The sequence below is a fragment of the Natrix helvetica genome, assembly GCF_964273705.1.
Source record: "Natrix helvetica genome assembly, chromosome: 6".
Taxonomy (NCBI): domain Eukaryota; kingdom Metazoa; phylum Chordata; class Lepidosauria; order Squamata; family Natricidae; genus Natrix; species Natrix helvetica.
The window spans coordinates 38,782,188-38,854,276 of NC_138553.1; positions in this window are offsets into that span (position 1 = coordinate 38,782,188).

Sequence of the window (72,089 nt, forward strand, 5' to 3'; positions counted from 1 at the left end):
TTCTCTGATAAGATTTGTTCCAGCAAGAAGCCAATAGCAACTAAGGCTTAGATGTTCTGGTTTAGATCAATTCTTGTTCAGATATCATTTTTTTCAGTGCTGTTTGAACAAAAGTGCATTCTGACTACATACTAAAGAATATTTGGTCTCTGCATTTGAGATATGTAAACATGAGGTAAAAATATTACACAGTAGTAATTTACAGTATTTTAAATGTTTTAGAGATTTCTAACATTGCATCATCCTAATTTCAAATCACTTGAAATAATATGCAATAACATAAATCCAAAAGTGAACTAGAGAAATGGGAATAGATGCAAGTATCTATAGAAAGCATTAATAGTGCAAACTTTGTATATGCTTATCTTTGATATTCATCACACCAATCCACAACTTTCTTGTGAAGTTCTATTGAGATTGCATTCCTACTTTTCAACATGGCATAATACTGGCCATTTTGGTAAAATCCACGTTGTTCCAGACATTTTCAATAAGGATGTTGTAGCTGACTATAAGATTTGATTCAACTTCATATTCCTAAATGAAGAATCAGAACATTACAACAACTTCATAATCAAAAGAGATTTCTGTGAGATACTCATGTTTTGTCATTATTTGAATTGTAACAGCAAACAGCATAAGACAGAGCCATTTGTCTAACTACTTTATATTTTCTCAAATGTAATCCTATTTTATTCAACATCCTAAAAGTGAGGTAAAAAAAACTGCTTACAGATACTAAAATAATGTGATAGCATTCTTACTAAGAACAGCATCAAACTATCCATGCTGTCATGATTTTAAAAGATTCATTTTTGTGACAGGGTCATCTTAGTGCATTTTTTTAGTAAGAAAGTGAAAGCATTGAATGAAGTAATGAGAAATGACACTTGCCAGCCAACTGTCTTTTTTGAACCTGAAGTAATGCAATAAAAGGACACTTAAGCAAATTCCACCAACAAAAATTACAATATTGCCTTGCACTTTTTTTCTCTGTTCACTCTGTTAGTTTGGTTATGTCACAAAACTATCTTTAATGGAGAGGGGAGGGGAGGGGAGGGGGGAGGGAGGAGAGAAGAAGATAGGAGAGGAAAGGAGTAGTAATGATTATTAACAATGATTGTCTGGTAAAGAAAATGTAAGAGATTTCATTTTTTATTATTTCTTTTCTATTATTGCATAAATCTGAATGTTATTATCCTCTAAATCTATGCTACAGACATTTATTTTTCAAAGTAAGAGGGTTATCATTGGATACAAAAAGAAAACTGGAGTTATTTCAGCCTTTATTATCTTTTCGTATTGTTTCATAAAATCGACTTTAGGTTATAGCAAATTCAGACCAATTGTTTCTTAAAACTCCAAACATATTTGGAATAAATCCATTAATTTAAACTACAGTTTTTACCAAAGTTTTAGCCACATTATAACATAAGAAGTAAAAGAGTTTAGCAACTGGATCTAATTTACATTTTCTCAATCATTTTTCTTTGCTTTAAAGCACAAAAAAACTCTTTTATGAGCTTATGTGTGACTGCACACTGTCCTATTTTATCTAGATTTTGGCAGCTCATAAGGCATAAAACAACAATATAATGTAACAAAACCAATAACTGCATGAACTAGAGGCCATAAGAAATAATTAGCTTGTCTGTACTACTTGTCTGAGAACATTGTAACTCAGAAAACACAAAACAAACATTACCTGAAACTCCCCTTGGTATCTCATCTACGATACTGGATATTCAGAATTTCCTGCATTTAATAATCAAAGAAATTATAAATAACTGAAAACTAAAAACTACAATGAAATACTAATGGAACCAGAAGGAAATCTGTCACTGTAATTGCCATAATGCTTCAATATGCTATCATTCCATCTGAGTTCCATGCAGTAGTGGGTTCCTACCGGTTTGGACCGGTTCGGCCGAACCAGTAGTGGTTTGGAGGCCTGGGTGGCTGGAACGGGCAGCCACCCAGGCCTGCCACGCCCCTGAACCGCTTCCCCGGTCAGTGCTGACTGTGCCGCCATCTTGTTTTTCAGTTCTGCGCATGCACAGACCAATTTTAATTGCATTGTGCATGCGCATGCATCAAGTGCGTGAGCGCATGCAGCGTGCATCAAGCGCACACGCACACAATTGTACCTGCAATAGTGCTGGCAGGAACCACCCCTGGTTCCATGCCATGTTACATTTCCATATTACATATACAGTGGTGTATCTTCATAACTATTTCCCATATGTTACATATATGTGTATTATTCCTTGATACAATTAACCCAATCAGATTGCATATAGCAAAATTGGTGGGTGTTTTTATATTTTCCTAATAGAAATATCTAAATACTTCTGGCCGGAAATACTGTATATGTAATATACCAAGTTTTAGCCAAACATTTTCAGGAGTTTCAGTACAATAACTTGTTGGAATATTCTCCCTGCACTTCTTTTATGGCTGCAAAACAATGATTATTGTTTTGTGGTAGCGCCTTCCCTCTGGAATGAGCTGCCCCCGGAGCTTCGCATAATCCCAGACCTCCGGTCCTTCTGACGCGCCCTAAAAAGTTGGCTTTTCCAGCAAGCCGGCCTGGCCTGTTAATTTTATCTAATTTTTAAAATGTTAGTGTTATATTAATTGGGTTTGTTTTTTGGATTGTTTCTAATTTCCTTTTAACTTTTGTAATATGTGTTTTTAATGCTGTACGCCGCCCTGAGTCCTTTGGGAGAAGGGCGGCATATAAATCCAATAAAACAAACAAACAAACAAACAAACAAACAAACAAACAAACAAACAATGATTATGCCAGGAGAGTGTCCAGGGCAAACTCCTAAAAGCAATGAATATAGCTTCAGTCTGAGTCTTGCTGAATCACACTGCCAACATGGTAATTTTATTCATTATACAATTAATACAGATTAACAGAATCACAATAGAGCTGGAAGGGACCTTGTAAGTCATCTAGTCCAACCCCCCACCCAAGCAAGAGACCCTACACCATTTCTAACAAATGGCAGTCCAATCTCTTCTTGAAAGCCTCCAGTGATGATGCTCCCACAACTTCCAAAGGCAAGCTGTTCCATTGGTTGATTGTTCTCACTGTCAGAAAAATTTTCCTTATTTCTAGGTTGAATCTCTCTTTGATCAGTTTCTATCCATTGTTCTTTATCTGACCTTTGGGTGCCTTGGAAAATAGCTTGACCCCCTTCCCCTCTGTGGCAGCCCCTAAAATATTGGAACACTGCTATTATGTCTCCCCTGATCCTTCTCTTCACTAGATGAGCCATGCCCAGTTCCTTTAACTGTTCTTCATATGTTTTAGTCTCCAGTCCCCTAATCATCCTGGTTGCTCTTCTCTGCACTTTTTGCAGAGTCTCAACATCTTTTTTATAGTGTGGTGACTAAAACTGGTTGCAGTATTCCAGGTGTGGTTTTACTAAGGCTTCATAGAGTGGTATTAGTACCTCACTTGATCTTGATTGTATCCCTCTGTTAATGCAATTTAGGATTGCATTGGGTTTCTTTTTTGTTTTTTTGGCTGCCACTGCTGGCTCATATTTAACTGGTTGCCCACTAAGACTCCAAGATAATATTATTGTCAGCATTCCAAATATCATGCAGAATTAAATCAGAGTCTAAGGCAGAGCTATCCTTAAAGTTCCAATTTAATAAGACAGACATGTTGGCACATCTGTGAAATCCCAATTCTGAAGAGCTTCCTGGGATTATACCCAGTTGAAAGTTCATGATCTTATGCCCACACCCATAAATCCATCACATGGTCCAATCTTCTTCTTCCACGCTGGTATCTCCATCCCTCTGCTTCCGGTCAGGTGTTGAGGTGTGGAGACAAAAGATGACCTTGGGTCATCTCTAGAAAGAATGACAACAACACATTCCACAAATCTACTCTTTTCTATTCCCCACTCCCAACTACTACACTAATGAAACAGCATAGGAAAATAATAGAAAGTGTGGCAGACCAAAGATCCTAAAAGAAACATAACTACAGGCCTGACAGGTGGCCTCTCCTCAGAAGAAAAATGTTTCCTGAAAAGAGAATAACATAAAAGTTAACATAACGAAATTAACCACTTCTTCTCCTCCCAAGGGGACTCTTTGGCTTATCGGGAAACTTCTCATGGAATTGTTTTACTAACTTCTCCACTTTTAGGTTCCCACTGTTCACCCAAGTAGCTTCAGACAAAGGGTAACCCATCCAGTGCACTAAGTACTGTAAGCGACCCCTATTCAGCCTGGAGTCTATGATTTTTCCCACCTCAGATTGTGTTTCCCCTTCTATCACTATAGGAGGAGAAAAAGCCTTGGTGGATGCTCTTATGCTAGACCCAATTACTGGCTTCAACAAGCTACAATGAAATTCTGGGTCAATTTTCCCTAGACTTCTGGGTAGACTGAGTCGAACTGTAACTGGGTTTACTATCTTTACTATTGGGAATGGACCTAGAAATTTCGGACCAAATTCCTTGCTAGGCATTCTTAATCTTATGTATTTGGTAGATACAAAAACATTGTCCCCCACACGAAAGGGGGTTTGGAGCGAGTGATGTTTATCAGCTTGCTTCTTGTAGGCTTCTGCCACATCTGCTAGAGCCTTCTTCATATTTTCCCATCCCTTCTTTAGTGTGTCCATCCATTCATTCAGAGACATGGAGGAGGGAGGTTCTTTAGGCAGCTCAGGCATGGGAATGAATTCCATGCCACTGGTAATCTGGAAAGGAGTTAATTCAGTGCTGCTGTGGACCGCGTCGTTGTACGCCACTTCGGTGAAGGGTAGCAAGTCCGACCAGTTGTCTTGCTGATAGTCCACATAACATCGGATGTATTGTTCCACCATATTGGCTCTCTCTGCTGCGCAGGTCATGCTGGGATGGACCTCTGAGCTCAGTTCCTGTGTAGACCTAGTGGATCTCAGGACCTCTCTCCAGAACTTAGCTGTGAACTGGACTCCGCGGTCTGAAATGATCCTCTTGGGCAATTCGTGCAGACGATAAATGTGTTTCACAAACATTTTCGCTAATTTCTTTGCAGACAGCAACCTTGAGCAAGCGATGAAGTGCGACTGCTTGGAAACCAAATCAATGACTGTCCAGATTACTCTGTTCCCACTGCTGTCTGGGAGTTCCACGATGAAGTCCATTGCGACTTCTTCCCATGGTCGGTTAAGGCTGGCCACTCGTTGTAGCAATCCAGGGGACTTCTCCGGCAGTTGTTTGGGCTTTTCATCCTCCGAAGCCTCCCCCTTGGTAGGACACTTCGTCACCTTAAGTTGGGGATCGTCTTCCAGAGGTTGTTGGCCCTTTTCCTCCTCCGAGGCCTCCCCCTTGGTAGGACTCTTCGTCACCTTAGGTTGTTGATCCTCTTCCAGAGGTTGGTGGCCCAGATGACTCTTTTCTGGTGGCATCTGGGGCCTTCTCTTTACTGCCGTGGCAGTTGGTACGCATGTTTGTTGCATTGGGGCTGGAGCCAAGTACTCTGACGCTTTGTCGCCCAGTTGACAGCAATGGTGGCATTTTATTGGCCCCCACGAGGAAAGGAACCTAGTTACATCTCTAAACTTAGGAACTCCCTCATCACATTGGACTGCTATCCATCTTGCAGCTGCCCCCTTGGTAAACCCTTCTTCCATTGTTGAGAATCTTTCTCTGTAGGAAAGTGGGATAAGAACCTGTTGGGGCATTGCAGGTGCACATTGTCACACCATCCATCCTGCAGCCTCCCCTTTGGTAATCCCTTCTTCCATTGTGGAGATTGCTTCTCTGTAGGAAGGTGGGGTAAGAACCTGTTGGGGCATTGCAGGGGAGCCTGGAACCGGTGGGGAGGTCAATCCCTTGGTTGGCCAATGCCCAGTTATCTGCCATGGTGCCATCTGCTGAGGGAGGGCAGGTGCCCACTGGCATCCCTGCCATCCATGACCTGGGGTTAAGACCCATCCTGGGGTTGTCTGATTCACAGGTTGCAGTTCAACCAACGCTGGCTGGCTAGCGGGTTTATGTGCCAAGGACCCATCTTCTGGCTTGGAAGAGTTATGGGCCAAGTAGGTGCCCTCTGCTGGCTTGGAGGATTTTCCCATGCTGATGGCCACAGAGTTGCCCACTGGAATCTTATCCATCCATACTCTGGGAAGAAACCCCAATTTGGTGGTGCTTCATTCACAAGCGGTAGCCCAATTTCCGGTGGCTGGCAAGTGAAAGATGCTGGCCAAATCCCTTCTTGCTGGCTGGGTTGAATTTCCCATTTTGATAGGGAATCTGTCTTCAGTTGCAGGGTAATGAGTCATTTCATTTATCATTGTTTGGAAGGAGTCAAAATCTCCACTCCAGTTTTTTTTCCAAACCTTGCTTCCAAGCTGGGGGGAAGGAGGGGGAGCATGCACTCAGGTTTAGTTGCTCAAGTTGATCTGGGACTTTCATTCTCCCTCCTTGCAGTGAATTAGTTTCCTCCTCCGGTCACATCTTCCCAGATGCTATTTATCTGAAATTTCTCTCTCCCCCAAATTCCTTTGCTACTAGGGAGAGATGTACAGAAGTATCTCATCTCAGCTTCTTATCTCAAAAAGCTTTCTCTTAATTGTTTGCTGATATTTTATGCTGACCTGGTCAGTGTTGGGAATTCAGCACCCTCTCACCAGCCCCCGTCTCTGGGGTGCTGGTGATTTATTTTAAAAGGAGAATTGAGATAATGTCAACGTTCCAAATATGCAGAATTAAATCAGAGTCTAAGGCAGAGCTATCCTTAAAGTTCCAATTTAATAAGACAGACATGTTGGCACATCTGTGAAATCCCAATTCTTAAGACCTTCCTGGGATTCCACCCAGTTGAAAGTTCATGATCTTATGCCCACACCCATAAATCCATCACATGGTCCAATCTTCTTCTTCCACGCTGGCATCTCCACCCTTCTGCTTTCAGTCAGGTGTCAAGGTGACAAAAGATGACCTTGGGCTTCTAGAAAGAATGACAACAACAGATTCCACAAATCTACTCCTTTCTATTCCCCCCTCCCAACTACTACACTAATGAAACAGCATACGAAAATAATAGAAACTGTGACAGGCCAAAGATCCTAAAAGAAACATAACTACAGGCGTGACAATTATAAACTTGGACTATCAGCCTCAAGTTGATATTTAGACGAGTGACTACACCATCTTCAGGCTGGGTTTTGGGCTTACAGTGTGGTCGGAACTGCCATCTTTATATAAATCTTGGTGGGTGGGTGTTGAGTGCTGGCTTTGTTTCAGTAAGTGGAATGATTGCTTGTGTGGTTGTATCATGATTGGTAGATTGGTGCTGATTGGTGCTGGCTGTGTGTCTGTTGTTGTTTTGTGTTGTAACAGCATGGGTGGTGGGTGGGGCTCATTTGTTGAATAGGGCTGGTTTCCAAATGTCTGGTAGGTGGGAGGTATCATCACTTTTATTCATGTTGTGGGGGTGTATCTCTATTTCGATAGTTTCCATAATTATTCTCTTCTTAAAGTGTTCAGTTTTGAAGATTAACCTGGTTCCTTCAAAATTAATTTCATGTCCTGTAGCTTTAAGGTCCTGGAAAAGGGAGGAAGTTTTTTTTCCTTTTTTTCTTACTGCATTCTTGTGTTCTGCGATGTGTGCATTTATTCTCCTGTTCGTTTGTCCTTTGTATGTTGCAGGGCAGATTTTGCATAGTATTTTGTAGAATCCTTGATTAATCTTCCAAACTGAACACTTCAACAAGAGAATAATTATGGAAGCTATCGAAATAGAGAAACACCCCTACAACATGAATAAATGTGATGATACCTCCCGCCTACCAGACATCTGGAAACCAGCCCTAGTCAACAAATGAGCCCCACCCACCACCCAGGCCATTACAACACAAAACAACAACGGACACACAGCCAGCACCAATCAGCACCAATCTACCAATCATGATACATTAACACAGCCAATCAATCCACTTACTGAAACAAACCCAGCATTCCACACACACACACCAAGATTTATAGAAAGATGGCATCTCTGACTACACTTTAAGCCAAAAACACCAGCCTGAAGATGGTGAATGAGACCTCGCCAAAATGTTGCCAAGACAATCTCAATCTTACACAGGAAAAGACCTGAATACAACAAGACCAGCATACCTACACCCATGAAAATCTACAAAAACCAAAATGTGTGTGTGTGTGTGTGTGTGTGTGTTGTATTTGTGCTGATAAATAAATAAAGAGAGACTGTAATGAGCCAAAGGACAGAAAGGGGGAGTAATGAGCTCCCTCCCATATTTGGGCATACCAAGGGTTGTAACACAAATATATATTTAACCAGAGGGCAAAAAGTCATTTATTAATAAAATGTGTCATATTTATTACTGTCAGAACAGAAAGCTGGAGTGAGATATAATACTCTTTTCATATTGGAGAAAGAATAAAGGGGAGTAGAGCTCTGATTTCAATAAAGATTGCTTTTGTAACTCCTTATTCATTTATGAAACATCTAGGATTTCATTATGACTTTGCAATGTACTCAGTGAGAATCTATTGAGTTAAATATGAAAATGTCAGAAATCTGTTCTAAACAAATTGCCTATTGAAAAAGAGTTAATTGATGTAATGCTGACCATGTAATCAAAGGGTTCTCAATCTATTTTGCCAATAGATGTGTTTAGAATGTTGTAAGCTTGTCATGAGATTTTCCTCAAAAAAATAGTCATGGGGATTATTCCAAGCAGAAACATCGGTGTCCAGGTATTTGTAAGAATGCTCAAGAGCAATCTTATTGTTAGATATTAACATATATCGCAGCAAGTCTCCTCTCAGGTCCGCCGCTAAGGCGGGAAACAGGTATCACTCTGATTGGTCGAGAGCCGGCCCCGATCCCTATAAAAGGGGAACCCTCAGACCACAGAGCAAGCTGGATCACTACTACTAATAATAAAGAGCTGTTAAGTCACTACGTGTCCGGAGTCTGTTCTCTCGTTGCCCAAATCTAACATTGGCGACGAGGGTGGGATCGAGAGACAGATAGGATGAAGAAGCTACCTCCAGAATCCCAGGATTCGATCCAGCCCAGGAATTCGGCAGAAATTCCGGCAGCCATCTCAGGCCATCGCAGCGCGGCAAATTCAACGCAGAGAAGATGGCGATGCACACTCCTCCCGCTCCGTTCGACCCGATGAACGACCAATGGGAGGCATACATGATTCGTTTCGAGTGCTTTCTCGAAGCAAACGAATACACGGGAATAACCGATTCCCGAAAGAAGAACATCTTCCTCAGCTACTGTGGGCGAGAAGTTTTCAACACGGCCAGAGACCTCTCCGAGCCTACACCGATACAAGCGGTATCATGGACGGCGCTGCAACAGACTCTGCAAACTCATTACGCGCCAAAACCTTCCCGCCACGTTTGCCGCCAGGAATTCAACACGCGGAACCAGAAGGCGGGAGAATCAATCAACCAATATGTTGCAGCCCTACGTAAAGCAGCGACTCACTGCGAGTTCAGGGATCTGGACGAGCAAATCCTGGCAAGACTTGTTTGTGGGTTAAAGGACATTTCACTACAAAAAAGGCTGTTGGCCAATCCAAATTTAACCCTACAAATAGCGCTAAACGAAGCAAGGGCGTCCGAATCAGCGGAAAGATCATCGGAAACCATACAACGCGGGTTCAACGCGAGCCAGCCAGCACCCAGACACGCCAGAGTCCACTACGAGGACACCAATCCAGACTTCAAGGATCCCGAGTTCGAGGAAAGTCACCTGATGCGGAGCAGTCACATGAGGCCTGGGGGTAGATCCGGATCTCCGCCTCAAAAAAGAGAAATGCCAAATTAACGTGCCTAGTGTAGAATTCCTGGGATATAGAATCGATGGTCAGGGAATACACCCCACTTCAAAGAAAATTAAGGCGATCCAGGACGCCCCCACACCATGTAATCAGACCGAGTTGCAGGCCTTCCTCGGACTACTTAACTTCTACAGCGTTTTTCTGAGACAGAAGGCGACCGTTGCTGAGCCATTACATCGACTACTCCAAAAGAACGCAACATGGAGATGGGGACGATCCGAAGCAGCAGCTTTTGCCGCAGTCAAGCGCCTGCTCACCACCGACTCGCTGCTAGTGCAATACAGCCAGACGCTACCACTGGTATTGACCTGCGATGCATCCCCATTCGGCGTCGGCGCAGTCCTTAGCCACAGGATGCCAAACGGGAACGAAGCACCCATCGCCTTCTACTCCAGGACTCTTTCGTTGGCCGAGAGGAATTACAGCCAGATGGACAGGGAAACGTTAGCTGCTGTAGCTGGAGTCAAACGTTTCCACGAATACCTCTACGGCCGCGATTTCGAACTAATTACAGATCATAAACCGCTGTTGGGACTTTTGGCGGGAAACCGGCCCACACCAGTTTCCCTTTCTCCACACATGACCAGGTGGACTGTTTTCCTGGCCGCGTACTCATACAAACTGATACATCGACCCGGCTCCACTCTAGGACATGCAGACGCACTCAGCCGTTGCCCACTCCCGGATCTTTTGCCAGACCCCACTCCCGAGGTACCGGTGCTGTTAATTGACTGTTTGGACTCAGGACCGGTTTCTTCCTGCGACGTTGCCAGATTCTCTTCTAGGGACAATGTAATAAAGCAAGTTCAAACCTGGGTTTGGAGGGGGTGGCCGAAGGGAAACGTGGGCCCGGAATTCAAACTGTTTTGGGCAAAACAGGATGAACTTTCAGTGTTACAAGGTTGCTTATTGTGGGGGGATCGAGTTGTTATTCCTTATGCATTACGTAGAAATGTGTTAGAAGCGTTACATGTTGGGCATCCGGGGATCGTTAGAATGAAGGCGTTAGCAAGAAGTTACGTTTGGTGGCCAAACATGGACAAAGAGATAGAGGAATGGGTGGCCACTTGTGATCCATGCCAAGAATCGAGACCAGCACCCCCTGAAGCACCCGCCACAGAATGGGAGAAGCCTAAAACACCCTGGTCGCGAATACACATCGATTTCGCAGGGCCAGTCCAAGGTCAGACCTTTCTTATAGTTGTGGATGCATACTCCAAATGGCTAGAAGTGGTCCTAATGACTTCAACCACGGCAGAGGCAGTCATTAAGGTACTACGGCGACTTTTCGCCACTCATGGCCTGCCCGACCTCCTGGTCTCCGATAACGGGCCCCAGTTCACGGCCATGCAATTTGAAACGTACTTAGCAGGTCAGGGAATTCGGCATGCCCTCGTCGCGCCATTCCATCCGGCATCGAACGGACAGGCGGAGAGAATGGTGCGATCCGCAAAAGAGGCCCTCGCTAGGATGGGTCCAGGTGATTGGCAAACACGCATTGATCATTACCTCTTAATTCAGCATATTACCCCCAGCACAACGACGGGTAGGAGCCCCGCTGAACTACTCATGGGCCGCCGTCTACGGTCTCACCTGGACCGTCTTCACCCAAATTACTCTGCCACATCGCCCCCAGACTCTACAAGCAAAATTCGGAATTTTAGCATAGGGGATTCAGTATACGCCCACAACTATGCAGGGGGAACATTGTAGATGCTGGCAAGGGTAATCGGCATCACGGGTCCACGATCATATTTGCTAGAGCTTGAAGATGGACGGAATTGGAAAAGGCACATCGATCAACTACGGGGTCGCCTGGCACACTCAGACCTACGAGCCGAGAACGAAAACTATCTGCCAGCACAAAGTCAGCCATCCGAAAGCCCAAACACAGAGGAACACACCACCATTGAGCCCAGGATAGAACCAGCGGTCAATCACGAACCAGAACTGCGCCAAAGCGATGAAAGACTGCAGACCCCCGAACGCGAAACTGAAAGAACAGGCGAAACCGATCCTGCAACTACTCCCGTTCAAACCGAACTACGGCGTTCCACCCGGGTGAGACAAACACCCACTTATTTAAAAGATTATGTCATTAACAGGAATGCTCCATCTAAGAGGGGAGGGGTGTTAGATATTAACATATATCACAGCAAGTCTCCTCTCAGGTCCACTGCTAAGGCGGGAAACAGGTATCACTCTGATTGGTCGAGAGGCGGACCCGATCCCTATAAAAGGGGAACCCTCAGACCACAGAGCAAGCTGGATCACTACTACTACTAATAAAGAGCTGTTAAGTCACTACGTGTCCGGAGTCTGTTCTCTCGTTGCCCAAATCTAACACTTATGATAAAGATAGTGTAAAGACTGGTGTTTTGTGTTGCAGTATGACAGCTTCTCACTTAAATGGTTTTAATTAAATGTGTTTTTTTTTAAACAATCAAAAGTTTAGGGAGAAGGGATCCTAGCAGGAACTGAGAGGAGTGAGGGGGGAGGGGAGGGAGAAGGAGAGGGAGAGAGAGGGAAAAGAGAACACACTGTCATTTCAGTCACCACCTGACAGAAAAGATGGAAAGGAAGACCAACTTTTTTCTGTTCACAAACTAAACAAATCCAAGTAGCAACTAAAATTGCTAATAGTCTGTATATATTATGATGTTTGTGCTTCCGGGCAATATTTACATCACAGACCAAATTGTTTTCATTGTGTTTTCTTAAATGAGTACTATAACAATCCTGTGGAATAACCTTGTTATTTAGAGTAAGATAAGGGTGGGTTACATAGGCAAGACCTTCCCCCATCACTACTTTGCAGCTCTCAAGGCAGCCAAGTCATACCACTGTAGTTTTGTAGTAAGATGCTGATCTTTGATCGTATAAGCTTCCCATTCTGGTTATTAAACATTTTAAAACTATTCATTTTAGATCTCTGCTGCTTATGTGGGAAGAACATGTAAGGCAATGATAAGATGGAACCTAGAATTCCTGTTTTGCTGGAGAGGTTGGGTAAGAGAAGAGAGTGGGAAGCAGTACTGATCTCTTCTAGATTTAAAGACTCTGTAGCACCCTTTTGCTAGTCCATAATATCTGAGTCCTAATAGCACCACCACTTCTGAGTGGAGAAATCAATGTGTAAAGTTGAGTGACTGAAGTTGGTTCTCTTGAAGGAAAAACCCAGAGAGCCATTAACAAACAATAATAAGCACCAGCTGAGTCTACTTGGAATTTTATAAGATATGGACAAGGCTGAGTGTAGCTGGAGACAAACTGACAAACTAGCTGGAGACAAACTCAGCAGAAATGCAGAAAATGGGAGAATGAAAAGATAGTAAGATCAAAGGCAATCAGTGCCATATAATTACTAAGTCTAAAGAACTGCCAAATACAGTCTGTAAAACAAACACCAAAAATTCAGTTCTATGTCCAAAAGTGATTTGAGTTCAAAATGCAGTTGAGGCACAAGTAAGGATCGCTCAGATCCGGAGCGGATGGACCCCCTTCGGTGGACCAGAGGAGCCGCCAACAGTGAGTCTTGTGAGACCACTCTGGGAGGAGTTTGCGTCTGTTGCCCCCGAGGATTTGGATAGGTTGCGTGGACGGCTGCGACCGACCACATGTTTAATGGACCCGTGTCCCTCCTGGTTGGTACTGGCATCCTGGGAAGTGACACGAGGCTGGCTACTGGGCCTGGTGAACGCCTCTTTGAGCGAGGGGTCCTTTCCTGCCGCCTTGAAAGAGGCGGTGGTGAGGCCCTTACTCAAGAGGCCTTCCCTTGACCCAATGGAGCTAGCTAATTATCGTCCAGTCTCCAACCTTCCCTTTTTAACGAAGGTTGTAGAGAATGTGGTGGCACAGCAGTTTCCACGACACCTTGAGGAATCCGAATATCTAGACCCACGCCAGTCCGGCTTCCGGCCCGGACACAGCACGGAGACGGCCTTGGTCGCGTTGGTCGATGATCTCTGGAGGGCCAGAGATAGGGGTTGTTCCTCTATCCTGGTCCTATTAGATCTCTCGGCGGCTTTTGATACCATCGACCATGGTATCCTATTGCGCCGGCTGGGGGGGATGGGAGTTGGAGGCACCGTTTTGCGGTGGTTCGGCTCCTACCTCTCCGACCGGACGCAATGTGTGTTGGCAGGGGGGCAGAGGTCGACTCTAAGGCCACTCACTTGTGGGGTGCCTCAGGGGTCGGTCCTCTCGCCCCTTCTGTTCAACGCATATGTGAAGCCGCTGGGGGAGATCATCCGTGGTTTTGGGGTGGAGTATCATCTGTACGCTGATGATACACAGCTGTACATTTCCACCCCAGACCACCCCAACGAGGCTGTCGAGGTGATGACCCGGTGTTTGGAAGCCGTCGGGGTCTGGATGGGGGACAACAGACTCAAGCTCAACCCCTCCAAGACTGAGTGGCTGTGGCTACCGGCACCCCGGTTCAGTCAGTTGATTCCATCACTGACCATAGGGGGTGAGCAATTGCCCCCTGTGGAACGGGCGCGCAATTTGGGCGTCCTCCTAGATGCCCGGCTGTCAATGGATGACCATGTGGCAGCCGTGGCAAGGGGGGCGTTCCACCAGGTTCGCCTGATGCGCCAATTGCGCCCCCTACTGGACCGGGATGCCCTACGCACGGTCACTCATGCACTGGTGATGTCTCGGCTGGACTACTGCAATGCCCTCTACATGGGGCTTCCCTTGGGACGCGCTCGAAGACTGCAGCTAGTCCAGAACGCAGCCGTGCGGGCTATTTTTGGGAGTACTAGGTACTCCCACATAACACCGCTCCTGCGCGAGCTGCACTGGCTGCCTGTGGTCTTTCGGGTGCGTTTCAAGGTGTTAATCACCATCTTTAAAGCGCTCCATGGCTCAGGACCTAGGTACTTGCGGGATCGCATCCTACCACACACTTCCCTGCGACCGATTCGCTCTCACAGGGAGGGGCTCCTCCGGGTGCCGTCCACTAGGCAGTGCCAATGGGCGACACCTAGGAGTAGAGCCTTCTCTGTGATGGGCCCAACCCTCTGGAATGACCTCCCCCCCGATATCAGAACCACCACCGACTTTCTCTCCTTTCGACGAAAACTGAAGACTCACCTGTTCCGTTTAGCCGGCCTGGACCATTCATAACCTCATTATACCTCTTGGCAGATATATTTTAACTGGGTAATTTTAATTGGGTATTTTTAGGATTGTTTATATACTGTTTTTATCTGCTTTACCTGTACAGTGTTGTATTGCCTCCTCTTCTATTTTTTTATGTTTCCACGTTTGTAGTCTATTTTATCTATTTCATTTGACTGTACACCGCCCCGAGTCCCTTTGGTGAGAGGGGGCGGTATAAAAATCAAAATAAAAGGTAAAGGTAAAGGATAAAGAAAGCCAAGTATTTATGGTTGTGGGTTCTGGCTATACAAAGTAATTCATGCTGAAATAAATGTTACCTTCAAGAATTCTATAGCCTATGCTGCCTTCTTATAATCTCATCTCATTATCAAAGCTACAGGCCAGCATAAGCCACAAAACAAAAAAGAAAATGTACAACAGAGGCAATACCAATGTAAAATCAGCAAATTATTCAGCAAACAAAGATAATGATTTCATTAGGAAGCTGATTGGATTGTTTTGATTACCTATTGATCAATTGTGCACAAAATCAATTCCACAATTGTTTGATCTGTACAGGGAGGGAAAAGTACATAAAACTAATCAGAGGTACCACGTCCTCTAGAAATAATTAAAGTAATAGAAATAATTTGAATAGGGTATATCTAAAGTATAAGCAACACAAAAGAGATTGTTTCATTGTTTCTCTCAAAACATAGATAAATGGAATATTTTAATATCTACAATATCTTTAAGCAGTGCTGATAGCAACAATTAACCAGGTGTAGCAGTCTTTGGCAAAAGATTAAAACAAAGAAAATATGTGTTGATGCAAGGCGTTTCCTGCAACCTCAAAGAGCAAAGTAATTAAGACCCATTCTATATCTCATAATGCATTTTATTACATAAAATCCCAGAAAAATAATTTTTAAAAAAATACCTCCAAAAAAAACACTGTGGGAAGAGATTTCATTCATTAACACTTTAAGTGGCTGCCCCTCTCTCAGAGATTGTTTCTTCATTATTCTAACTCCCAGAAACGCTATTTCTCCCAGGGTAGCAAGCTCTACAGTGAGTCATTGCTCTATTGCTCAGATTCATGTGACAGTGTTAGCACAATCTGAGGTTCAAAATCTGGGGAATAGATTAGAGATGTAGAGTCTGTAAGTGTAAATCAAATCTCCTGTTTATTTAAGATGTATTATTTACCTATTGATATTTTTAATGTTCTGTCCACCAAATCAGAGAGGCTGACTTTCAGTCTTCTGGAAGACAATGCCTTGGCCTAAAGAAGTACAATAACTTCTGACATTTCCAGTGATGATAAACAGGCCAGCTCTGAGCAGTGTTCAGTACAATCTGAATTGGCATAAAGGCCTGACACTGTAGAAACATTTTTGCAGCTTCTGAGTATACGCCTATTGCCAAGATTACATGAGTACAGCTCATCTCTTGGCAAGGATTGGATATTTTGTAAAAGGATGCGTGGGGTGGAGATGAGAGTGGCTGAGCAGCTCATTGGGTTGGTTTCATAAACAGGACTGACAAATAGATGTTTCAGTTCAGACGGAAACTGATATTGCAAAATCCTACCCTCCCTATCTAAAGCTTTGCTTGGGTTTTACAGGGAATTTCATTTTGTATGTGCACTTATTCACTTCTTCAGAGGTTACATAAGGCTTAGGACAACTGGCAATATGCTTACATAGGCTCATACAAACCTGTAACTTAACAAACAAAACAAACCCATTTTTTAAAATATCATTGGTCTTTCTAATACATTTTCCAAAACAATTGGAAAACTGTAATGCATGGCATGCATGGTGTGTTCTTTAACTGTTCTTCATATAATATTTTAATTTCAAAATCAAATATAATTATTTCAGAGGACAGTGGAGAATCCCTGTTTCTCCAGATGTTGCTGAAAGACTGCTGCCACCTTTCTTATAATTATTCCCCAGTTACAGTATTAGAAAGAATGAGTGCTTTTACAGTCTACCATCAACTGGCCCCATTCACCTTGCTTATGATAGAAAACAAATTTGAAATAAATAATGTACCATAATAATTCATACGTAGCAGCATTTTCATGTGTTATTTCACAAAATATGCATTTAAAATCATAATCCAGTTTTCTACTTTGGGATAATCATGGCCTTAGCAAGGCTTAGTTCTACGTAAGCATGATTAGAACTATATATAGCATTGATACAACCTAATGTCTTCCAGATGAGTTGGATCACTTCCCAGTATCCTGAATGTTCACATATATAAAGGCAGAAGTTCAGTGACTCTGCAAGCATGATCTTGACTTGTTTTAAAAGGTAAAGATAAAGGTTCCCCTCACACATATGTGCTAGTCATTCCTGACTCTAGGGGGCAGTGCTCATCTCCGTGTCAAAGTCGAAGAGCCAGCGCTGTCCGAAGACGTCTCCATAGTCCTGTAGTCAGCATGACTAAATGCCAAAGGTGCACAGAGCGCTGTTACATTCCCACAAAGGTGGTTCCTGCTTTTCTACTTGCATTTTTACATGCTTTCGAACTGCTAGGTTGGCAGAAGCTGGGACAAGTAACGGGAGCTCATTCCATTATGTGGCGCTAGGGATTCTAACTGCCAAACTGCTGACCTTCTGATCGACAAGATCAGCATCTTAGCCACTGAGCCACTGTGTCCCTGGACTTGTTTTACCATTTCTTAAAAATGCCTCCACTGACTCCAACATGGCCAATTACTGCAGCTGCCTGGAGAGAGAAGTTATGAGAGCTGACGATCTACCCATCTGGAGAACACTAGTTTGAGTGGCCTGTGCTTTTACTGTTGCATATTACGATATAAAATTTCAAATATGCATATGAATCTGATATGCAGGACTAATTTATCATGCAATGTTTCTTTCATAATATAACAGCATGTCTACTGAAATGAAAACAACTCCTGAGCAGCTGAAGTATTGCCTAGATACTAGGAATGCACTAGATTCTTAACTTTAGTATCAGTTGTTATACTTCTATTCCATTTACCATGAATTATTTCAGCCTTCATTAATTACTTACCACAGACAGAAACATACATACTGTATTCCCGTAGCTGGTATAATTAAACAAGACTGAACAGGTTATGAATCTGTTCAACCGGTTGTGCAACTAACGCACGTGGCACTCCAATAACTATGAATCAGTTCTACTGCTAAGATATTGCTTCTTTTATATGGCAGGATTATTATACAATGAAAAGAAAAAATAAATATGAAACTGGCATCTTAAATATTTACATTTCAAATTAAGATAAGTAAAGCATTTTACTTATCTTAATCTGAGTTATTAAACTGGGTTAGTTTTACATTTAGTATCAGCATTGGCAGTGTGATTCTGATACCTTTTATTAAAGATTCATGTTTTCATCTGTGTACCTGCAAATTCCTATTTCATTTTTTATCATGATAGTGGTGTGTCGCATATATTGCCAGCTGATCTAAGAGATGGAATGTCAGGTAACTTCTGTCCTCCTTCTTCCAAAACATCCAAACTGCTATCTGCAGTTAGTAAGAAGCAGGGAAGTAGACGGACAGGAAGGAAACCCAGTTTTACAATTGTGTATGTTCACCTTTCAACTGGCTTTCCTTGAATATAGACAAAATATGCAACTAATGAAAAAAATACTAACATTTTCCTAATACCAGATTTGATCAGCAGGCTAGTTTCATTTCATGCCAGCCCACCACCTCTCATATCCCTGGACCCAGTTTTCCAGGTCTGTTCTACTTTTGGCAGTACATCTTCAACCCAGGTTTTTCTCCTGTTTTCCAGACAGAATTTCCCGAGAGCAATATTTTTCAACCTCAGCAATTTTAAGACATCTGAACTTCATTCCTAGATTTCCCCAACCTCCATGCTGCCTACGGCATTCTTGGAGTTGAAGTCCACACTTCTTAAAGTTGCTGTGATTGAGTAATACTGTTCTATGGTACCTAAAATCATAATACTCCCAACTTGTCTTTATCTGGCCCCTGAGAGGGATTTAATTGTAACTTGAAAATATTTGAGCTGTAACCTATAGCCAGGGCAGGACAAACATTGTATTTAAGACCAATTATCCAGTTCTGTGCCAACGGAACTTCATGCATTCATACTAACGGGCTTAATAAGATAAGACTTAATTTATATGATGAGTTAATACCATTAACCAGTCATGTGGCCAAGCTACTAGAGATAACTCTGTGGTGAGGATCAGCCATAAGAAGATTAAATGCACTGAACACAACAGTATGAATTGGGACCTTATGGATGACTTGGCTTCAGCATCCAAAGGAATGCTGCCACACAAAAAAGCTGCCAGTTTGAATGTCTGATTTCTTCATACTCATGAAGTAAAGTCCTAGAATGCTTGCAGAACTTTTTATTCTTTCCCTCAAACAGAACAAATATGTTCCTGACTGTTAAAAGTAGTGGGCTTTTCACTCATGATAAGAAATAGTGAGGAATATCTATCTTCGTAGCCAAAGATTCAGCAAAAGAAGTTGGATCAAACCCACAGGGCACATGAGAAAACCCAGTCAAAAAGAACAAGATAACATAAAGAAAATAAGTAAGACTTTATTATAGTTTATCCAGAAAAGTTATGGGTTCAATAATGGAGAAAGTTACATCAGAACCTTGTCATTCTAAAATTCCAACAGGGACCTTATCAGAAAGCCAAAGCCATCCTCCAGCACACTGACACAGAGGGAAGAAGAAGGTAGCTTTAGGTGTAACCTCTGCAAATTCAGATTTCATCATTTGAAATCTCAGTAGGCTATCATGACACAACTTCCATCCTTTACATAGTTTTCATCATAATATTAAACAACATAGGGGTGAAATATGTATGTATGCAGTTACCTTTGCATAGCAGTCACAAAGCAGTTGTGTTGGATTTGAAAATATTAAGAACACCACATATGTCTTTTAAAAATGCTCAGCAGAAGTCCAGGGACCAAACCTCTTGAGAAAACCATGTGGCGAGACACCATTCAGTTTTCTTCTGTATGGCTTTGTTCTGCAGCACAAATGTGTTTGTGTGGAAAGGAATGTTCTTGACTGCTAAGACAGGAAAAAAGAACAGAAATTGGGAATGAGCACTGGGGAGATAAAAATGTACAGGATAATAAACTGGAGCAAAGAGAAAATGTGGAATTAGGCACTCACTGTTTGGAGTTCTCTGGAGAGCAGTTTGTCCCTTCTATACAGACAGTGCCACCACTACTGATCACAGTACAGCTATTCATGCTAATGGGGACTATTTCCAGACCAACTTTATTTAGAAATGTTATTAGTTTCTTTGCAATTGTTATCTGTAGCACAAAACACTTGAAGATAGCATCAAAATCACTAGAATCTTCTGTGAGTTTGGCAAATGTCTATATCTTTTCTTAGGAATCATGAAAGTCAATGTGTGCTTCTACTTTTTAAAATCATTTTTCTTTTATGCTCCATTATGTTTTGAATGTATCTAGTCTATAAAATGATTCATTTGCTCAAAGTCAAAGTGACACAACATAGAAAGCTTGGTTCATAAAATATGAATCCAACAATATTAGTATTTTTATTTTCCTTCCAAGAATTGAAAACAATATGGCAAGACTTCTGATGAATCACTCATGTCAAGACAAGTTAGCAAGGGGCAGAAATCAAATCCAAATATTCAACCATAGTTTCAGACAGTGGGGACAAGTTCTCAGAATACCTAAGCAGCATGGATATGAGTAGAACAGGAACAGGTACAGGTGTATTATTATCCATTATCCAAATAAACCTTGGAGTAACTATGTTTCCTTGGTTGCAGAGCAAGCATTGTCATCAGGCAAACTGAGGCAATAACTCAGATAGAAAATTCTGGAAAGTAGCCAGTAGTTGCTGGAAATATGTGCCAAACCCCTTGCTTTATGCCTTATCAAGTTCCTTTTCAGTCTTCAGAAATAAGAGAAGGCCTGTCCAAACTGCACCAAAATGGAACTATGTAACCACTTGTGTAAAAGGAATGGACATCTTGTTCCACAAAATAGCTTATACTGCTGCTTGGCTGACATGTGAATGTAAACTCCTTGCTACCTCATAGGTATACCTGTGTTGATATGTATACCTATATAAATTCATAGGTACTACCACTTGTGCTCTGTCTCTCTATCTCTCTGTCTCTCTCTGTCTCTCTGTCTCTGTCTGTCTGTCTGTCTGTCTGTCTGTCTGTCTGTCTGTCTGTGTGTGTGTGTGTGTGTGTGTGATTGTAGAGAGAGGAAAAAGAGAAAGAAACAGACAATCAAAAGAAATTTTTAATCCTTATTTTCCAGAATTCTTCTAAGTTACTGGGAAAGAAAGGACATTAACCACTACTGTACAACTATCTGAACAAAACAGTATTATTCTAAGTAAAAATGTTGCAGTAATATAGTAAATGCTCTGGGAACAGAAGAATTGGAATAACTAGTATTAAACAAATTGATAAAAATCTACCTATAGATTTTTTTTATATTGCCTGATTCTATTAAATACCTGCAGATAATTCATCTTGGTTGCTCATTGAAAATGAATATTTTATATTGTATCAGCTAGCTAAAAGGATAAATTCAGATGTGAATAGTTTATAAGGAAGAATAAATATAGTAAAAATGAATATGACTGTAAGATTTAGAAGAGAAAGTGGGGAGAGAGAGAGAGAGAGAGAGATTGTGTGTGTTGGATTCATTTAAATCAATTAATAATTTTCTTTGGAATTTTTACATCAAGTAATACATATATAGTATTTATTTTAAAGCTGTGCTTTTCATGTAATTATGTTTGTTTTAATGTTCCTATTTTAAAGTATGTTATTGGGCACATATGTTAAATAGTATATTGGAATGAAAAAGATATTGAACATATATCATTGTGGGTCCAACTTCTCCCACTCCCTCTTGAAGTCCTGACAAGGGCTTGATTCCAATCTTACAGGAATCCCATGATTTTTCTACCTGTTAAGAGAGTTCAAGATATTTGAGCTTTATGGAGGAAGAAATTAAAATTTAATCTTGGTTTTCTTGATGGATGATTGCTTTGAAATTTATTTAACAAAAGCAGAGAAAAGCTAAAAGGGATCTGTACAAACGTCCTCTTGGCCATAGCTGTCATCTGCTCTTCAAACAAGAGTCCAAGATCCCCAGATTGCAAACCAGTCTCAAAGACATGAGATAAAGAATCTCCAGGACTGAGTGGTCCAATCTTGTCAGGATTGAACCTGAGTTGTTTTTTATTTCTTCTGAATTTATCCTATCAGAATTCAACTCTAACTGTATCTGAGTAATTTTATATTCTAAAATATTCTCCTGTTATCTGGAGTAAGCCATTCTAAAAGCCAAAAAGCAATCAGAAAGTGATATGACCATAACAAAGAATTTATACCACAACCAAGTCATATGACAACTGCCATGAGACCAATGGAAAGTATTATCACCAGGATGTGTCAGGTCTTTGTTAATTTGGGAAAGCTTCATGATTATCATGGTCTCCAGAACTGCTTAGACTCAACATTGCCTGGTAAAAGGTTGAAATCAAGTATGGATAATATTGTGTGGGAGAGAGGACTGTACTAAAATAGCAATCCCAACTGCTCTTTAAATCCTAACTTCAGCCAGAGAATCTCACATCTAGTTATCTGAAGTTTCAAGAGACCTCAGTGACTTTCAGATAACATCATGGGGTTTTTGGCTGGTGCTAAACCTAAAACTCCTCCTTCCAAGTCTATTCAGGTCTCGGTTGTATATGCTAAATTGGTTGCTCCATCCACGATTAAATCGTGAATTAGGACACTTATTATAGATCAACCTGTCATTCATCAATAATCAGAGCCCCAAGCTTGTCATTGATACAGGTTTAGGAAGCTTGCATCAATAAAGAACACAACTTAAAGAAGGAAAACAAAAGATTTCCTTCAACGAAAAATGAAACCCATAAAAAACAGTTCAGGGAGATTATTCGTAGTGCCATATTTTGTTAATTTGCAATGAATATATATTAAATCCTAATATAAATTAATATGTAATGAGTTTAAATAAATAAAGTTGGATAGAGAATACCATATGTACTTCTCTGAGGTCCTGAAAGATAGGGAGAAAAATCCAAAGAAATATAGCTCATTTCCAAAGGGAAGGAATTCTACTCCATGGTGGCTATCATAGAGGAGAATTGCATGTCCCTTTGGGTTCTTGGTATGTTGTATATAATTCCAAGGTTGGGAAGATTCCTCTTCAAGGAGGAAAGAAGGCACTCAAATTTCCTAAGGCATCCTGGTCCCAAACCATATAATGATTCATAGATAAATCCTTTGAACCCTTGGAAACCAATGCAGCAAGCAAAAATAACTCAACTCTGTCTCTTTTTCTCACATTCACACACACATATAAAGACCAGATTTTTTTTTTGAATGAAGGAAAAGCTTATGAAGGATTCTATAGGGTTGTGGTTTTCTCTTGCACACAAGAGATTGCATATCTGCTACTGTGTTTGGGGTCAGTGGCTTCCACTGCTACTAGAAGTAGACAGAGATACTGTATGGTCCAGCCTACTAAAATGGTTGACAAAGTTGAAAATATTTTTCTTATGAAAACTATAGTACCAGCAACTATTCCTAACTGAAGACATTTATTGGAATTGTTTTAAAACCAGAGATTTAGGAGGAATTTTCAATATAACCAATTCCAACCTGAGTACACAAAACATGCTTGCCAGTATCACAAGGAAAATTTAGCGTAATCGGGACAGATTCAACTTAACATGTTAGAAATAATTCTTTGACTTTTTGATACCCTTTGCTAGGGTTTCAGGATCTAGTGACTCCTTGCTGCACACCTAGGGAACTAATAATTTTACCATCACCACCCACAACTGGAATTAAGGAGAAACTTCCTAACAGTGTGGACAATTAATCAGTGGAACAGCTTTCCTTTTGAAGTTGAGAGTGCTTCATCACTGGACGTTTTTAAGAAGAAACTGGACAGTCATTTGTCTGAAATGTTATCGGGTATCCTACTAGAGCAGGGGGGCTGGACTAGAAGACCTCCAAGGTCCCTTCCAGCTCTATTCTGATTCTTTCTGAATATTAACAAGGTGATATTGAAAATAGGAAATCCATACTACTTCCTCAAATTTCAAACGAATTTAATTGCCAGAATAATGCAGACATAGCATCAGAGATAATATAGTAATATAAAGCCACATTGAGATTTTCCCCTTAGGAAAAATGTTTAATGTTCATAGTTCAAATGTATTCTGGTAATGATTAGCTTTAAAATGTCTATTCCTTTGAGTGGCTGATGAAGTGGTTCTTAAGTTTTTAAGACTCTTGTCCCTCTTAAACTCTGGAGATAGAATTTAGAAGTTTCCTGTAAAGGGAACATAATAGGAATATATCTTATATTTTAAGGAAAGGACTTTTTAAAAGTATATCAACCTTTTCCATAATTTGTACTATATTCAGCTAAGCTTGGTTGCATTTCTTCTCATTTTCCAGTTTGAACTTCTGCTTCTAAGTGTTCTATCTGTTCATACCTAGTACATTATTTGGCTACCTGGTTACAAACCACAGTTGCTTTAAAATGAAAGTAATATTAATAATTAGTAGTTAGTATTGAAGCAGGTGATTCAATGTATATTATTGTAATAATTTTATTTTAAGGCTTAAGTAGCCTCTCCCAACTGATTTCTCCAAATGGTCTAAGAGTATATAAGTCATAACGTGTGGACACTCCAAAAATATTTGTGCCAACATACTAGGAGCATGCATACTAAAGTGGAAAAGGCTACATCCAGGTATCACATTGTCCTCAACTAATTCTGTTATTCTGTTTATTTAGTGAATTGGTTTACTTTTAAAATCATTATTGCAGATTAATTTAAAATATCAGCATATATCAAAGTATCTTTTAAAGTGGCATCAGTTCCAAATAGCTTGGAACTGCTGATTAATAAAAAGACACAGCAACATTCTTTACATGGATCTAAAAGAAGTGGGTACTTCTCGTACTTTATAGAACAAAGAACTAATTAAACAGATCTAGCACTCAGTATTCAGTGCAAATGATCTTTTAAAATTTACTTCCTCTAACTTCAACAGACCCTCCATAGAGCAGAAATTATTTTGCATATTTCAAAGGCTGCAATTAAAATGCCAGAACCATATGGAACATATGGCTTAGACAGCAACACTTAGGTGGTTAGTGTGAAGTATATTTGTCTTCCTAATGCAGCAGCTATATTATCTGAAATATTTGGTTCTGAACCAAATTAATGAAATCAAATTTTAAATGAAGATGGATATTTCACTCCTGGGAATTTCTATTTGTAACACTCTATTATACTTTCTGTGGAAAGGGGAAAAAAGATGCTCTCTCTATTCCTGCATTAATGATTTTCAAATTAAAGAAAATGGATGGCAATCTAGGCTTCTCTGCATTTTCTTCCCCAAGAGGAAAATGCAAATACTTATCTTGCAAACTATCAAAAGTGTAATAGAATTACAATGCAGACAATTACTTCTCTTAAGCACTTCTGTATGTCACTGTTGTGTTCCATCAGATCACAACCTACAATTTTCATATGCTTGCTTCCTTACCTTTGCATTTCCATAGTTTAAGCTTTCACCATAAGGAATACAGGGCTAGCATATTTGGGCTGCAGACATGAATGGCCTCAGACAGCAGTTGCAGCAGCATAGAGTTACAGTGTTCATAAAACCATCTAATGATTGTCATGATTTCTAATCCCAGATATGATATAAAATGAAATTTTAAATTTCAGTTTACTGAATGGCAGTTCTGAAGAGTTATCTGATCTGGGCTGCAAATAGCCAGATGGCCTGGAAATGGTAACAAAGAGATAACCAAAAGTGTTTTTATTTCCATCTAATGGTTATCCAGATTTTGTGCCAACATATTAGGAGCATGGTAGCTTTATGTTCTTAATGCAGACCAAAAAGAGAGAGAAAGAGAGAGAAAGAGCCTTAGGACCAATAAATGGCTACATATGATAAATAGATTATAGAAGTCCTGGTGGCACAGTGGTTAGAATGCAGTATTGCAGGCAAACTCTGCCATAGCCTGGAGTTCGATTCTGATGGGGCTCAGCCTTCCATCCTTCTGAGGTCAGTAAAATGAGGACCCAGATTATTGGGGGCAATATGAAAGGATGATCAAGGAAGCTGGGAATTGTCACCATGGTGTATGTCAATTGGAGAGAGAAAGGGAGAGATTGAGAAAATTATGGGAGGAGACGAATAGAACATGCCAGGTATTCCTTTTTTTTCAAACAATTTTTACATACCATTTTAAGTATACATTCACATAATTAGTATTCTTCTTTACATTTATCATTCTTATACATTTATTATTTCATTTAATAAGTTTTAATGTACAATTTGCGTTGCTTTATTTACCATCCCTTCCTCCTTTTGTAACATCTCCTTGTTTTCCCTTTCTTTTCTCCCTCCTTCCCTTCTCTACTTTCTTCCTTCCTCCTCTCCTTCTTCTCCCTTCTTCCCTTACCTTTCTTCTACTCCTGATCTTCCTCTTCCCCTCCCTACCCTCTCTCCTTCTCTTTCTCCCCCTTCCATCCTCCTCTCCTTGCCTCTTTCTTCTTTCCCCGTCTTCGTTTCTTTCTCTCCTCCTCTCTCCCTATTATTGTTGGTGTATATTTCAAAACTCAGTTTATGTTTCCTTGGGATGGTATTTCCGTCAGCCCAAATATAATTTAGTATCATTTCTTATTCCCTTACCTTCACTAGTCTACCCTAGGTATGTTTCCTCCCCTTTATATCTCGTTCTTGAATATATACTTATATGTTTAATATTTTCGATTCTGTTTTCCCCTTCTCCCCCTCCCCCCACTTTTTCATTTAATAGTGCATCATCTGGGTACTTTATCTTCTCCCTACTTTCTTTTCTAAGTTTGCTTTCTCTAGCTAGTCATAGAACCTTCCCCATGTCTTGAAGTACTCCGATTCCTCTTTATCCTTTATTTTCATTGTCAACCTATTCATCTCTGCACAATCTAATATCTTTTTTATTATCTCTTCGTCTGTTGGTAGCTTATTTAATTTCCAATTTTGGGCAAATACAATTCTTGCTGCTGTAGTTAAATGTATAATCAAATAAGTATCCTCTTTCTTGAATTTCTTTAGGATAATACCTAGTAAAAATATCTCTGATCTAAATTCTATTTGTTATAACATTTTTTTTAACCATACTCTTATTTTAGTCCAATATTTCCTTGTTTCTGCACATGTTCACCACATGTGATAATATGAACATATTGCTTGTTGGCATTTCCAACATTTCACTGACTTGTCTTTAAACATCTTAGCTAGTTTTCCAGGTGACATGTGCCATCTGTAAAACATTTTATATAAGTTTTCTTTGTAAGCTGTTGACAGGGTTAGTTTATAATTTCTTTCCCATATTGCTGCCACTTTTCTAGTTCAATCATATGGCCAAAATTCTTTGCCCAAGTTAAGATTATTCTTTCTCTGGTTCCCATAAGTATCTTATCCAACTCTGAACTTCCTAAGTTAAAATCATACTCTCTTTTATCTTTTTCATATCTTGATTGTATTTGCAATTGTGAAAACCAACCTATATCAATCCGTTGTTTTTCTAATTCTTAGGGTTTTTTTTAGTTCCCCCCTTTCTGTTAAGATATATTTGAATCTAATAATATTTTCCATACTACTAATATTTGGATGTGTCAATACTTCCATTGTTGAAAGCCACATTGGTATTTCTAAATAATGTTTCCCTTTCACTCTTTCCCATATTGTTAATAATCCATTCCTTACATGATGTCTTTGAAAATAGCCACATGCCTACTTTTATCATACCACAAAAAAGCATGCCAACCCAGTTGCAAATCATGCCCCTTCAGTGTCAATAATCTTGTATTTCTCAGTAAAATCCATTCTTTCATCCAAGCTAGACCCGCTGCTTGATAGTACAATTCCCAGTTTGGTAATCCAAATCCACCTCGAATCCTTGCATCTTGTAACATTTTAATATTAATTCTTGCTTTTTTTCCTTGTCATATATTTTTCCCCACTATTTTGTTCATACTTTCCAAGAATTTTTTTCTCTAGTTTTATCGGAATTGTTTGGAATAGGTATAACAATCTTGGTAATATATTCATTTTTACTACTGCTATTCTTCCCATCAGTGATAATTGTAGTTTTTCCATCTTTCCAAGTCTATTTCTATTTGTTTTCTCACCTTATAATAGTTATTCTTCTTTAGTGTTCCACATCTTGATGTCAATTGAATACCCAAATATTTCACTTTTTTCACCACTTGTATCCCAGTTTCCCCATCAACTCTCTTTTCTGTTTTTCTGTCATTTTTTCACCAGAATTTTTGTTTTATCTTTATTAATCTTCAAGCCCACTACTTCTCCATATTCTTCTATTATTTTAACTAGTTTTGGCCCTGTTTCTATTGGATCCTCCATAATAAACACAAAATAATCCACAAACGCTTGTAATTTATACTCTTCTTTCTTGACCCTCATACCTTTTATCTCATTATTTTGTCGTATTTCTCTATTCAAAATCTCTAGTGTCAGTATAAATAATAATGGTGATAGTGGACATCCTTGTCTAGTTCACTTCGTAATCGCTATCTTTCATATCATATCACCATTTACCATTACCTTTGCCGATTGGTTATAATATATAGTTTTAATCATATTTATAAATCCATCACCAAATCCCATCATTTGAAGTTGCATTATCATGAATTGCCAGTTCACATTATCAAAGGCCTTTTGAGCGTCTAGAAACAACAATGCCATTTGTTTTTCTGGGTGGGCTTCATTGTACTCTAGCGTATGCAATACAATCCGCATATTGTCTCTGATCTGGCTCTTTGGAAGAAATCCATTTTAGTCTATGTGTATAAATTCATTTAAAAGTCTCTTCATTCTTTCTGCCATTATTGATGCAAAAAATTTATAATCCACATTTAATAGTGAAATAGGTCTGTAGTTCTTTACTTGTTGTGGATCTGATTTTTCTTTTAGTATAAGCATTATATATGCCTCCGTCCATGTTTATGGCATTTTTGCCTCTCTTAATAAGTCATTGAATAGTTCCAGCATTACATTGCTTAATACTTCTTGTAGTGTTTGGTACAGTTCTGCCGGTAATCCTTCTGGTCCTGGTGTTTTCCCCTTCTTTTACCTCCTAATGTCTTCTGTTACCTCTATCATTGTAATTCTTTCTTCTAGTGCCTTCTTACATTTTTCTGGGATTTGGGTTATTCTAGTTTTCTCTAAATATTGTCTTATTTTCCCTTCTGGAACTCACTCATGCTGATATAACTTATTGTAAAAGTTCTCAATTATTGTTCTCTTTTTTTCATTTATATGTTGTATATTCCCTTCTTCATCTACCAGTTGACTTATCAGCCTTTTTTCTCTTTCCTTTTTCATTTTATAAGCCAGCCAATGTCCTGGCTTATTTGCATTTTCAAAGAAGTTTTGTTTTGCCAATTTTATTTTATTTGCTGAGTCCTCATTTTCTATCAGGTTCAATTTATGTTTTTGAAGATCCATCATAATTTTTACTTTTTTATTTTGTGGGTTTTTCTGAAGTTCCGTCTCCAGACTTTTGTATTCTGATTCCAACTTCTTTTGAATTTGTCTGTTCTTTCTATTCTTTTTCCCTAAGTATGTCATTGCAAGACCTCTGATATATGCTTTGCAAGTGTCCCATACATTCTGTAATGATGTGTCTTCCTCTCTATTTTCCTGGAAGAAATATGTCAATTCTTTTTCCATATATTGCTGGAAACTTCTTTCTTTCAATATTCTTGAATTTAAAGTCCATCTCCCCTTTTTCCTCTGTCCCTTCCAAGTCATTTTTGTTGGATTATGATCTTCCCATGTGCTTATATCTATGTCTATCTTAGTTGTTTTGAGCATTAGCTCTTTTGACAACCATATCATATCAATTCTTGACCATGATAAATGTCTATTTGAGAATGTATATTGTCTTTCTTTCAGGTGTCTTATTCTCCAAACATCTTGCAAGTTTAATTCTTCCACCATCGTGAAAAATGTTTTGGGTAGAATTTTTCTCGACTTCTTGTTCATCTTTATAGCTTTATAGTCTATTTCATTATTTACAATTGCATTAAAGTCTCCTAGTATACATATATCTTCATAGTCATATTCTGTTAACTTTTTGTGTAGTTTCCCAAAAAATTCTTCTTGTTTGTCATTTGGAGCCTATATTGCCACTAATAATATCTTTCTCATGTTCATCTTTATTTCCACCATCAGTATTCTCCCCTCCTCATCTTCAAAAATTTTGTTTGATTGTATTGTCTTTCTAATATATAATGCTTTTTGCTTTGGTCAGCCAGGGTCATATGTATTACCAAGTTTTGCCTGTTCCAAAAATTTTCTGTGTTGCTTTCTAATATGTACTTCCTGTAAGCATATAATGTCCAATTTCAATTTCTCTAATTTATTGAATGTTCTTCTTGTTTTTGTTGCTGAATTTTATCCGTTTATATTAATGAAGATTACTTTTATTTCTTCCTCCATGTCATTGGTTTATAGGCTTAGTTGATCTAATAGTTCTTAACTCCCTCTGCTCCTTTGCTTCTTTGGCCCTTGCTCCTTCTCTTAGCGCTTTCTCTTCCTGTTTTTTCTCCATCTCCCCTTAGCTTCCTGGCATTTAGCTCCTTCCTCTTCTTTTATCAGCGTTCCCTCCTACGCTGCTATATTTTGTTCATAAAATAATTTCTCTAGTGTATCTAGTCTGTACCTTTGTTCATGCCCGTTTACCAAAATCCCTTCTGGAACAAGCCATCTAAAACTCACCTCTTCTTTAATGAGACTCTTAGTCAAAAAGTGGCATTCCTTTTTTATTTCTCTGACCTTCCTTGGAACTTGCTTCAATACTGCTATATCTCTAGATTTGTATTTTATTGTGGTACTTCTTGCTGCTTGCAATATTTCATTTTTAGGTTGGTTTTTTTTTGACAAATCTTACATGTACCTCTCTTGGCAAGTTGTTTCTCATTGCATATCTTGTATATACTCTAAAAGTCTCATCCGCCTAGAATATATTCCTTACTCATTTTTGTAGCCACTGAGAGAATTTCTGCGATCTTCTCTGCTAAATTCTCTCTTTTCTCCCCTTCTATGTTCTGGAGTCTTAGAATTCGTATCTTTCCATCTCCCACAATATGTTGGCTCCTTCCTGTTTTTTATCATTTCCTTGACTTCTTTCAATTTGTCTTCCACTTTGCTGACTTTCTCTTCTACTCTGTTTATGTGCTCCTTGATATCCACATGTATGTCTTGCTACATATTTTAGCTCCAAAATAGCTTTGCCTTGTTGTGTTCCTGTGCCTGCTGGTTTCTGTGTCACTGAACTAGGCAGGGTAGCTGTTGCAGACACATAAAATGTTATTTTCTTCATCTAGGTATTTGGATCTGACATTGTTGTATTTAATTTGTAATCGAGTTTTGTAATCCAAAAAATAGGTTAGTAAATTAATTGTAATCCTGGAGTCACCCACACCGGCCCAAGCACCAACCTCTAATAAACTGACCCCTGTTCTTGGGCCCCGTCTTCAGGTTCTTGCAACCTTAATTCAATCACTCCCCCCCAAAAAAAGGGGGGGAGAAAAAAACCCCACAAAATTAATTCCATGATGGTAATCCACACCTCATTGCAAGAGGTAAAAGAAAGATAAAAAGATAAAAGTTGGGTAGGTAAAAATGACCCAAAATAGCCAAATGAACAAAGAGGGGGGAAAATAAACCTTTAGTATGAGTTGTCTGGGTTATCCAAATTTCTCCCACACCCTTAGGCAGAAGGGGGAGGCACACACTAACAGGGCGGCAGTCTCAACAGCCCATTATAATGTAGCAAGGGAAGGCACGGCAATGTTTACACAGCTGGTCTTATTTCTTTCTTCTATAGGACTTTTATCATTCGTTATTATCCACAATGTTTCAAGGTCAACTCTTCTTAGGCAGCTTTTACCGAGTACTATTTGCTACTAAACAGCAATGCAGATAATTAATTCAACATACTTTCTTTTAAGTTCCTGGCTTCAAAAGCGAATCTAAGCAATTCTCAAAAGTCACCAAGTTACCAAGACAATAATAGGCATAGCATAGAGTGAAATTTAAACACTAATGGCTTCTGATTCGCTTTCTAACATCCTTAAACAGTTCTCAAAACGATCACTTCCTTTCTTCTATCTAATGGCTCCGTCCATTTGCTGCTGACCCGAGGGAGTGAGAGCTTTGTAACATCTGCTCCCCCCTTTCTTCTGCCACTTTCTCTTTAAAAAGTTTAACCGGAGGTTTAAAAGTTAGTTTACAGGAATGTTGCACTTTCAAGCACTCTTATTATCTCACCCAGATGCAGTCCACATTGATTCCCATGCTTTGTCTGGCCTTCCTGCTGCGATAGCTCACATTGGCTACTTTTCTTGCTTTGGGTCCAAGGACAAAAGCAAATGTTTTAGGGGAGTTGCGGGTTCCCCACCACACCCACTTCCGCCCCCCACATCTTCACTGTCTCTCCAAGACAGCTATGGTGGGGTTACAGGTCACCCCTGATGGTTCTTCAGAGAGCCCTCTGGAGAACACATCCTGTTGCTGGAGTTCAGGCCACAACCCTCTCATGCCAGGTATTCCTTAACAGGGTAAGCATAATGGGAGGGGTTTGCCAGGATTTGATTTAGATATGCAGAGGAATTGGCCTTTCACCTTTTCTATTGGAGATAGTTATGCACTCAATTTCAGCCAGAAATTCTCAAATCTTCATCTAAATTATTGTAATTTAAAAGGGACACTTGTCAGTTCCAGAAGGAAGACCAGACCAGAAAATCAGCTCCATGATAAGATAAAACTACCTTTATAGAAATTGTTTATAATAACAGAATCTTACAAATTGAATTGTGCTGCACCTCTTCTTCCTCCTTATAATTCAGTGGATTAAGGAGGCATCTGCCTGAGCTGCTTTCAAATGTCCTCTTCTATACTTAAAAAATGCTTCAGCTCTCATGCCTTGCTAATAGTTCCTGCTTATCTCTGCTGATGTCATCATTTTGCCTCACTGTAGATGCCTGATGCTTTTGTTGATTATATGAAAGAGACCAGAGTATATTAAATACCACAGTCTCCTGTAAGGACATCCAAAAAAGGAATGGAAGCATAGTCACCTCACATTCTCTTTCACCTGAATTCCTATCTCTACAACTTTTGTAATTGCTCCTGATCTCATTGTGTGCCTGTAGGACCTTGCACATTTAGTCCACTGAATTATTTGGCAATATACTTTTCCTGCTTACAGCAATCTTGTACAAGAATATGCATGTATGCTCTCTGCAGACATCCTGTCCTGTCAGCATATGCAGACTCTGTCTAGACAATTTTTTCCTGAGTGTTGTGCAAAGACCACAAGCAGATTGGAACCCTTTCATGTAGGTATGCCTGGGGAGGCACTTATGGCTGAAAGACTAGATATGCTATGGAAACATCTTTGTCTATCTGCCAGTTTTGATTCAAGGGACTTGGAGCATGTCATAAGTTGATAAGCTGCTATCATATGTGAGCAGAATATAATTCTTACCAGCACCAATATCTATTTTGTGACTTATAGTGGTATTTTTACAGAAGCAATAGGTATATCTGCTCTTTCAATATTTCTCTTTTTTGAATTTTCTTTGGTATTTTTCTCACCCTGACTTGTGGGTGTGATGACTGTTGAGCTGACTTAACTAACAGTAGCATATTTTTCCACAAGTCTCATGTCAGAAGAGTGCTACTTTGATTGGATCTTCTCCTATTAGTGCATTCAGTATTTTGTCATTCCTAAACACTTTAACAATAGTACATGTAGGGAGAGGTAGTCCATGTGTAGGAGGAGAAGTCATATGTTCCTCCTATCTATTGGCATAGCAACTGTGCTCACATTCATAAAGTGACACAAAATCCTTGATTGATTCACAGAGAAAGATATTATAAATCTTGACAAGACAAAACAAGAAAGAGAGAGAGAGAACAACATTTGCCCTTTTAGAAAACCCTGTTTATTTTTAAACAGTCCACCCTTCTTCTAGTCAATCCAATTTCCTTTAAACATGACCTGAACAAACTTACATTGCGCTTTCCCAGTTCATGAATTAACAGCAAATAGTTGGTAAGGGATAATGATACACGCGTGTAAATCCTTTGTCCAATGTCAATATTACTATTATGTCAAAGTTGAAAAGAAGCAATCCAATTTGCCAAGGAAACTCAAAAATAGTACCTTAAGTAAAGCTATGGTTTATTACAAAGGTTTAAATCACATAATCTCAGGCTGCATCTCAATCAAACTTACTTGGAATCAAACTCAGTTAAGCTCTTATACAACACCAGGATGCATACATAGAGAATAAAACCTGAAGGTTAATTAATTTAGTAATCTTTCAATGTAAAACAATGCTGACAGCTGAATATAAATGAAATAAAGCACAGTGCTGCTAGCTGCACAATAAATGGAAGATGTTTTAAATGTACTGTATGATTAAACTGTAAATGCAACAGTAATTTTAAATTCAGGGATTGGATTATTTTTCTGTGGAGCAACAGTTGGCATTTACGTCCTTAAATAAACACCGAGGATTAATCTAAATCCCTCTTCACATAGAAGGAAAGCTTCTGTGTATCTAGCAATGTTTGTTAAAGACTGGCTTAAAAAGCTATTATATCTAATATCTAATAAATGAATGTTTATTTATATGTATTAAGTTGGCAGTTACTTGCTGCTTCTTTGCTTTGATTTCAAATATGATAGCTTGATCAATTGTTCAAAATCATAGCAGAATACCTAGTGAGAATAGATGCAACTGTAAATTTTAAAATATTAAAATACTAATATACCTTGTTTTGGAACAACATTCCTACCGGTACTGCTTCAAGATATTGTGACTGCTTCACGCATGCTGACATATGTAGTTGATGGAACATTATTTGAAATCAACTTACCAAATCTGACTATTGTAGAAGAGAACAGGACAGGACAGGACAGAACAATATTGAAAAATTTGTGTACATATTTACAGGTTTTAATTACTGGTTTCAAAAGATATATTCTTATAGTTGCATTCTTGTCTTGTCCTAAGCACGTTTATTTGACACAGCCTAATTGGGTTAAATCTCCAGTAAGCAAGTTAAGACTGCTATAATACTTCCCAAATATTGAAACATTTATACTAAAAACTGTTAAGTCCTCCAGGCTACGACGCCATTGACTATCATTGCCGGCCCCTGATTGGTTGAGATGTGAGCAGCCAGCTGGCAGGAGAATGCAGCAATTCTATTGGTTCAGCGTCTGACAGCTCTAGTATAAAAAGGGCTGTCAGCTGTCAAATGCTGCTGTTTGCCGGGTCGAGATTTGCCTTACATTTTGCTGTGTTATACTGTTAATAAAGGTTGTGTTAGCTTCAACCTGCCTTGCCTCAGTTCCTGTCTGCCTCGTTCTCCCTACAGAACACTGGCAACAAGGGTGGGATCAGGACTGAGGTAAAGGAAAAACGAAGTCACTAATAAGAGCTGCCTCAAGTCACAGGCGACGAGAAGTCGCTCCAAGGCTAATTCCTCAAGTTCCGCCCTTCTAAGGGTGGCTAATCTACCGGTATTCACAGCATTCAGCCCGGCCACTGAAACATGGGATGCCTACTTCGAGCGGTTCGAGTGTTTCCTGGAGGCAAATGACTTCACCGGTTTGTCCAGTGGCCGTAAAAGAGGATATTTTCTCAGTGCATGTGGCCACGAGATGTTTGGAACAGTCAGAGCTTTAAGAGCCTCTCAATCCGTCCATTTGATGCCTTGGGAGACTCTTTTGGAGAAATTTAAAAATCATTACTCTCCAACTCCCTCGCGCATAGCCAGATGTTATGCGTTTAGGCAGAGGACCCAGAGAGAAAGGGAATCTGTGAGTGATTACATGGCTTCCCTCAGATCAGCGGCCCTGCACTGTGACTTTCCTGTTCTGGATGATGCCCTGTTAGAACAGCTGGTCTGTGGTATCAAAGACCTCAGACTTCAGTGATGCTTGCTAGCACGAAAAGAGCTGAGCCTTTAGCTGTGGATGAAGCCATGCTGTCCACCACGAAGAAGATGACAAAGAAGACTTCTCGGACGAGGAAGAAGAGATTAGCCATCTCAAACTTCCTCAAACAGGAAAAAATGGACTCAGATTGATTTTTTACCTTAGGCTGGTTGCCTGAGTTGTGGCGGGAACCATGCAAGGTCAGTCTGCAGGTTCAAAGCTGCAATATGCCGTCGGTGTGACAGGAAAGAACATTTAGCCAAGGTCTGCAGAGTGGCCATGCCAATCGCTGACTCACCTCCGGAGCGCACCTTGTCTAGGCAATTCATAAAAAGACTTCCCAAACACCGCAAAAACTGCTTTGTCATCGCAGGTGACCAGCAGCACCCTGATTGGGCTATCAGCGATGCGTCCCTGACTAAGCCTACCCATAAGATATACCTGACTGTGCACATAGAGGGAGAGCTCTGAAAGATGGAAGTGGACACTGGCTCTTCCAAAACCCTGGTGTCTTGGGCTACTATCAAATGGATAGTGCCCAGCCTGATCAAAGCTCAACTCAGGCAGTGCCCACTTTGCCTCAGAGACTATCAAGGACAGCCAATACCCATTGTGGGTTGCAGCACATTCACCATAGCCAGCAATAACTTCCAGGGGCCTCTTCCCCTCATCACTGTAGATGGCCATCGGCCCAGCCTCCTGGGGCTTGACTGGTTCTCCATATTGGGGCTCAACATCTCCGGCATCCACTCTGTTGTTCCAGATTCCTTCACCACGCTGGCCACCGAGTTTGCGGAGGTATTTGACAACAAGCTTGGTAAATATAATGGGACCCCCATTTCTTTTAACTTGGACCCCCAGGTGGCACCAATACATCTAAAACCCAAGAGAGTACCTTTTGCTCTTCGGCCCAAAGTAGACTTAGAGCTAGATAAATTAATAGCACAAGGTGTGCTCAAAGCAGTAGACCACTCCCCTGGGAGACCCCCATAGTAATACCTATTAAGCAGGATGTTAGTATTAGAATTTGCGGGGATTTTAAATGCACCATTAATAAAGGGTTGCAAGCCAACCCTTACCCAGTGCTAGTGGTTCAACATCTGCTCCATTCCTTGGGCCAGGGAATTTTTTTTGCCAAGTTAGACTTGGCACAAGCATACCAGCAGCTCCCAGTGGAAGAAGCCACAGCCATGGCTCAAACCATCATAACGCACCGGGGAGCTTTCAAATGTAAACGCTTGCAATTTGGGGTCAGTGTAGCCCAAGGTATTTTCCAGAGCCTAATGGAGTGGATGCTCCAGAGGCTGCCAGGGGTGGTACCCTATTTTGACAATGTGCTTATATCCGCTTTGGATCAAGCTGAGCTCATCGATAAATTAAGAGCAGTCCTGACCCATTTCCGCCATGCGGGGCTGAAACTCAAACAAGTAAAGTGTAGGATAGGGGTCCCCAGTGTAGAATTTTTGGGGTATCTAGTTGATTCCAAAGGCATCCACCCTACTCCATCCAAGGTAGAGGCAATTAAGAAAGCCCCCATGCCCTCCTCTAAGGCTGAACTGTAAGCCTTTCTGGGGCTGCTTAATTTTTATTCCATTTTTTTACCCCATAAGGCATCTTTGGTAGAGCCTCTTCATAGGCTCCTGGACTCCAAGACGCCCTGGGGTCTAAGGAAGCCCAAGCCTTCAGGACAGTTAAGGATGTCCTTACATGCAAATCTTTATTAGTGCAATACAGTGATCACCTCCCATTAACTTTGGTGTACGATGCATGGCATTGGGGATATTCTGAGTCACATACTACCTAATGGCTCAGAAGCCCCAATTGCCTATTATTCGTGCACGCTCTCAGCAGTTGAAAGAAATTACAGTCAGCTGGATAAGGAGGCCCTAGCTGCTGTAGCAGGGGTAAAGCAGTTTCACGATTACGTTTATGGCTGCTTTTTTCACTTAGTGACCGACCATAAACCCCTTTTGGGTCTTCTGGCGGGGGATCACCAGACTCCTCAGATTTTGCCTCCAAGAATGTCCAGATGGACAGTGTTTTTAGCGGCGTATAATTATCAGCTACAATATAAGCCAGGAAAAAACTTGGGGCCCTCTGATGTCCTCAGTTGCCGCCCTCTGCCAGTGCCTGTTTTGGACCCTGCTCCAACAGGGTCCAACTGCTTGGACAGTTTTGGTCCTCTTAATTGAAGAGTTGGCCATGCCAGTATCCGCCCGGGATATTGCCAGGGTCTCTGCCACAGACCCCATATTGGTGCAAGTTTGGGACTGGGTGCGCAGGGGGTGGCCACAGGAGCCAGTAGATCCTGAGTTTCACCCCTATTATATATAGCAGCATGAGCTGTCCATCCTTAATGGGTGCCTATTATGGGGCAATAGGGTGGTAGCTCCCACAAAGCTTAGGTCACCAATTTTAAGTTGCCTCCACACTGCTAACCCACGCATTGTGCGCATGAAGGCTTTGGGCAGAAGCTATGTGTGGTGGCCCAAGATTGACCAGGAAATAGAAAACTGGGTAGCCACCTGCCAGCAGTGCCAGCAATCTAGACCGGCTCCCTCTTCTGTGCCCATCAGGGAATGGGACATGCCCTGGGCTCCATGGGCATGAGTCCATTTGGATTTCGCCGGCCCATTCTTAGGGCAGAACTTCTTGGTCCTCATAGTTGCCTACTCGAAGTGGATGGAGCTGGCACTCATGCCATCAACCACTTCGGAGGCCGTAATTAGGGTGCTGGGGAGGCTATTCATGACCCATGGGTTGCCTGACATGGTGGTGACTGACAATGGGCCCCAGTTCATGTCAGCATCCTTCCAGATGTTTTTTGGCCAGCATGGCATACGACAGCCACAATGGCCCCGTTCTACCCAACTGGAAATGGCCTGGCAGAACAAACCGTCCGGTCAGCTAAGGAGGCATTGGGCCGCCTGGGGCCAGGGAATTGGCATGACAAACTGTCCCAATACCGCCATACAACCCATGCCCAATCACCAAACAAACTCCCGCAGAACGGCTTATGGGCCGTCGGCTCCAGACAACCCTGGACCAGCTACACCCTGGTTATGCAGCAAAGCCCCCTTGCAGGCAACTCCACACGGGCCTTTAATGTGGGAGACCCAGTCTACGTCCAAAACTATGGGGCCAAACCAAGGTGGATTCCCGGACAAATCACGCAACTAACTGGACCCTACTCTTATAAGGTCCAGCTCAGTGATGGGCGAATGTGGCACCAACACATCAACCAGCTCAGATGGCGAACCACCAGCACAGCAGACCAACACCCAGTGCAGGCCCAATCCTGCCCCGGGGAACTAATATCGACAGAGGCTGCTCCAGCGCAGACAGCACGCAACAACCCCCACCAATGCATTCTTGTCGCCAGGCTTACCTGAGAATCTGGTCAGTCCCATGACGGTCAGGTTTCCCACCAACTCAGCTGCACAGTTTCTTGATGTTCCACAGGACTCTCCACAAGCGGATCCTACTTTGGCCCCCGCTCCTGAACTAAGGCGATCTGGGTGGAGCTGATGCCAGCCGGTGTATTTGGCTGACTATGCATGTGCTAATTGGGAGGAGAGTGGTGTTAAGTCCTCCAGGCTACGACACCATTGACTATCATTGCCGGCCCCTGATTGGTTGAGATGCGAGCAGCCAGCTGGCGGGAGAATGCAGCCATTCTATTGGTTCGGCATCTGACAGCTCTAGTATAAAAAGGGCTGTCAGCTGTCAAATGCTGCTGTTTGCCGGGTCAAGGTTTGCCTTACATTTTGCCATGTTATACTGTTAATAAAGGTTGTGTTAGCTTCAACCTGCCTTGCCTCAGTTCCTGTCTGCCTCGTTCTCCCTACAGAACAAAGCCCATAATGGATAAAATTCTGTCATATATATCTGGAACCCCAATGGAGGAACAGTACAGTAGAAGTAGTTGATAGAACTAGAGGGATTTAAATTATTAAAAAGAAATAGACCAAATAAAAGAGAAGTTGGAGTTGGACTATATATGAGTAATAACTACATTTCTACAGAAATAGAGTGCAACAATGATGAAAATTATCTTGAATGCATTTAGGTCAATATTAAAGGAGGGGGGAATGACACTGCCGTAGGTCTATACTATAGGCCACCCAACTTGAACTTTTTGCTAGTCAGCTAACTAAGGTATGTAGGAAGCACATCACAATAGTAATGAGGGATTTTAACTACTTTGACACCAACTGGGAGACAAACTCTGTATCAAGTGAAAGATCCAACAGGTTCCTAACAAACCTAGCAGAACAACTTTGTTTTCCAAAAAGTAGAGAAGGAAACAAGGGGATCAGCCATATTGGACTTAATTCTCATGAACAGAGATGAAATGATAGAAGGTGTTGAAGCTACAGGAACCTTAGGGGCAAGTAATCATGCAATATTGGAATTCAACATTACGCAAGCACAAGTAATAGAACAAAGTCAAACTACAGTCTTGGACTTTAAGAGAGCTAATTTCAATAACCTTAGAAAGAGCTTGGGAAGGAGTCAATGGAAGAGATTCTTCAAGGGGAAAACAACTCAAGAAGCTTGGGAAATTTTGAAAAGTGAGATTATAAAAGCCCAGTCTCGCACAATACCAATGAAGAACAGCTCTCAAAAGAAACCAGCATGACTGCATAAAGAACTCTCTGCAAATTTAAAGACAAAAAAGGGCAAGTATAAAAATTGGAAAGATGGGCAAATAACTAAGGCAAAATATCAGTAAAGAGCCGGAGCCTGTAAAAATGAAGTGAGGAAAGCTAAGGCTCATAATGAACAAAGGCTTGCAACAAAAGTAAAAAATAAAAAAAGTTTCTTCCAACATGTTAAAAACAAGAAAAATGTCAAGGAAACAATTGGTCCATTGCTGAGAGAAAGTGGCAAAAAGGTGACAAGCAACAAGGAGAAAGTAGAATTATTTAACTCATTTTTCGCATCTGTCTTTACACAAAGGGTAAAAACAGTCCAACCTATCAAAAACAGCACCACAAAAAACAGATTAGGAACAAAAGTAAGTTAAAATAGGGAAGAAAATGTTAAGTGAACACCTACCTACCCTAGATGAGTTCAAATCACCAGGACCGGATGGGTAACACCCCAAGGAACTGGCAGACGAGATCTCAGAAACATTGAACTATATCTTTCAAAGATCCTGGAGCACTGGAGAACTGCCAGAGGACTGAAAAAAAACTGATGTAGTTCCCATCTTCAAAAAAGGAAAAAAATAGATCCAGGAAACCACAGACATATCAGCCTGACCTCAATACGAGGGAAGATTCTGGAAAGCATAATCAAGCAATGAAACTCAGTGAACACCTAGAAGCAAACAAGGTAATAACCAAAAGCCAACATGGGTTTGTCAAAAACAGATCATGCCAGACTAATTTTATTGCATTCTTTGACAAAGTGACAAAATTAGTGGACCAGAGGAATACTGTCAATATAATTTACTTGGATTTCAGTAAGGCATTTGATAAAGTAGACCATAACCTAGATAAAGTAGAAAAATGTGGGTTAGATAGCATCACCACCAGATGGATTCATAACTGGCTGACCAACCACACTCAAAATGTAGTCCTCAATAGAACTGCATCTACATGAAGGAAAGTATGCAGTGAAGTACCCCAAGGCTCTGTTTTAGGCCCAGTACTCTTCAACATCTTCATCAATGACTTGGATGAGGGGAATAGATGGAGAACTCACCAAATTTGTAGATGACAACAAGCTGGCAGGAATATCCAACACTCCAGAAGATAGGCTTAAGATACAGAAGGATCTTGAGAGACTTGAACATTGGGTGCTATCTAACAAAATGAAATTCAATGGTGAAAAAAGTAAAGTTCTATATTTAGACAAGAAAAACACAATGCATAGGTATAGTATATCTGGTACCTTGCTCAATAGTAGTAACTGAGAGAGGGATCTTAGAGTCCTAGTGGACAATCATATGAGCCAGAAGTGTGCAGCAGTTGCCAAAAAATCCAACACAGTTCTAGGCTGCATAAACAGAGGGATAGAATCAAGATCATGTGAAGAGTTAACACCACTTATAACGCTTTGATAAGGCCACACTTGGGATATTGCAACAAGTTTTGGTTGCCACAATGTAAAAAAAAATGTGGAGACTCTAGAAAGAGTGCAGAGAAGAGCAACCAAAGATGATTAGGGGACTGGAGGCTAAAACATATGAAGAAAGGTTGCAGGAACTGGGTATGTCTAGTTTAATGAAAAGAAGTACTAGGAAAGACATGATAGCAGTGTTCCAATATCTCAAGTGCTGCCACAAAGAAGAGGGAGTCAAGCTATTCTCCAAAGCAACTGAGGGTACAACAAGAAGCAATGGGTGAAAACTAATCAAGAAGAGAAGCAACTTAGAACTAAGGAAAAATTTTCTGACAGTTAGAACAAATAATCAGTGGAACAACTTTCCTCCAGAAGTTGTTCATGTTCCAACACTGAAGGTTTTTAAGAAGATGTTGGATAACCATTTGTCTGAAATGGTGTAGAGTTTCCTGCCTAGGCAGGAAGACCTCCAAGGTCCCTTCCAACTCTGTTATTCTATTCTATTCTATTCTTGATTGAGTAGCAACAGATACCATATCCCCCCACTCTGCCCTCACCCTGCCCATATATAATTAGAGTTTAATGGTTGGTTTTAACTTATTTATCATTTAAATGTACATGGATAGATAGAGTTTCCTTGGCATGATGGTCGGCCAATACATTTTATTAAACAAAAAAAAAACTGTGAATGAGAATTGGTAGCAGGGATTGACTCCTGAAAATGTTGGCAAAGAAGAAAAAAATACCAAACAAATTAATCCATAAAGACACAAATGATCACATTCATGTTATCCTACTTTGGACTTATTAGTAAAGATCTAACTCTCAAGATTGCTAGAAGGTGGAAGAAAAAAGAAAATGACTAGCAGAAAGGTTGATGGACTAAGTTACAGCAATGAATATATCACTGAAAGACCTAAAAGACTAAATTAGGCCTTAAAGCGGAGGTATGGTGAAGATGTCTCTGCAAAAGTTGTGCTGCCAGCTGTAGTATATAAAAGAATTAGTAAGTATAGCAGTTCCTTGGAAACTCTCTGGAGAAGGAGAGAACAAGAGATTACTTACATGTCTTCCAGACTGCTGTTCCTCCCAAGGGCAGTGCAGGATAGTAGGTTTTTGCAGGCTTGGATGCCAGGAGGCAAAGGGATTAGCCATCTTAAATGGAACCATACTGGAGCCTTTTAAAAGACAGTAAGCATCACTTTCTAATCACTTGGAAATTTTCTATTAATCATCCTAAAGGTATTAGAGACCTTTGGAATAACAAATTTGAAAACTCATTGGCTGAATTTATCTTCAATTTTCAAAGAAAAGAAGAATTATAAACTTAAAATGTAAAAAATAAATGAACAGCAAAAAGCTAAATAAGAGTTTGATGTAAGAAAGTTATAAACAAATTACAAACAATTCTTGTGGGAAACACATTTATTTTGGCTATCTTGGCTATTGTAAATTGTAACAAACATAAGTTACTCTATGATTTTAGAACCTGAATAGTAGAGAAGTCTAAAGATTATAAGCAGAAAGAAAACAAATACATGTCTTTTCTTGAGGTCAATTAATATTGGGAGTTACAAAATAACTTTGAAAATATTAAAGGAAAACTTTGAAGAATTAAGCCAGAAATTAGGGCCTCTAATATCAACACTATCACTTGCCTGCTTCTATGGATAAGGTATGTGCAAAATATGTTACTGAAGACAGAGGTGGACAAATTTTATCTGACAAGATAGAAAATGTACCAAAATTGGGACTACAAATGACAGGCCAAGAGAAAGATTTGGAAAAGGAATGTTTACTGGATATACAAAAGAAACTGAGTGAGGTTTTAAAAATAAAAGAGAGAAACACAAATGATAACCCAGGAGAATGACACAGAGCCTTTTGGATCTATAAAAGGGGCGTATAATGTCTTGAAGAAATCTGCGCAATGGGATGAAGAAGATTTGAAGATAAATACTACTGAAATAAATCAAAACTGGAAGTAATAATTATTTGTGTGATTATATCTTAATATTGTGTCTATTCCAATACATAAAAATTATAGAAGAAAGTCTGAAGAGATACAAAAAACTGGTTGATTTTGAAACACTATAGTAACTCAAGACATAGTCTATAATGTTACAGTGTAGGTATTTACCTGAAAGTATGTCACTTTGAATATAACGCAACAGATACACAGGAAAAAGACATTGGAAGCTGTAAAATTTCGCCTGCATTTAAAAGCAGTCCAAATGGATTTGTTGTGCTATCATTCTTCTAGGATTTATTAATTCTTCAAGGAAAAAATAATTCCATATTGTGGAGCATGCGTAATTAATTCTCTAGGTGACTTTAAAATCCCCGTTGTGGGGGCAACTTAATAATAATAATAATAATAATAAATTTGGATTTATTAGCCGCTCCCTTTCCGAGTAGGACTCGGGGCGGCGTACAATGGAGCATAAAACATAAAAGATAAATAACAGCACAAAAACGTACATACATACACAACGCACATACATACATACACGGAGGAGGAAACAAATTACATCATTAGACAGTTAAAAATCAGCTTTAAAATACCCCAATTGTAAAAACCCAATATGCAGTTAAGAATTAATATTTAAGAACAATTTAAAAAACAGTTAGGAGGAATGAGAAAATTACGATTGCGATTGAGCCAGGCCAGATAATTGAAAGAGGTGGGTCTTCAGCTGTACACGGAAGGAGCGGAGATCGGAAGTAATCCTGATGTCACGGGGGAGGTCATTCCACAGGGCTGGGCCCATCACAGAGAAGGCTCTGCTCCTGGGTGTCGCCCCCCGGCACTGTTTGGCGGACGGCACCCGGAGAAGTCCCTCTCTGTGTGAGCGAATTGGTCGTAGGGATGTGTGGGGCAGGATGCGATCCTGCATATAACTAGGCCCTGTGCCATGAAGCGCTTTAAAGATCATAATCAAAACCTTGAAACGCACTCGGTAGACCACAGGAAGCCAGTGCAGCTCGCGCAGGAGAGGTGTTACAGGGGAGAATCTAGTCCTCCCCATAATCACCCGCGCGGCCGCGTTCTGGACCAACTGTAGTCTCCGAGTGCATCTCAAGGGAAGCCCCATGTAGAGAGCATTGCAGTAATCCAGGCGAGACGTCACTAGCGCATGGGTGACTGTGCGTAGGGCATCCCGGTCCAATAAGGGGCGCAATTGGCGCATCAGGCGGACCTGATGGAACGCCCCCCTTGCCACGGCTGTTACATGGTTATCCATGGACAGCCGGGCATCCAGGAGGACGCCCAAATTGCGCACCTGTTCCACTTAAATTTGTATTAGTTTTAACCTCAGCTGCCAATACTTTCAAGCATACAAGCTTCTATTTTGAAATTAATTGCATTCTAAGCAGTGTTCAAAATGTGTTCTAAAAGAAAAAATATCATATTTATATATGTGAAACAGGGTATTTTCTAGTTGCTTTTTGCAATAAAAGAGGTATTAAGAGCAGGTTCATGAATAGATTCATGAATTATTAGCTATGATGGATGCTGTATATAAATATAATACGACATACCAATAATTGAATAGCACAGTGAAAGTTCTTGAACATTTTAAGTAGATTCAGGATGATTCTTGTTAATTCGTATGTTGGCAGGGTATTATTCTAATATGTTCAACACAAGATAATTTGTTTTCCCTTCTAGTTGTATATACTTATATTCCAAATGGTTCTGAAGCTATCAATTATAAAGCATTATCCATATTTAAAATTTAAATTTGTTCAAGATATATGAGTGTCATATAATCATCTATAATCTTTGCAGTTTAGTGCAGTTTTATTTGAAGCACATGTATGTCCCAAAAAGGAACACTAGAGAAAAAAGCCTTCTATGTATGTTTGCAGACCTGACCTTATTTTTCTTTTTCTTAATAAAAAGCCAAAATGACATACATACATACATACATACATACATACATACATACATACATACATACATATTCTATATATATATAATATTCCATTGCCATAAGAACTACCTATTTACTACTGTACTTGCTTGTAATTCCTGTATATCAGGAATGCTGTTTGGGTTCATTGCTGAAAGAATTTCTTATGAGAGAAATAGCTTCCTTAGTATCAGTTTCAGTCGGGATCTGCCCTGAAAAAATTAAAAAGAAACGTCCTGGTGGAAAGGTGCCCACAAAGTGTCAATTGCCACAATTACTCATTTAAGACTTTAAAGTTTCTGGGTCACAGGAAACAACTAGTGTTTTTTCTCTTTCATTCTAGAATAGCACATAGAAGGGCTGATTTTCTTACACAGTTATTCTTTTTGTAGAACTTGGTAGCCTCCATTTCCAAGACATCAGCTGAAATCCACTATATTAAATAAACCCAAATTGTGCAGCAGAAAAGAATCTGTGGAAAAGAGCTCCCTCATTTTGTATAATATACAATATTTTGCAACTAGAGACATGTCAAAAACTTTGGGGTCCAAAGGTATTAATCTCATAATAAATGTTATAATCTGAAACTAGCATTACAAATGAAAAGATTACAGCATAACAAATTATTAATCAACAACTGTATTAATTATTATAAGAAGCATTTTACTACAGAGAACTTATATGTTCTCATTGTGAACTGAAGCTGTCAACTATAAAGTATCATCTTTAGAATACATTATTCCAATCTTGCTAATAATGGCAATGGCAATAGCCCTTAGACTTATATACTGCTTTACAGTGCTTTACAGACCTCTCAAAATGGTTTACAGAGTCAGAATATTGCCCCCAACAATCTGGGTCCTCATCCCTCTGGTCAACAGAGAGATTTGAACCACCAAATTGCAGGCAGCTGGCAATCAGCAGAAGTAGCCTGCAGGACTCCATTCTAACCACTGCAGCTCATAATAAATAATAGTTATTTATTATTAGAAACCTGACTGCTAGCCATTAGCCTTGCAAATTATTATTCTGAAAGAAGGTATATCTTTGAAATAACCATAATTACCAACAGGTTTATCCATATGAAAGAGTACTACTGCAAATCTTCAATTGGGCTTCTCCTCTAATACTGTGTTTATTTAAAGGTTTCCAAGCACCGAATGACTTTGGGCAGTTACATTTTAAAAGAGTGAAAACAATAAAACTTTCTTCTGATATGTAGTTTGGGAGCTCATTAAAAAAATACTAATTTTTCCATTTGCTAACTGAAATATTTGATAGGGGGCTGCATTTCTTTTCAGGGGTTTAATAGGTCTTCTTTCAAATCAGAATGATTACTGCTTATCCTAATTTTAAAAAAATTAAATAGATACACAGGTAGGCCTCAATTTATAACAGTTCATTGAGGTCACCAATGAGTTCAGGTCTCCTCATCTGACCACTCGCTTGTGTTCTTGCAATCTGGTGATTAGCTTCCTCCCCTGACAGTCACAGAGAAAATCCATACAGGGGTTTCGATAGATTACTTTGGAAGTATCTCCCAATTCCAAGCGATCTTTACAATGCATAATTTGTCCTCGTATGGTAGCCTCAGGGCAGTGTGTGATGTCCACTTGCAGATCTCGGAAGCTGCATTCTACAACTTCTGAAATGTTTTTGATGTATGACAGGGTGTGCCATATGGTTGATTGTGTAACTTGTTTCTTTTTGTTGAGGACAGAAAGCAAGAAACAAGGTACAAGACCAACTACATATACATACATAAAGGTAAAGGTTCCCCTTGCACATATGTACTAGTCATTCCCTAGTCATTCTAGGGGGCAATGCTCATCTCCGTTTCAAAGCTGAAGAGCCAGCTCTGGCCGGCATGACTAAATGCTGAAGGCACATGGAACCCTGTTACCTTCCTACCAAAGGTGGTCCCTATTTTTCTACTTGCATTTTTACCTGCTTTCGAACTGCTAGGTTGGCAGAAGCTGGGACAAATAATGGGAGCTCACTCCGTTATGCAGTGCTAGGGATTCAAACCGCTGAACTGCCAACTTTCTAATTGACAAGCTCAGAGTCAGCACTGAGCCATATGCATACATACACCTTAATGTGACTTCATATGACTATAATAATCTTGAACAGGCAAGATTCCAAAATGTATGTTTGTTTATTATGCAGGTTGTATGTAGGGGTGGGGGAACTATTCTGTACCACTATACACATTCTAAATAAAGTATAGGTAATGAACATGTCTATTATTATCATTTAGACTGCCTTTTGCCTGCATATACCAACTCAAGAAAATCCTGTCAGGTTGGGGCACTTTGGCAATAATTTGAAAAATATTCTGCCTGGGTTACAACATATCACGGCTTTCCACCTTCTCTGCCCCAGTTCTCTCCCTCCTTTCTGTTCGATGAAGACAATTGCTAACTGCTTTCATTCCTATGGGAGGGCTTTCCTGATTACACACAGACACACACACACGCATATAGCATATGTATCTAAGAGTAGGAGAGACAAAGAGAAAATTATATACACACATTTTAATACATAATACTGTACATTTATATGATAACAAATAGGGTTAGCAAAGATAGCAAACAGTTTTTTTTAATCCCTTCTTTCCACCCTGTTCTATTGCAACAGATTCTATACTTCTCTTTGTTTCAGCATAGCTAAAAAGAGATAAGTTTGCCAGTTTAAACTGGAAAACCTTTTAAAAAATTTCTGTTTTTCTTTCTTACATAGTTTTTTTTCCCCCTCTCCTGGGCTTTTTTCCCCCCCAATGTCTATTTTTCCAACCACCTGAGATAGAAAGTTTTCATCCCTGCTCCCAGGTAGCCATTTTTTTAAAAAGTAAATCTCCACAGAGAAAACTAATACCGGAGAAAATAAAATAATATATTTTTCAAGTCTCAGGTGTTAAATCAGTCTTCTCTATGCTAAACAAAGAGAATAATCAAGATTAAGAAATCATATAAATGTACTGGAAGTATAATGCATTAGACAAGGATATACAGAATTGTAACCATTTATTGTTATAATGACATATCGTGTTATTTTTTTTCCTGTTGTAGTTCTCCCACTTTTTATTAGACAATTTTTTATGTATTCTTTATTTTGTATAGCCATCACTATTAACCTTGTATTTTTCATTCTTTCTCTTTTGTTATTAAGGAATAAAATAAGCATTTTAAAAGTTGCTTTGAAAGTGAATTGGGGGATAATAGAGGGCAATGTCATTTTTCTGCCCTCTGAAATAGTTGCCTACCTATTCAGTCAGTGAGATAATTGGGCCGGGTAGGGGTGGGGCAGTGTTGGGTTTCAAAAAATATTAGAACCTCTTCTATAGGTGTGGCCTGCTTTGTGGGAGTGGCTTGCAGGCCATGGGACCGGATGGGGGTGGCTTGCCAGCCATGTAATTGGGTGGGCGTGGCCAACTTGTAAAATGTGGTGAAACTCACTTAACAACACTCTTGCTTAGCAACCAAAATGTTGGCTCAGAAACTCTGGCATTTGAAGCATGCAAGTCTTAAAGCTGTTAAGTTACAAGAACCTTGCACCCCTAACCCATTAGAAAAAAACCCAGGGGTGTTCAAACTTGACAGCTTTAAGACTTGTGGACTTCAACTCCCAGAATTCCTCCTCTTGCTCTTCATCTTGATGATGTGCAGATGGGCGGGGGAAGGGAGCTGGATCCTGTTCTAAACAGCACTGTAGATTTGTGGAACCTCTTCTATAGAAGAGGTTAGAACTGGCAGGAACCCACCCCTGGGGTGGGGATGGGGTGGGGGGGAGAAAGCCATTTTTTTCTATTAAAGAATGTGATGAATTCTGACAATTGTTGCTTTTCAAAAATCCAGGTTCTAATAGAAAAAATGAATATATATGGTGATGCAATCAACAATGTAGTAAATGCACAAATTTCACAGTGGGAGACGAGTAAAATAATTGCCAAAATAGACTTGAGTGTAATACTACATTTTTTCATTCAATTAGCTAAAGGAGGCTAACTTACATTAAACCACCCAGCGCCACTTAAGTGAGATGGATGGTATAGAAATGTAGTAAATAAACAAACTTGCTTAATTCAGGACATGATTTTACAACAGTTACAGGGATAAATTTGACTTTTAATATAGAGTGGCAGATTTGAGCCAGTTTGGTCTAGTGGTTAAGGCGCCAGGCTAAAAACCAAGAGACTATGAATTTCAGTTCCACTTAGGAAGCAGGGTGGCTTTGGGCCAGTCACTCTCTTTCATCCTATAATGCCAGGCTTGGGTGACAAGCTGGTTATGCAGTTCCTGTCATAACTAATGGATCAACACCCAATTGATTTTTTTAAAAAAAGCAGACACTGCACACAGGAAAACAGAAGTGGGGGGGAATGGCAAGCCCTCTTGTTCTTTTCAGGATTAATAATAGGACTGCTGCTATTAAATATCATACTTTTATGTCCAGTATGCTTCAATTTAGCCGGCCTGGCCTAATTCCCAATTTTAGTCCCTCAAGCCTGCATTTTTAAGTTTTTTAGGGGTGTGTTTTTAGTTGCTTTTAATTTTTACTTTCATGTACAGCTGTATTAGGTTTAATTCGTTTTTAAGGGTATAGGATATTTATCTTTTGTATCTGTTTTAATGAGACGCCTGTACACCGCCCCGAGTCCCTTCGGGGAGAGGGGGCGGTCTATAAATCCTGAAAAATAAATAAAAATAAATAAATAAAGACTTTTCAAAACCACGACTATCACCACTTAGATTCTACCAAAATAAATATTTGAATATCTTCCAGATATCTCTAAGCAAATACCACTTGAGAAGGAATAATTGTTACTTGATGGAATAAACTCATAATGTTAGGCAAAAGAGTCTACTTTTAAAATCTAAGTAGCAAAACCTGAATGGAAAACTAGAATATCAATTTAAGTCAATAACTGAATCGTTCTTCTCTAGTTAAATTTTAGATGAATATTAGGTATATGAATATTAGCAATTTCACCTATATTATTTTTACAGAGTATTATATATCCAACCAATTTTATTTGCTTTGGCCTTTTTGACAAATATGGATATAAACGGATAGAATTAAAGTATCCTTTATAGCCTAGATGTTACATGACTCACCAATGAAAACTGATCCTCCCAATGTTAATTTACTTCCTTTCTCTCTCTCACTCTTGGAGACTAATACAGAAAGCTGAAAGAATAAGCTGAAAAGCTTCCCTTACATGGAAGCTACATACTGTGAAATTTTGTCATCCCTCCTCTCCCCACTCATTTTTCATGAGCAATTTCCATTCTGTTGTGTTCTCTCACAGATGGTGTTCTGGAGATATGAAAGAAAACTAAGACTATTTTTCAATCTGTCACAAAACTATCTGTAGGAATGAGTGTAGACTGTTGGCTTTATAGACACAAAGTCCTCTAAGAGTACTGTCACTAAAGAATGCTTTTATCCTCAGTGTTCTAAATTAGCTGAAATAGAGGGACTATAAATAAGGATGCAGCTCAATACTTTCCTCTTCTATGTGCTAGAAGCATATGCATTGCATGAGTTTTGTTTAGCAATTCTAACTGTATAAGAGATTAATGTCGAATGGTTGGTCATTCCTTATTTACCTTTTTTAAATTTTGATAATCAGCTCTCCCATTTTCCTTAGCTTCTTTACTCTGCTATTCCCAAACAGGATCATATATGGTTAGAATTTGGAGAACAGACTACCAAAAATATTAGGATTATAAGGCTAAGTTGCAAAACTAATAAACATGCCAAGAAGACAAGGCTAAAGCAATTTTGTATTGTGTCCAAGAAAACAGCATGGATGTCATGAGGTCAGTACAAAACATACTCAATTTGGAAATTTTATCTTACTATTTTATTATTTTGATGTATATCTCAACTTTTTAATTGAGGCATTTGAGATACTAATTTTAGAAGTATTTGAACCTTCTTTTTTTTTAAAAAAATATTATTACTTACAATTGAAAAAGTATGGTTGGAAGAGTGTCCCCGTTAGTATCTTTAAAGTGGAGAGTGGGAGCAAATTAGAAATCCACAAAGATTTCTAATTTGCCACAAAGAAGAGGGAGTCAACCTATTCTTCAAAGAAGGAAGGGCAAGAAGTAAATGGATGGAAACGAATTGAGGACAGAAACAACCTAGAACTAAGAAGGAATTTCCTGACTGTTTAGAACAATTAATCATTGGAACAACTTGCCTCCAAAAGTTGTGGGTGCTCCAACTCTGGAAGTTTTTAAGAAGAGATTGGACAGCCATTTGTCTGAAATGGTATAGCATTTTCTGCTTCAGCAGAGGGTTGGAATAGAAAACCTGCAAAATCCCTTCCAACTCTGTTATTCCTTTATTCTATTTTTCCTATTTTCCCTTCGTACTTTTGGCTTTTTTTTTCTTTACTTTTTAAATTCTTCCTAGTTTGTGCTAGGTTTCTTTTTAGATTTGTAAAAATAAAGTTATTCTACAAACTTGTTTGGACAGGATCTGGTGGGGGAGGGGCTTATCTTACTGAACTATTGGAATGGGTCATGGGTTAATTATCCTCACGTTCTAACTGTTGCTTGTTGAAATGTTTCTGAACAAAATAAGAATTCACTATATTTATTTTATTATAGTTATGTCCCACTTTTGAGCATATTTTATAATATGTATTTATTTGTTGTCCTTGGCATACCATGTGCCCCTACCAACAAACTGGACACTCAAATCAACAAAGACAGAAAACATTCCTGAACACTTCTCAATGATTAAGCTGGCTGGGACAGCTGAATTCATAACAGGAATAATGGCCTGCTAAATTTAATTGAAGTTGGTGGTTGTTGCACCTACTGTCCGGAATTAATGAAGATGAGAAAAAGAAACACAGAAATGAATAGGACCAGTTCTCAAGAATTCTGTTTACTCACAGCCCATAAGGTGTGGAACAAACACTGTGGGTTTTCTGTATTACAACAGTGCAGCTTGTTACCTTCTTTCCTAGTTAAGTCTTGATTGAAGTCTTTGTATAAGCATGAAAAATATAAGGTGTTTATATTTCTATATAATCTTCTGGATTCATGTCACACCTCTCTCTCTCTCTCTCTCTCTCTCTCTCTCTCTCTCTCTCTCTCTCTCTCTCTCTCTCTCTCTCTCCCCTCACTCTGTGTGTGTGTGTGTGTGTGTGTGTGTGTGTGTGTGTGGTGTGCATGTGTGTTGTGTAAAATCCTAGCAAGTACCCAGAAGTAGGCTTTGAAGCTGTGCAGCCTACTGCTCTTCTCTAGATTTCTGTGGAAATTCCATGTAATGGCTTCTGAAAAGTGCAAGGCTCCAACGGAATACTTTCAAGACTAAATTACATGCCATTTGAGTCACTCTGCTGAGGAATGACTATACCATGGTAAAATATCAAATGTTCTTAATGCAGCAGATGGCTTTTAAAAAAATTCTCTCATACGAAATATCACTTTGCTTGCAGCCTTTCCTTTAACGTGCATTTAGCGTCCTTTGCATATTGATGGTTTTCTAAAATGAGTTTAATGGCTTTAAAATGTCAGAGAATGTTTTTCTTTCTAAGCCTAACTTTCTCAACAAATATATTCTTAAGGTTTACATGGCATTTTTAAAAAAGAAAAATCTATATAGTGATTTATCTTATTTTTACACTAGTGAGGGGAAACGTACCCCTCAGCCAGCCTCTCTGATCCACGTCTAATAATATCACTAATACCATTTTTCAAAAGGCACATCTTAAACAGGAGGTGGGTGGGTTCGGGGAGGGAACAATTAATTTGAGCTCCTTGTTACAGTGTGTGTCTTGGGGGGGGGGGAGTCTTGCTTTTAAAACAATCATTTGATAATTATTTTCAAACAGCAGCTTTCTTTCCCTCATTCAGTGTGACATTGTTTGGCATGCCCAAACTTTCAGACTCATCAGCTAGATTCTATGGGAGACTCTGTTTCCAGTTTCATCACTCCCCTTCTCTCTGTGCCTTCACCTGTTAACACAACAGTAGCTTATTAATATCTTATTTCCAGAAAACTATAGCTACACAAATATACAATGTAACAGATATAAAAATGTGACTTTCTTGAGTTATATTCAATTTAAAAGCAAGTTACCTCTCCAAGCCAAATTAATTATATAGAAACGAAAACCATTTCTATGACCAGGACTTATCAGGTTAGTACCTTTAGCAGCATAATATAATATTAATGTCAGTCCTTAATCTAAGCACCTTTAATGTCAATATAGTGTCCTATCCTGATACTGGGTATGAACAAGTATACAGACTTGCCACTGACTTATTCAACATGATTAATCTCTGGTCAGTTCATGATCTGTTCCTGTAAACTAAGCTACAAAACTCAAATCCCTCAACAATAAAATTACCCAGAGGCTACATAATGTAGTATAATGTTAAAGACACCAAACAGGTATCCTTGTGTAGATTTAAATCTAATAACTGTTTTGACCAGAATTGTGTGATAGGTAAAAAATAATTTTTACATCCCAGAAAAGTTTCAGTCAACCCACAGTCTACCCTCACCTCCTATTCAACACAACACATGCATCTCTAGAAAAAGGGAGACTTTCTAACAGCAATTATTGGCATTTGCAGGTGAACCAGAACTGAAACATAACTAGAAGACCTAAACCTACTTTATTGTAAGGCTAAATTAATAGACTCTTGCAAGTCTGAAAGTGCAAACTTTCAATCCTTCAGCCAGTCCTTCCATATATTTTTCTCTGACCATTAAGCTATTGTGGGTTCCTCCATCTCTTGTCTGATTGGTTCCTAGGCAGCATGACTTCTCCTCTTTCCTCAAGATCACCCATGCATTCCATTGCAGCAATTAATACTATTGGTTAGGGCTGAGAAATCACCCTTAATACTTGTAAGTGGCCACGTTCAAATTCTCCCATAAGCACTCAGTAAGATCTGAATCTCCTTTACCACTGTTTAATATCAGAGAAGAGACCAAGATTCCTATACACATATTTGAGAGTTATCTTGACCTTTGAGAGCAGAAAACTAATAACTCAGCAGAAAATTGCCAGAGCCTCTGGTGATGATTTTATCCCAGCTGAATCAATTAAGGTAATGAATCAAGGTGCTAAGCTTGCCTTCAATATTTACCAATATCAATATAATTGCCACCATGCCCAGTGATCAGACATCTGCATTTATCATCGATATCAGGGGTGTCAAACCCGCGATGACACGTTGTCAAATGACATATTGCAAGTTTTCCCCCTTTCACTAAAATGGGTGGGTGTGGCCAATGAGTGAGGCATCCACCCTGTGGGCCACAAGTTTGACATCCCTGATCTATATACATTTAAACAAATTAGAAAAGTATACAAAGTATAGTTTCTGGAATTATTTCCATCCCCTTAATTACAGTTCTGCTTTGGATCACATGACCAGGAGGGAGGATAAAAAGTGATGCAATCAGCAGCTTTCTAAACTTTGGTTAATTGCCTTTCTCATAGGAATGCATGGGGGATTTTTCCTGGAATGTTTTCTCAGATCTATATGCATTGTTTAACTCAGTCCTTTGGTGACTTCTCCATGCCACCCCTCCCTTTTCAGTCCTGTACTGTTTGGTTTTTTAAGAGTTCTTCTACTGATGGACAGAGTCTCAAGTCCCTTTAGTGTACATAATTTATTTCCAACATTTCATTGGGTAGAAAGAATAAAAAGAAGGGGAAACATTGAAGCCTGACTTCTGTAATTCTTTCTAAACCCTTTATCAGCCATGGCCATAGGGAACTTCTCTATTTTCTTCTATGTGAGAAAGATGTGTGTTTTGTGTCAGGGGTCATTTTTCTCCTCAAGTGTTTTGCCACAGCAAGGTGCTAGTAGTGATTAATGGTTCTGAAGGCAATAACAATATAAACAGGTAAATAAAGAAAAATATTCAGTAATAACAAGAAGTGGCGACATTTCAGATGGCTGATGCCTGAAGGTATGCTAGTATTCTGGGAGGACACAAGAGTTAGAATTAATACACCCATAGAGGCGCAGGCCTTTATGGAAAAAAACAATGCCCTCCTAGAAAAACCAGATGACTCTACACCAGATACACAGGACACGGGAGGGGCCGGAGCTCTGCCAGCGGGGGGAGATGGGGCGATACCGAGAAAACTCAGATCACAAAAATGAATAAGAAAATCTGCTTGACATAAGTTGACCGAAATTATTAATTGAATTTATATGCTGACTATATGTTACTATTTAGTAATGAATTTTGTGTAAATGTATACTTTGAGTATGGAGGGAGGGGGCACCTACCGCACATTGCAACCGCCAAAATTTGTACCTTTCCATTACCTTTTTCCCTGTAAATTTTTTAAAAAACCAATAAAACTTTGTTTAAAAAAAAAGAAGAAGAAGTGGCGACATTTAAAAGAACAATATGAATACAGAATAGAATCTCCTGTTCCTTAGCTATTGGGATTCCTGTCCTCAACAAAGGCAGCATTAAACTTTCCAAGATAACAGCTAATATGCTGCGCTTTTTTCAGGATACAGTTTTAATCTGTATAATATATTATTGCAATTACTCATAATTAAGTATAAAGAGGTGTGATGGGTCAATGGTTAAACATGCTGATTTTGACAGCTGGAAAAGGTGAGAGCCCAGGTTTAAGACCTGAGCACCATGCAATGGGATGAGCTGCCACTACTTGTCCCAGTTTCTGCCCACCTAGCAATTTGAAAGCATGCAAATGCAAGTAGATAAATAGATACTACTTTGGAGGGAAGGTAACAGAATTCCATGTGCCTCAGTGTATAATCATGTTGGCCATATGATGAAGGAAATATCTTCAGACAACAACACTGGCTTCCTTATCTAAAAGATGGAGATGAGCACCACCCCCTAGAGTCAGACACAACTCGACAAGGCAAATCTTTACCTTCACAAATGAAAGCAAATATACGTGTCCCAGGATGATGATGCAGCTATTCTACACAGAGTATTTATGTGGTGCTTGGTTGTGTGTGGTTTTTTATTTGTTGATTGGGGTGTTGATGGCAAGCTATTAAGTCATTGGCTGTTATCTCATCGTGCTGCCAAGTTCTTGGCTCGTAAGTACCTGATAACATATTCTAGTAGAGAGAAGTTCCCTAAGAATGGGCTCTAACATGAGTCCGAAAGCTTTAAAGACTAAACCTCTGGTCCTGGTGATTGACCCAGATTGGATCCTTTACCTTCATCTTTATAATTAAGTACATTTATTGTTTACTGTTCTTGCCCATTAGCTATCAAAAGATTCAGAAGGATCTTGACAGACTTGAACATTGGGCCCTATCTAACAAAATGAAATTCAATAGTGAATAAAATAGGTTTTACATTTAGACAAGTAAAACCAAATGCACAGATATGCATTTGGTGTGATGGCAAACCTATGGCACACGTGCCGCAGGTGGCACGCAGAGCGCTCTCTACTGGCACATGCACGGTTGCTCCAGGTCAGGTGTCCATAGCGTTTCTTTCATGAGCTTCTATTTACCTGCAAACGATGAAGCAGAAACTCATGAAAGAGAAAGATCTTACCTCTTGCTGTGCTACTGGTGTTAGGAGGCCCCACCTCCCACTGATCTTCTGGTCCCTGCTGCGCATGTGCGCATGTCCATGCATGTCTGCACCTTTCAGAGTGGACATGGGCGCACATGCAGTTTGGTCACTTAGTGTCCAAAAGGTTCACCATCAGTGGTATAGGTGGTACTTGGCTCAATAGTAGTAATTGTGAGAAGGATCTCAGAGTTCTAGTGGACAATCATTTAAATATGAGCCAGCAGTGTGCTGCAACTGCCAAAAAAGCCAACACAGGCGAGGAGTGACATGATAGGAGTGTTCTGATATCTCATGGGTTGCCACAAAGAAGAGAGAGTCAACCTATCCTCCAAAGCACCTGAAGGAAGGACAAGAAGCAATGGATGGAAACTAATTGAGGAGAGAAGCAAGCTAGAACTAAGGAGAAATTTCCTGATAGTTAGAATAATTAATCAGTCAAACAACTTGCCTCCAGAAGTTGTCAATGCTCCAACACTGGAAGTCTTTAAGAAGATGTTGGATAGCCATTTGTCTGAAATGGTATAGGGCTTCCTGCTTCAGCAGATGATTGAACTAGAAGACCTCCAAGGTCCCCTCCAACTCTGTTATTCTATTAAATAGCTAAGATTTTCCAAGCCATTCTTTGCGCAAGAATACATAAGGAAGACATTTTATACAAGATATCACAGAGGAAAACGTCTCCAACCCCTTACCATTGCAACAGTCTTCCTCAATAACATTATGCCAATGACAAATCAAACTGCATAGCATAATGCCTGTTTTTGTGTATGTGGGGGGGAAAGAACTAATCCAGGTGGTTGCAAATGTGTTGGCTCTGTGTGCATGTTCTTGCTTTCCTTTCAGATTGGGATACCTTCATCAAACAATTCCAGCAACTGAGCAAAAGGGAAAATAGGGTGACTTAGAATGGAGGGGTCATTATCCTTCCAGGACTCTATTACCTGGCTTTCCTGTAGGAATGGGGAAAGGGACCTTTTTTTTGGACTTCTTTTCCTGTGGTTCCCAACCAGAACTGGCCCATTTTCAAACTTAGTCTTTCATTTTCTGTCTTCTTCTGCCACACCAAATTAAGTCCCATTCTGGCAGGGTGATGATCCCATAATTTACATAATTTATTTCCAACATTCTGTTGAATAGGCAATGAAAAGGCAGCAGAGCAGATTCTGCTAATTGCCATCCTATAAGCATCATGAACTTATTAATTGAATTACACTTTGGCTGTGTTAGAAACTTCAAGTACCAGCTGGAGCAGAAGAACATTCTGAACAGCTTAAGAGCAGAGTATTCTGCTATGGATCGAGCATTATTTTATAACATATGGTTGAGAAATACTGTAGCAACCCAAAGTAGAACCATGTATAACACTTGTCATTTTTAAAGGGAACTTTGATTTCATCTTGAAAAAAATATATTATAAGGTTAAGGCCTCTATCACAGACAAACATTTGCACTTCATTATTTATAAGTTGCACAAGCTTCAAAATAAAATGCAAGTATAGGGAAACCCTTACATTTTATTTCCAGATCCAGAAAGAGGATAATTTATTACTTCCTTCCCCTCTTGCCTTTCAGTCTCTACATTAACACCTTAGTTAGATCTTTGGAAGGTCTGAACGTTTTGCACGCCTAAGAGAAGTGTAAAATTTCATTAATTCAAGTTTACATGCTGGGATTTTTATAATAAACACTCATTAGTCTCAGGAGAACATTGAGGAACCTTGTTTCCCATTATACTGACAATTATGTTTTAATTAATGATCATAAGATTAAGATTATAGTGCTTGCCAAAAGCCCTAAAGTGAATAAATGGAATATTTAGGGCAACACTATTGCATAAGTTACAATAAATATTTTAAATATCTATGGATAGTATTTCATGCTTCAGACGATGCAAACAACACAGCTGCAGCTATCTTATAAGTTATATTTAAAAAGAGTTGTTTTATACCTGCTGCCATCAAATTACTAAAAGCTAAGTCATTAAATAAACTCTTATATGGAGCCAAGTTAAATCTATATTCCAATTATAATTTTATGGGAAAAGTTTAGTCCAAATTTCTGAGGGGAGGACTTTGAATTCCAAAGTGAGATCAAAATTCCATCCTTCAACTGAAGGCTGTTCTACCTGGGATCAGTTTTACTACTCCATTGCATTTGATGAAGTAAAGCTGTAGCCTCTTATAATGTATCTTTGTCTGCAAAGGTGCTACTAGATTCTTTTGGATCATTGACTGCCATATGTTAACATGGCATTTTCTTACCTTATAGTTTAGTGGTAATCTTGAACTTTTCCTTAAAAAATAACGTCTGTCCAATCAGCCTTTGGTAATCTCTGATAAATTTTATTTGGTCTCAAAGTATATAAATTGTGAATTTAACAGTTTTTTGCTCTCTGTGGATTATGACAGATTAGGGCATTCTTAAACAGTAAGATGGAGAAAGAGGTAGCTTTGGTATAAAAGAAGGAAAGAAAAATTTAAAAAATGGAAATAGAGAAAAGACAAAATAGACAGGTAAAGGAGGAAGAGGGGTTGGTGTTACACAAATGTTAAATTTACCAGACAGAAAGCCTCTCTCAAGGTAGAGCTGATTTTCAAATTCATTTAAAATTGTAACAGTACTATTTGCAGCTACTTGCATCTCCTTAATTCTTTGTTATCAATGGTTTCTTCTAGTCTTTTGGGGGAATGTTAAATGATTCTTATTTTCAGGTAATTATCTGGGGAGGAGCTCACCTTTCTATTAGGTAAATATTGTGATTATTTCACAACATATAGAAATTATGTTTTAAGAATTTTAATAATTATACTTACAAAACATTTGATTGGAAACAACCAAAATGTAATGGTAGTGTATAACTGTGCTTAGATATGATTTTGTGCAAGGAGTTAAACTATGGTCCAATATATATTTATGCTTGAATGGACCAAAGTAGATATCAGTAAGTCAAGATCAGCTGCTACTAATCATATTCACCCCCAAGAATCTATGGATTTATTAATCACATTTATGATTGTATATAGAGGTGGTAATCAGCAGGTTCTAACCAGTTCTGGAGAACTGGTAGTAAAAATTTTGAGTAGTTCGGAGAACCAGTAAATACCACCCGCACCCATTTATTCTCTACCTCCTGAATCTCAGCTGATTGGGAGGGAATGGAGATTTTACAGTATCCTTCCCCTGCCATGCCACTTAAGCCATGCCCACCAAGCCACACCACGCTCACCAAGCCATGCCCGCAGAACTGGTAGTAAAAAAATTTGAATCCCACCACTCATTGTATAGCATCGCTTTTGTTAATCTTATTTCAAAAAGTAGAAATTTGCTGTTAGCCTGTTCAGAGCAAACTAAATTCTCCAACAATAGGTAAATGCATAATTACGGTATGTCTGTAAAAGCACATACTTTAATTAAGACTTAAAAAAATAGAAACAATGTGAAAAGTAGCTGAAGTGTGTTAGATTGAGCATATGTTGCACCTACGAAATTAACTGTCAGCTTTAATCCTACAATAAAGGTCCTGAAAGAATTATGGTTTTGCTTTGCATTGTTTTCAATATTTCTTTACAGGTTTATTGCTGTCTTTATTTACTAGGACAAATGGGATTTTTGTAAAACAAGTATTAACTTCTGTGTGCCAGTTTATTTCATGGTATTAAATTGAAAATTATCTGTTATCTAAATTTGATTTAGCTTCAGAATTCAAAATAACCAAATGTCAGTTGAAACAGGATGAAGAAAACAAGTTAATCCTTCTTTCCTTTACAAGATGCTTCATTCCAAGCAATTTTGTCAATAAAAGGTATTGCCATTTAGGCATAGGGAAAAAATGAGTGAAAGTATACAGTTATTATTAAGTCATAATCCTTTAAACCTCTGATCAGTCATTATGTTACCAGGCTGCTAAAAGCAATCGTTCAGCAACATTTGAAGGTTCAAAGAGTCCATCACAGTTTCAATATTGAAAGACAATATTGACAGTTAATATTTGCTGATAAAGGATAATTCTGGGTTCAACCTTCAAGCAATTAAAAAATTCTATCTATTTTTTTTTTGTTATCACTAAAAAAGTTTAGGTATTTTTAGTTATCACTTAAAAAATGAAGAAAACCCAAAAGCACACAGACATATTCAACTGATTAATTCATACCATTTATAATCTGAAGAGGAAACATTAAGTTTTAAAAGGTTACTACAAATACTATTTCATACTTTTTTTTGTGATTGCTCTAAAATAGAGCAGAACAAGATATGATAGTTTGATCTAAGTCTCCAGAGCTTCATCTCAGTCTGTTTTCCTGAGAATTGGAGAACTGAAATATTCTGCAATAAGACAGCAGTTTTCGGTTCTGTGATTAATTTTCAGGGTGGGGGGAGAAGGAATCAATTGGAAAATCCATTATCTCTTTCTGACAATCTGCTCCCTTTTTTTCTTATTCTGTGGCACAATCCTGATTCCCCTCTCTCTACCACATTAGTCTGGGTTTCTTTGCTATTGCTAGAGAATTTTTTGATTTTGAGATTATTCAGAGAAACCTTTTGAAGATAAGTGAAAGCCTGGGGGAAAAAACTATGGTGAGGTCAACATGCAGAAGTAGGCATGAAAGTTGCCACTTCTGCTTTACAGGCTAAGTAACAAGTTTATTTATAATGATTCATCAAAGCTTCTAAAACCACATGCTTATGTAAATATGTAAATAGGCATGGGTGGAGGCCAGAGTTAAGATTGTAAAATGTATGCACAGGTCTACTTAAATATGTACATTATTTTCTAAGAATGGATTTTCTTTTTTCTTTTTTTAAAGAATTTTATTGGTTTTTTTAAACATTTATAAGGAAAAGGGTAGGTGGAAAGGTATACAAATTTTGGCAGTTGCAAAGTGTGGCAGGCGCCCCCTCCCTCCAAACTCATAGAATACATCTGAGTATAAAACATTAATACATAATCATATATAATCAGCATATTAATTCTAATAATATTTTCAATCAGTTTATACATTGTAGTATATGTTCTACATATAATTCCATTACTACTTTCGGTCTGTTTATAACAATGTGATTTTCTTATTCATTTTTGTGATCTGAGCTTTCTTGGTATTGCCCCTTCTCCCCCCGCTGGCAGAGCTCCGGCCCCTCCAGTGTCCTGCATATCCGTTGTAGAATCTTCTGTTTTTTCTAGGTTTGTTTTGTTTTTTTCCATAAAGGCCTGTGCCTCTATGGGTGTATTAATTTTAATTCTTGTCTCCTCCCAGAATATCAGCATACCTTCAGGCATCAACCATCTAAACCACACCCCCTTCTGGTATAATTTATTCGCCAATTGCGAATAATTTTTCCTTTTCTCCCTAATTTTCTTGGGGATCTGCTTCAGGATGGTTATTTCCCTGTCGTAATAAGTCAGTGCCTGTCCCCTTTGTACACCCAGAATTTCGTCTCTTGTACTTTTTCTAAGAAATTTAATATGGACCTCCCTGGGTACATTGTGTGTTCTGGCATAAGCTGAATTCACTCTGTAAACCAGATCTATCTCCCATTCCATCTGTTGTTTTTCTTTGTGTATGTATTCAGCCAAAATGTTAGTCATAATGTCCCCTATATTTTCCCCATCTGCTTCTATAACATTTTGAAATCTAAGATAAAAGGACATTCTCTCAAATTCTGTTTTCATTTGCTGGATGTCAAGTTCTTTGTTTCCCTTCTGCACTGCCTCTACCCCCCCCCTCACCTCCGCCACCCCACCCTCCACAAGGTCCAGTCTCTGTGAATTCTTGTAAATTTGGACTTGGTTCTCTTTAATTTCTTCCTTCATTTCCTTTAACTGTTTCTTAATTTCTTCCTGGCCCTGTATAAGTTGCTGAAGCATTTGTTGCAAGTCCATCTCTGTACTCTTAGGTTGCATCAGGTCTGTGATCTTTGATTGTGTGGCAGGACTGGATGTTGCAGATGTCGGGGCAGAAGTAGCAAAGCCAGGTTTTCCAGGGGGTGGTCTTTTAGGAGACATAGTTTATAAAGTAAAGAGATCAGTCAGTATGGAGAATGGACAGCTGGAGAAGTAGAGCAGGCAGATGAGTCCAGGAGGCAGAAGATCCAAGCAGAAGGGAGTTTCTTTAGTCAGTCTGGCAATAGAGAGAAATTTTTCCCCCAGAGAGTTCAAAAAATAACAATCCACAAGAGATTCTTCTGGGTGACACGGAGACAAAGACCGGAAGCCTGAATTTTAAAGGTGGAGTCAGGTTTCACAGTTCATGAAGACAACGGAAGTGTGCCATCTTGCCCTGCCAGCTTTGGGCTCAGAGGCATAATAAAGTTTTAAAAGTTCACAGAGTTCTCAGGTCATCAATAAGTTATGGAGCTAGATCCAAAAATCACTTTTACAGGGGTGAGGCATCATTGGTTGGCTCTCCCCCCACCTCATTCCCCTGGGGGTGAGAGCAGAATTTTTCCAAGCCGCTTGTCCAAGGGGGGGAAAATCCCCCTCCCTCCAGCCGCGCCTCCCAGGAAATCCGAAAGTTTAATGTTTTAAATTGCTGAAAAGTCCGTCAATTCAAAAAAGGGAATGAAGGGGGGAAGCGCCTCACCACACCGCCGCTGCTTCCTTCTATTTTTACATTGTCCGGTCAGCCTGTTGCGAAGACGCACGCGCACGCGCGCCCTCCGAGACTGCTCCCCGATGCCTGGAGCGAAGCGGGGGGGCCCCCACCAGCCGCCGCTGATGCCAGGATCCCCCGCCAAGCCGCTCCTTCGGCAGGACGCCTCTCCAGGGCGTCCTGTGCCCTTCAAGAAGTGGGGAAGCCCACCGGGGAGCCGGAGCGGGCAAAGGACTTGCCCGTCGCAGTCAACCGCCGGAACCGGAAGTCAGAATGGATTTTCTGATAAGTGAGAATCTGAAAAATGCTTAAGGGCATTAAAAAAAAACACCCCTCATTTAAAATTTATGATTGATAAAGCAGAACAAAATTAATTGTATCATTGTTAGAAAACTGCTTTTCAAAACCAAACACTACTTCACACAAAAATGGGAAATCAATGCATTTGACTCATATTTTATATGTACACATACTATGTAACATCTTTTCATTAATAATTTTTCAAGTATCAATGAAGTTTTGCTTTACTAAAATTATATTTTTCCAACTGATCAGGAGAAAATGAACATTTAATTCTTGCTTTACTAAGTTAAAATAGTGTAGTATTTTACTACTGTACTAAAGACTTCTCATTCTAATTATAGATGGCAAGTAACAATGGTCAGCATTAACAATCCACTTCAAATTCTTCCACTTCTGAATTGCCCGATTGATATATTATGCAGTTACTTGAATATGCAGTGTTAAACCTAATGCTACAAGTGGCATGTATTATAAAACATCAAACTCAAACACATGCACATTTTTCTTTAGCAAATTCTGCTATGCTTTACATTCAGCACTTAGCCTTTGTAGTGTTTTTTTGTTTTTGTTTTCATTGATTAACAAATTATGCAATTTGTCCCACACACATTGTCACATACAGTATCCCTGTTTGCAATCCTTTGGCATATTTCCCATTAGTTAATGTTGCTGTCCAACGTGGTACTGTACTCTCCAATAGGGATTTTCTGCAACTCATATTGGTTGGATTATTTCTCAATTCTTGCTTCCTAGATCAAAGGGATGCAGATTCTGATTATTCATTGAGTAACCAACTGTTCCTCAATCTACAGAGAGCCAAGCCAGAAAGCTATTTTCAGTACAGATTTTTATGACAACAGTTCTTGCTTTATTGACATTGATTTAATAGATGGATGGATGGATGGAACGATGGATGGATTTGTATGGACAGCCATCTTAACAACTTTGGGTGGCTCACAATAGCAATAAATCTCTTCCATGTACTTCAATCAGAGAGGCCTGTAAATATTGACTTCTGCTACCCATCATGTCTTTCAAGATTTCCATATACTATTATTTGTAATATGGAACAAATGTAAATAACTTACCGCCTTTAGTCATATTGGCATTCCTTGTTATGTTGACAATTGGTTTGGGAACATTTTGGGAAGTGTTAGATCGGGTAATGGAAAGGCACACTCAGGCTTAGGCAACAACAGCTCTTTATTGTAACAGAACAAGTATGTACAATCCATCCTTTTATAGGGAGCTGTCAGACCCTTCGACCAATGAGATTAAACCTCTGTTCCCGCCAGAGCAGAGGACCTTGGTGGAAACCATTATGACAGTTGCTAGTATCTAACACCCCTCCCCTCTTAGATGGAATCAACTGACTTGTGATGTAGTCATGCAGGTAGGCGGGTTTTTTGGTAGCTCTGCCAGACCTGAGCAGTTCAGTCGGAGGGTGTTCTTCGAACAGGTCAGATGGACCTGTTGGCTCTGCAGCTTCGAGTTCCTGGAATCTTACACAGGCAGCAGCTGGAGCTTCTAGAGCCAGTTCACCCAGAGCTTGCTGCAGGCCTGCAACACAAGTAGATGAGTATCCCGGTGTTTTCGGGTTTGAGTTGGCTGTGGAAGGAGTGACTTCATGCTCCTTTTGGGTAGGGCTTGGGCTAACTCGTGCAGGAGTTACTTCTGACTGCCTAAGAGTGGAGTTGGGGAGGCAGCCACGGAGTTGGTCAATGTGCCTTCTCCAATTCTGACCATCCTCGAGCTCTGTGAGATAAGAGCGAGGCCTGGTGATGCCTATCACTGTGGCAGGAATCCACAGAGTTCCCCCTGCGTAATTGTGGGCGTAAACTGAATCCCCTATGCTAAAATTCCGAATTTTGCTTGTTGAGCCTGGGGGCGATGCTGCAGAATAATTTGGGTGTAGCCGGTCTAAGTGGAATCTTAGCCAGCGACTCATGAGAAGCTCAGAAGGGCTTCTCCCTGTGGTAGCACTTGGCGTAATGTGTTGAATTAGAAGATAATGATCAACCCGTGTTTGCCAATCTCCTGCCTCTTTTGCAGACTCACCATTCTCTCCGACTGACTATTGGAGGCCAGATGGAATGGCGTGACCAGGGCATGCCTGATTCCCTGTGCTGCTAAGTAGGTTTCGAATTGCATGGCCACGAATTGGGGCCAGTTGTCAGAGACCAGGACATCGGGCAGGCCGTGTGTGGAGAAAAGTCTCTGTAGTACCTTGATGACCGCTTCTGCCATAGTGGAGATCATGAGGACTACCTCTAGCTATTTCGAGTAGGCATCCACAACTACTAAGAATGTCTGGCCATGAACTGGGCCAGCGAAGTCTATGTGCACCCTAGACCATAGTGCTTGAGGTCGCTCCCACTCCTTAGTGTGCACCTCTGGGGGAGCTGGTCTAGACTCCTGGCACGGTATACAGTTAGCCACCCATTCTTTGATCTCCCTGTCCATGCTAGGCCACCACATGTAACTCCTAGCCAAAGACCATCCTTACAATTACAGGATGTCCTACGTGTAAAGCCTCTAATACTGCAACTTGCAGTTTGGGTGGAACAATGACCCAGTCCCCCCACAGCAAATAGCCATTAATAACAGACAATTCATCTCTTTTACAGTAATACATTTTGAAATCAGACCCAACAGGCCCCTTGGGCCACCCCCTCCACACCCAGTTCAAAACTTGTTTGATCGTGGAGTCTCTTGCAGCGTGGCAGGCAACGTCACTAGATGAGACAGGACCAGTCTCTAAGCAGTCAATGAGAAGGACTGGCGTCTCAGGGGTAGGGTCCGGAAGTAATTCTGGCAGCGGGCAGCAACTCAAAGCATCGGCATGCCCCAGGGTTGAGCCTGTCGATGGACGAGGCAGTAGGTGTAGGCCGTTAGGAAAATAGTCCATCTGATCATTCACGATGACAATGACACAGGAGTAGGCCGGTCCCCAGCCAGCAAGCCCAGTAGCGGTTTATAGTCCATGATGAGTTCAAAATCATGGAAACTTTTTACACCGGCCACTACAGCCAAAGCCTCACAGTCCAGCTGGCTGTAGTTCTGCTCGGCAGCAGACAAGGTCCTTGAGTAGTAGGCTATGGGTGCCTCAGTTTCATTGGGCATGTGGTGGCTGAGGATGGCTCTGACGCCAAACGGAGAAGCGTTGCAAGTTAAAACCAGTGGTAGGGTCTGGCTGTACTGAACCAGGAAAGTGTCTGCTGACAGTAGTCTTTTTACCATGGCAAATGCAGCTGCTTTGGCTCTGCCCCAGGACCACTTCACGTTCTTAGCCAGGAGACGATGTAAGGGCTCAACAACGGTGGCTTTCTGTTTAAGAAAGATGGTTTAGAAATTAAGGAGCCCGAGGAACGCCTGCAGCTTGGTCTGATTGCGAGGTATAAGGGTGTCCTGGATTGCTTTATTTTTTTTAGAGGTTGGGTGAATCCCAGAGCCGTCGATGAGGTACCCTAGGACCCTCAACCCTTGGCATGTTAATTTGGCATTTTTCTTTTTTGAGATGGAGGCCTTTGTCTCTAATTCTGGTCAAAACAGTTCTTAAACATTCGAAAAGTTGTGCCTCATTTGCAGCCGATACCAAGATGTCATCAAAATAGGGGACAACTCCTGGAATCCCCTGCAAAAGGCATTCCATGATGTTTTGGAACAGTCCAGGGGCGATACTAACTCCAAATTGCAGGTGGTTACATTTGAATGCACCCCTGTGCGTCACGATGGTTTGTTCCTCCGCTGTAGTGCCATCTACAGGCAATTGTTGGTATGCCTGTGCTATGTCTAATTTAGCGAATACTTTGCCGGGGCCTAAATAATGTAATAAATGCTGTACAATGGGTACAGGGTACGCACTTTGTTGTAACGCTTTATTGATTGTGCACTTGTAGTCCATGCAGATGCAGACAGACCCATCAGATTTGATAGGTGTCATTATAGGGGTCTCCCAGTGTGCATGATCAACCAGCTCTAGGATTCCCTGGCCTATGAGCTTGTCAATTTCCAGATCAATTTTAGAGTGGAGAGCAAAAGGTACTCTCCTGGGTTTTAGCTTGATGGGGGCTATGTTGGGGTCCAAATTAAAAGAGATTGGGGTCCCCACATACTTACCTTGACCAAAGACGTCCTCAAACTCCTTAAAGAATTCTTCAGCGCTCTCATCATTCAAAGTGTTGATATCGTCACTTCTAGGCCCAGGGCTTCGAACCAGTCAAGCCCCAGGAGGCTCTGCAGGTCGCCGCTGACCACTGTCACTGGGAGCTGGCCACTGAAGTTTTTGAATTGCACCCAAAAGGTGCCCTGGCCCACGATGGGGACTCGGTTCCCCTGGTAATCGCAAAGGTGTATGTCATGGGCGCAAAGATGCTGCTTCTTCAGGCTAGGGATAGCCTGCTTGAGTGTAGACCACAGCATGATGGTCAGTGATGGTTAGTGATGTTGATCTCCATATCTCATGGAGAGCCCTCGATGAGGATTGTGACCTTCAGCTTTTTTGGCCGCCTGGTGCAGACTTGGCTGATTGAGGTGTGGTAGGTGACTCTGGTATCGCCCTCTGAGTGCCATGGTAGTGGCTGCCGTGCCTCTTGGTTGGGCCTCTGATGGCACTTAGGTTGGCTTCTGGGCTTCCAGGTCGTTGTGAGGTGCTTCTTTTGCAAACCTTGGCGATGTGTCCCTTTCGCTCGCAACGCTGGCATATGGTATCACGGAAGCGGCAAGATGATCTGGCATGGTCTCCTCCGCAGCTTGCACAAGGTGGGAAACATGGTTCGAATTTGCACGCCGGCTTGGCACGGCTACTGCACATGTGGCAGCTGTCATCTTCACTGTCTGAGCCCTCAGCCTCTGTAGCCTTACAATGTATGCCTGCGCTCTTTCGCACGTCTTGTGGAGTGCTTTGGCACTGCAGGGTTTCTGTAGACTTAACGGCAGTTTCGGATGCCCTGGCTTCATCCAAGGCAATTTGTAGAGTGAGATTAGATTTGGCAAATAATCTCTATAAATTAATGTCCAGCACACCGCATATGATGCAGTCAGGTATAAGTTCATCTAGGTCTCGGAACTCGCAGTACGCTGCAGCCTTTCTTAGCCCCATAACATACTCGTTGATCAATTCACCTTCCTTCTGATTGCGAATATTAAATTCATGCCAGCAGATGTGCTTAGACGGCTTGTGAGCGTAGTGTGTCCTCAGCATCTGTTGGAGCACTGACCAAGCAACTGATTGTAGCAGTGTTGGCTCTGATAGGTATTTGGCTATTTCGAACACTTCCCGTCCACAGTAACCTGGGAACATGTTCTTCTTGCGGCCTTCAGAAAGGCCCATGAGGTCATTGGCTTCGAGGAAGCAGTCAAACCTCAGCATATATGATTCCCAGTGCTTGGTGACTGGGTCATATGGAGTCGGTATGGCGTGCATGGTCATTTTGTGTTCTGAGGGTGTTTTGAGTTTGCCGCTCTAAAATGGCTGCTTGAAGCCGCGCTAAACTCTGGGCTGGATTTACTTGCTAGATTGCTACGCTCTTTTAGGTTCGCCTAGTTGCCTTCCAATCCCATTTTGGGGAGTGTTAGATCGGGAAATGGAAAGGGACACTCAGGGTCTTTATTGTAACAGAACAAGTATGTACAATCCAGCGAAGGTTCAGTCTGACAGCAGCCCTTTTATAGGGAGCTGTCAGACCCTTCGACCAATGAAATTAAACCTCTGTTCCTGCCAGAACAGAGGACCTTGGTGGAAACCATTATGACAGTTGCTGGTATCTAATAGGGAGCATGCTACAAATCCAGCCAAAACTGAGTTTTAGCTCACATACTTCTATGCAAGCTAGCATCTCTATCTAAAGATAGCTTTGGAAGTCAACTTGTTGTCTACATCTCATCATCTAGAAGATATATGCAATGGACTGACAGATAATTATAATGTAGTATCAGAACAATTCTGAATGAAGGTCACATATCCTTTCACATGAAAATCTAGTCTTGGGAGATATTGACAATGGTTAATAACTTGTCCTTGTTGTGACTGAAAGAATATTTTGAGGATTCTAATGGGCAAGTAATATGTCTCTTTCCTAAACTGCTTAGCAGCTCTTCCAGAAATCGAAGTATGACTGATCAAGGCTGGGTTGGTCACATGAACATATCAAAAGGTGGGAGGACAAACTTCAGTTTAAATATTTTGGTTCTTGATGAATTAAGTAGGAAAAACTTGAAGTATTTTTTAATATGTTGGGGAACAGACAAAACAGCATCATTTGACCAAGGAGTTACTAGTATTCTGGTGTCAATATAAAGACTAAATGAATAAAGGGCTCAAAAATTACATGCTCCATCTTTCTTAGTTTTAAACTGATAATGTGATATTGTGTGTTTTAAAAGAGTTTCTTTCCTCTTCTTTCTCCAATGTGATTTTGCTTTGTTTCATAACTATTACCCCTGTGGAATAGATGCTATTAATTTCATCTCATGTGGAGCTAATAACTTCTGGAAAGGGACATTTTATATTGAGAAAAGGATAAAATCCTCTCTCAAAATCTTATAACATAGGCTTGGAAGAATCCTAGAGATTGGTTTCCTAAGCAGGTATCTCTTGGCACGAAAGGACAACTTCCAATATTCCAGCAAGGATGGTTTTCTGTTGACTATAGATGGCTGCTAATTCTTATAGAATGGCATTTGAATTTCCATTGAAGGAAAAAGCTTCTAATTTTCAGTGAAGGGAAAACCTCTCAAGGCAATTTGTTCTACTGAACTGATGAAAACAGCTCTTTATGCTAAGAGAGTTTTTTCTCCTAATGCTCACTTCATAGATTCTGTTTTCTGGCTCAACAAAGATAAGTCTTATGGTGTTTTCCAGATACTATATAAAATTATAAATCTCCTTCCATCTAAAAACACCTAGTTATTTCCCATCTTCATAGATTGGAATTTGGCCACAAGTATAGTTATCTCATTCCAAATATTGCAAGTATTTCAATACTTAGAACTGGATGCAGTTCTAAGATGCAATGTACAAATGATGTAATGTGGACCAGAACAATTTATTTTGATGCTATCTATGCTTTAGCTGATTGCTTTAGCTTATATTTTATAAGTTGTCTATTGCTTTAGCTTACATTTTTAAAAAGAGGCTTAGTATATTACGTTGTCCTCTCATCCCTACGTCATACTTATAGCTTTTCATTTTTTGAACTGAAATGGTGAAATTTTACATCCGTTGAATTTCATCCTGCTGGCTTAGACACAGTATTCCATTCTGTTAAGATAATTTTGATCTTTATTCTGTATTTTTTTACTATCTGTTGGAAATAATGCAACAACGTAGTAATAGTAGGAACCCACTGCACTTCAGTAGTGGATTCCTACTGGTTTGGACCAGTTTGGTTGAACCGGTAGTGGCTTGGCGGCCTGGGTCACTGGAACCGCAGCGACCCAGGGCTGCCACAACCCCAAACTGGTTCCCTAGTAGGTGGCATTCGTGCCACTATCTTGTTTTTCAGTTCTGCGCATGCACAGAACAAATGTAATTGTATTGCACATGCACGTGCAGCACGCATCAAGTGCA